The sequence below is a fragment of the Heptranchias perlo genome, chromosome 16, assembly GCF_035084215.1.
Source record: "Heptranchias perlo isolate sHepPer1 chromosome 16, sHepPer1.hap1, whole genome shotgun sequence".
Taxonomy (NCBI): Eukaryota; Metazoa; Chordata; class Chondrichthyes; order Hexanchiformes; family Hexanchidae; genus Heptranchias; species Heptranchias perlo.
The window spans coordinates 27,209,824-27,281,912 of NC_090340.1; the positions used below are offsets into that span (position 1 = coordinate 27,209,824).

Consider the following 72,089-nt stretch of genomic DNA (forward strand, 5'->3'; position numbering starts at 1 on the left):
CGAGAGGTGAGCGCGGTGTAAAAGGAGAGTCCGAGAGTGAGAGGAGAGTTGGAGAGGTGAGCGCAGTGTAAAAGGAGAGTCCGAGAGTGGGAGAAGAGTCCGAAAGGTGAGCGTGGTGTGAAAGGAGAGTCCGAGAGTGAGAGGAGAGTCAGAGAGGTGAGTGCGGTGTAAAAGGAGAGTCCGAGAGCGAGAGGAGAGTCCGAAAGGTGAGCGTGGTGTAAAAGGAGAGTCCGAGAGTGAGAGGAGAGTCCGAGAGTGAGAGGAGAGTCAGAGAGGTGAGCGCAGTGTAAAAGGAGAGTCCGAGAGTGGGAGGAGAGTCCGAGAGGTGAGTGCAGTGTAAAAGGAGAGTCCGAGAGTGAGAGGAGAGTCGGAGAGGTGAGCGCAGTGTAAAAGGAGAGTCCGAGAGCGAGAGGAGAGTCCGAGAGGTGAGCACGGTGTAAAAGGAGAGTCCGAGAGTGAGAGGAGAGTCGGAGAGGTGAGCGTGGTGTAAAAGGAGAGTCCGAGAGTGGGAGAAGAGTCCGAGAGGTGAGTGCGGTGTAAAAGGAGAGTCCGAGAGTGAGAGGAGAGTCCGAGAGGTGAGCACAGTGTAAAAGGAGAGTCCGAGAGTGAGAGGAGAGTCCGAGAGGTGAGTGCGGTGTAAAAGGAGAGTCCGAGAGCGGGAGGAGAGTCCGAGAGGTGAGTGCGGTGTAAAAGGAGAGTCCGAGAGTGAGAGGAGAGTCCGAGAGGTGAGCACGGTGTAAAAGGAGAGTCCGAGAGTGAGAGGAGAGTCCGAGAGGTGAGTGCGGTGTAAAAGGAGAGTCCGAGAGCGGGAGGAGAGTCCGAGAGGTGAGCGCAGTGTAAAAGGAGAGTCCGAGAGTGAGAGGAGAGTCCGAGAGGTGAGTGCGGTGTAAAAGGAGAGTCCGAGAGCGGGAGGAGAGTCCGAGAGGTGAGCGCAGTGTAAAAGGAGAGTCCGAGAGTGAGAGGAGAGTCCGAGAGGTGAGCGCGGTGTAAAAGGAGAGTCCGAGAGTGAGAGGAGAGTCGGAGAGGTGAGCACAGTGTAAAAGGAGAGTCCGAGAGTGAGAGGAGAGTCCGAGAGGTGAGCGTGGTGTAAAAGGAGAGTCCGAGAGAGAGAGGAGAGTCGGAGAGGTGAGCATGGTGTAAAAGGAGAGTCCGAGAGCGAGAGGAGAGTCCGAGAGGTGAGCGCAGTGTAAAAGGAGAGTCCGAGAGCGAGAGGAGAGTCCGAGAGGTGAGCGCGGTGTAAAAGGAGAGTCCGAGAGTGAGAGGAGAGTCCAAGAGGTGAGCACAGTGTAAAAGGAGAGTCCGAGAGTGGGAGAAGAGTCCGAGAGGTGAGCACGGTGTAAAAGGAGAGTCCGAGAGTGAGTGGAGAGTCGGAGAGGTGAGCGCAGTGTAAAAGGAGAGTCCGAGAGTGAGAGGAGAGTCGGAGAGGTGAGCACAGTGTAAAAGGAGAGTCCGAGAGCGGGAGGAGAGTCCGAGAGGTGAGCACAGTGTAAAAGGAGAGTCCGAGAGTGAGAGGAGAGTCGGAGAGGTGAGCGCGGTGTAAAAGGAGAGTCCGAGAGTGGGAGGAGAGTCGGAGAGGTGAGCGCGGTGTAAAAGGAGAGTCCGAGAGTGGGAGGAGAGTCAGAGAGGTGAGCGCAGTGTAAAAGGAGAGTCCGAGAGAGAGTGGAGAGTCGGAGAGGTGAGCACAGTGTAAAAGGAGAGTCCGAGAGTGAGAGGAGAGTCGGAGAGGTGAGCACAGTGTAAAAGGAGAGTCCGAGAGTGAGAGGAGAGTCAGAGAGGTGAGCGCGGTGTAAAAGGAGAGTCCGAGAGTGAGAGGAGAGTCGGAGAGGTGAGCACAGTGTAAAAGGAGAGTCCGAGAGCGGGAGGAGAGTCCGAGAGGTGAGCGCAGTGTAAAAGGAGAGTCCGAGAGAGAGTGGAGAGTCGGAGAGGTGAGCACAGTGTAAAAGGAGAGTCCGAGAGTGAGAGGAGAGTCCGAGAGGTGAGCGCAGTGTAAAAGGAGAGTCCGAGAGTGAGAGGAGAGTCCGAGAGGTGAGCACAGTGTAAAAGGAGAGTCCGAGAGTGAGAGGAGAGTCCGAGAGGTGAGCGCGGTGTAAAAGGAGAGTCCGAGAGCGAGAGGAGAGTCGGAGAGGTGAGCACAGTGTAAAAGGAGAGTCCGAGAGCGGGAGGAGAGTCCGAGAGGTGAGCGCAGTGTAAAAGGAGAGTCCGAGAGAGAGTGGAGAGTCGGAGAGGTGAGCACAGTGTAAAAGGAGAGTCCGAGAGTGAGAGGAGAGTCCGAGAGGTGAGCGCAGTGTAAAAGGAGAGTCCGAGAGTGAGAGGAGAGTCCGAGAGGTGAGCACAGTGTAAAAGGAGAGTCCGAGAGTGAGAGGAGAGTCCGAGAGGTGAGCGCGGTGTAAAAGGAGAGTCCGAGAGCGAGAGGAGAGTCGGAGAGGTGAGCACAGTGTAAAAGGAGAGTCCGAGAGTGAGAGGAGAGTCCGAGAGGTGAGCGCGGTGTAAAAGGAGAGTCCGAGAGCGAGAGGAGAGTCCGAGAGGTGAATGCAGTGTAAAAGGAGAGTCCGAGAGGTGAATGCAGTGTAAAAGGAGAGTCCGAGAGCGAGAGGAGAGTCGGAGAGGTGAACGCAGTGTAAAAGGAGAGTCCGAGAGTGGGAGGAGAATCGGAGAGGTGAGCACGGTGTAAAAGGAGAGTCCGAGAGCGAGAGGAGAGTCCGAGAGGTGAACGCAGTGTAAAAGGAGAGTCCGAGAGTGGGAGGAGAGTCCGAGAGGTGAGCACGGTGTAAAAGGAGAGTCCGAGAGTGAGAGGAGAGTCGGAGAGGTGAGCACAGTGTAAAAGGAGAGTCCGAGAGTGAGAGGAGAGTCGGAGAGGTGAGCACGGTGTAAAAGGAGAGTCCGAGAGCGAGAGGAGAGTCCGAGAGGTGAGCACAGTGTAAAAGGAGAGTCCGAGAGTGGGAGGAGAGTCGGAGAGGTGAGCACGGTGTAAAAGGAGAGTCCGAGAGCGAGAGGAGAGTCCGAGAGGTGAACGCAGTGTAAAAGGAGAGTCCGAGAGTGGGAGGAGAGTCGGAGAGGTGAATGCAGTGTAAAAGGAGAGTCCGAGAGGTGAATGCGGTGTAAAAGGAGAGTCCGAGAGCGAGAGGAGAGTCGGAGAGGTGAACGCAGTGTAAAAGGAGAGTCCGAGAGTGGGAGGAGAATCGGAGAGGTGAGCACGGTGTAAAAGGAGAGTCCGAGAGCGAGAGGAGAGTCCGAGAGGTGAACGCAGTGTAAAAGGAGAGTCCGAGAGTGGGAGGAGAGTCCGAGAGGTGAGCACGGTGTAAAAGGAGAGTCCGAGAGTGAGAGGAGAGTCGGAGAGGTGAGCACAGTGTAAAAGGAGAGTCCGAGAGTGAGAGGAGAGTCGGAGAGGTGAGCACGGTGTAAAAGGAGAGTCCGAGAGTGAGAGGAGAGTCAGAGAGGTGAGCGCGGTGTAAAAGGAGAGTCCGAGAGCGAGAGGAGAGTCCGAGAGGTGAGCACAGTGTAAATCTAAGGCAAGTCATGGCAGCAGAGCTCGCACCCGTGATATGCTCCTCCTGCACCATGTGGGAAGTCATGGACACAACAGCTGTCCCTGGCGACCAGGAAGTGTGTCCAGCTGCAGCTACTGGCTAACCGCATTTCGGAGCTGGAGCTGCGGGTGGATTCACTGTGGAGCATTCGCGATGCTAAGATTATCGTGGCTAGCACATTCAGTGAGGTGGTCACACCGCAGGTAAAGATTACGCAGGCAGAAAGGAAATGGGTGACCGCCAGGCAGAGTAAAAGGACTAGGCAGGTAGAGCAGGAGTCCCCTGGGGCCATCTCCCTCTCAAAAAGATATACCGCTTTGGATACTGTTGGGGGAGATGGCTTATCAGGGGAAAGCAGCAAGAGCCAAGTTCGTGGCAACACGAGTGGCTCTGCTGCACAGGAGGGGGGGAAGAAGAGTGGCAGGGCTATAGTGATAGGGGATTCAATTTTAAGGGGAACAGATCGGCGTTTCTGCGGCCGCAAACGTGACTCCAGGATGGTATGTTGCCTCCCTGGTGCTAGGGTCAAGGATGTCACGCAGCAGCTGCAGGGCATTCTGGAGGGGGAGGGTGAACAGCCAGTAGTCGTGGTCCATATCGGTACCAACGACATAGGTAAAAAAAGGGATGAGGTCCTGCAAGGTGAATTTAAGGAGTTAGGAGATAAATTAAAAAGCAGGACCTCAAAGGTAGTGATCTTAGGATTACTACCACTGTCACGTGCTAGTGAGTATAGGAACAGGAGAATAGACCAGATGAATGCATGGCTGCAGGGATGGTATAGGAGGGAGGGATTTAGATTCCTGGGATATTGGGACCGGTTCTGGGTAAGGTGGGACCTGTACAAGCGGGACGGGTTACATCCGAGTATGACCGGGACTGATGTCCTCGCGGGGGTGTTTGCTAATGCTGTTGGGGAAGGTTTAAACTAGAATGGCAGGGTGATGGGAACCTGAGCAGGGAGGCAGAGGAAGGGGAAACAAGGATAGAAACAAAAGACAGAAAGGGAAGAAGCAATAGTGGAAGGCAGAGAAAACAAGGGCGATAAACAAATAGGGCCATAGTGCAAAATAATACTAAGATGACTAGTAATCTTAAAAAGACAAGTCTAAAGGCATTGTGTCTTAATGCGCGGAGCATTCGCAATAAGGTAGATGAATTAACAGCGCAGATAGATATTAACGGGTATGATATAGTTGCGATTACGGAGACATGGCTGCAGGGTGACCAAGGATGGGAACTGAACATCAAGGGGTATTAATTATTTAGGAAGGACAGGCAAAAAGGGAAAGGAGGTGGGGTAGCATTGTTAGTAAAGGAGGAAATCAATGCAATAGTGAGGAAGGATATTGGCTCGGAAAATCACGATGTGGAATCTGTATGGGTGGAGCTAAGAAACACCAAGGGGCAGAAAACGTTGGTGTGGGGTTGTCAATAGGCCCCCAAACAGTAGTGGAGATGTAGGGGAGGGCATTAAACAGGAAATTAGAGAGCATGCAAGAAGGGTACAACTATAATCATGGGTGACTTTAATCTACATATTGATTGGTCAAACCAAATTAGCAATAATACTGTGGGGAAGGAATTCCTGGAGTGTGTACGTGATGGTTTTCTAGACCAATACATTGAGGAACCAACTAGAGAACAGGCCATCCTAGACTGGGTATTGTGCAATGAGAAAGGATTAATTAACAATCTTGTTGTGCGGGGTCCCTTAGGGAAGAGCAACCATAACACGATAAAATTCCTCATTAAGATGGAGAGTGAAGTAGTTGAATCCGAAACTAGGATCCCGAATCTAAATAAAGGAAATTATGAAAGTATGAGATGCGAGTTGGCTAAGATAGATTGGGGAACTTTACTAAAAGGGATGATGGTGGATAGGCAATCGCTAATACTTAAAGAACGTGTGCAGGAATTATAACAATTATTGGCACAAAAATAAAACAGGAAAGGTGGCTCAACCGTGGCTAACAAAAGAAATTAGGGATAGTATTAGATCCAAAGAGGAGACATATAAAATTGCCAGAAAAAGCAGCAAGCCTGAGGATTGGGAGCAGTTCAGAATTCAGCAAAGGAGGACAAAGAGATTGATTAAGAGGGGAAAAATAGAGTATGAGAGTAAACTTGCAAGGAACATAAAAGTGAACTGTAAAAGCTTCTACAAGTATGTAAAAAGAAAAAGATTAGTGAAGGCAAATAAATGTAGGTCCCTTACAGTCAGAAACAGGAGAATTTATAATGAGGAACAAGGAAATGACAGAGGAATTAAACAAATACTTTGGTTCTGTCTTCACGGAAGAGGACACAAATAACTTCCCAGAAATGCTAGGGAACCAAGGGACTAATGAGAAGGAGGAATTAAAGGAAATTAGTATTAGTAAAAAAATAGTGCTGGAGAAATTAATGAGACTGAAAGACGATAAATCCCCAGGGCCTGATAATCTGCATCCCAGAGTACTAAAGGAGGTAACCATGGAAATAGTGGATGCATTGGTTGTCATCTTCCAAAATTCTATAGATTATGGAACAGTTCCTGCAGATTGGAGGGTGGCAAATGTAACCCCACTATTTAAAAAAGGAGGGAGAGAGAAAACAGGGAACTACAGACCGGTTAGCTTAACATCAGTAGTAGAGAAAATGCTAGAGTTTATTATAATGGATGTGATAACAGGAAACTTAGAAAATATCAACAGGATTAGACAAAGTCAACATAGATTTATGAAAGGGAAATCGTGTTTGACAAACCTACTGGAGTTTTTTGAGGATGTAACTAGTAGAATAGATAAGGGAGAACCAGTGGATGTGGTTTATTTGGATTTTCAGAAGGCCTTTGATAAAGTCCCACATAAGAGGATAGTGTGCAAAATTAAAGCACGTGGGATTGGTGGTAATATACTGGCATGGATTGAAGATTGGCTTACAGACAGGAAACAGAGAGTAGGAATAAATGGGTATTTTTCAGGGAGGCAGGTGGTGACTAGTGGGGTACCGCAGGGATCAGTGCTTGGGCCCCAGCTATTCACAATATATATCAATGATTTGGATGAGGGGCCCAAATGTAATATTTCAATGTTTGCTGATGACACAAAACTAGGTGGGATTGTGAGTTGTGAGGAGGATGCAAAGAGGCTTCAAGGCGATTTAGACAAGTTGAGTGAGTGGGCAAATACATGGCAGATGCAGTATAATGTGGATAAATGTGAAGTTATCCACTTCGGAAGGAAAAACAGAAAGGCAGAGTATTATTTAAATGGTGATAGATTGGGAAATGTTGATGTACAAAGGGACCTGGGTGTCCTTGTACACCAGTCACTGAAAGTAAACATGCAGGTGCAGCAAGCAGTTAGGAAGACAAATGGTATGTTGGCCTTCATTGCAAGAGGATTTGAGTACAGGAGCAAGGATGTCTTACTGTAGTTATACAGGGCCTTGATGAGACCACACCTGAAGTATTGTGTGCAGTTTTGGTCTCCTTACCTAAGAAAGGATATACTTGCCATAGAGGGAGTGCAGTGAAGGTTCACCGGACTGATTCCTGGGATGGCAGGACTGTCGTATGAGGAGAGATTGGGTCGACTCGGCCTGTATTCACCCGAGTTTAGAAGAATGAGAGGGGATCTCAGTGAAACCTATAAAATTCTGACAGGGCTAGACAGACTGGATGCAGGGAGGATGTTACCCCTGGCTGGGGGGACTAGAACGAGGGGTCACAGTCTCAGGATACGGGGTAGGACATTTAGGACTGAGATGAGGAGAGATTTCTTTACTCAGAGGGTGGTGAACCTGTGGAATTCTCTACCACAGAAGGCTGTGGAGGCCAAGTCACTGAATATATTTAAGAAGGAGCTAGATAGATTTCTAGACACAAAAGGCATCAAGGGGTATGGGGAGAGAGCGGGAATATGGTATAGAGATAGAGGGTCAGCCATGATAATATTGAATGGCAGAGCAGGCTCGAAGGGCCGAATGGCCTACTCCTGCTCCTATTTTCTGTGTTTCTATGTTTCAGTGCTGAGAACCATTCACCCATGACTGCACGGATCCATACTACTCACCAGATCTTATTGTATTTTGCACGAACATTAGTGACTTGTAGATGATCCTACTTGGATAATGATCTACTTTGGAAGCAGGCCCCATGAGGTCTGAATCCCTAGGAACTGCAGCAGGAGCAGGAATTGTGCTGGACCTCCAGTTGGCAGGTGCCTGGTTAGCGGGTACCACGATTTGCTCCTCTACCTCACCTGTGTGTTGTGACTCACCCTGTGTTGCCTCCTTAAGCTTGCCATCTATGACCTCCAGAGTGTGTAGAGCAATCCTGGTGCTTGGCAGAGGTGGTGACGGTGATGCAGGGTACTGTGAAGTGCTGGTTTTCTTGAGGACAATCTGTTCTTCCATTCCTAAGAAAATGGAAGAGAACAAAATGTCAACATGCTGCCTCAAAATAGAACTTACAAGCACTACTTCCATTGAATGAGGCTGTCTGTGAAGTTATTGAAGTTGTGCGTGTGCCTATGCAACAATCTTTCGGTCGGACAACACAAACTGACATAAACAACGAGCCATCAACAAGCGACATACCTCTGGCTTTACTGTCCCCCACTCCCTCAATGCTCTGCCGACCTACACTTTCCAGGGTGGCCTACTCATAGAATCTTAGTGAGAAATTAAAAGAAAGTTGCCTGAAATCCAACCACCCTAATACCTGCTGCAACACAACTCACAATAGCTATAGTATACAATCTACTTCACACCTTGATCTATTTGTGTGAGCCAGGTGAAATATTTCTAAGCTGCCATTTCATTTTTAACAAAGTGAGTGGAATTCATCTTAGAACAGGATTACCAAAATTTACATACCACGCAAGCACACACACACACACAATGACGATCCGGATTCTTTCCCCTCAGTCTGGTTCAGTAAAAACTGAGTCGAATACATTTTAAAGTTCAACACAACTTTAATAGCAGGGTTCTTAGTCTGCAGCATTGATTTGGACTCCTGATAGAGTCCCTCTATGCTGGCAGAGCAAGAACAAGAAACATACAGAAATCCACACGTTCTTATACAGATCAATAGGGGTTGGAACATACTTAACGAGGGTCAACACCAATCATAAGCCGGGCATAGGTTGCCATGCGAGGTTACATTATTGCCGGCCAATCATAGATCGTCCATGTGCTGATCATGCTGCTGTTAGACATCAAAGGGGATACTTCCTCACCTTCCAACCTGGAATGTTCTTTCCTGTTCCTTCTGTTCCTTATCTCCCAACTTGGAATGTCTTTCAACTTTGGCTAAGCTCGTTACTTATATTGATCTTCCATAAACATGGAGACATTCAGACCAGTCCTTGAATCACATCAAAGACTCTACATTGATAAGACAATGCAAACCTGTTGACTATGCAAACATATGGCCCAGCAGGAGGCCAGGCCATCTGTACCAATCTCAGTTACTAATTAACCCTTTCTAACCATTTTGCATTCTGCTTCTTTGCCACGTAGGCATCTTAATATTTTACTGAAAACTGACCACGTAGGGATTCTCAACACAAGTGCAGATGCAGATAAACAACAACTTGTTATAGTGTCTTTAACACAGTAAAACATCCCAAGGCGCTTCACATGAGCGTTATCAAACAAAATTTGATATCAAGCCACATATATCTACATAGAAGCACATTAAAAATTTCTATTTCTGTCACAATGTTCTTGATTGTTCCAGTGTAGAAAATTGAAACAAGAATCAAAACAAGATTTATGGCAGAGATAACACTTGAGTATTAGTTTACAATATACATTACTGTATGATTCATTAACCAATCCTAATTCGGAATCTAATTGAACACAACAGATAATTAAGTTGAGCGATAAACCAGAAGAACCAGAAAAGGGTAGTTTTGTAATAATGTGGCAACCTTCTTGTTTCAAAAACAAATTGTTCAAATCATCTTTTACCAGATTATTGGTTTACAATTTCAGTGCTGTCAATTCTAACTTCTTTTGAAAGTCACCCCCCATCTATTTTCTCTCCTGATATTTGGTTTCTGACTCTCGCTGTGGTATGGTTCTGCAGGCACTGGTATCTGGCAATCCTCCAGTGCCTTAGCAACTGGCTATTCTAAATGTGTGAGCCTGGACGGTGGATGCAGTCAGACTATATGATTGTGGAAGGCATCACAGTCAAGACTGAACCTGTGCTCAACTTCCCCCTTCTCCCTTCTCTCCCCCCACCCCGACTTATCTCTTTGGATAAGGATCAGGAATGTGAACCTTGGAAGAATTTCCCTCTCCCTACCCAGGGACCTGGTCCCAATTGCAGTACCCCAACTCTTAAATAAAATACACAGGACTACTGGGATATTAGGTGACGCCACAATTTATATCTTCAGATTATTTGCATTAGCACACGAGGCAGTGCTGTACGAAGTCCAGGTTTGAGGTGGGACTGTGTGATGTCAGTGGAAATGTAGGCGTTTTATAACCGAGTAATTCGCTCAGCAGAGCCTCAAGGGTCAGGATGTGGAGATGCCGGTGATGGACTGGGGTGTCGCGGAGATCCACGAGTCGCCGGCAGCAGCAGGGGCACCAGAGATAAGAAGGTACCGAAGTGGAAACCCTTTCCCAGAGTGTGAGCAGGAAGTGGAGCGGGACAGGTACAGAGGGGAGAGGTTAGACATCGTCAGGCAGTCTCTTTACCAAATGTAGCGCTGCGTTTAAGGGGGCCAGTTGCAACTCCGCCAGGGACGGGGCTTGCTGTCTTGTTACGGTGGTAAAGCTAATTCACGGTTTACAATGTGGCTTATCTTTGGGTAAATTAAACCTGGGGATCACCCGGCAACCGGAATCCAGACAGCTTAACAAAGTCCTGTGAAACGCTCTGTAAACATGTTTCATTCTTAATTCAGGCGTCCCGGGCTCTATAGTGTCAAACTTAGCTCAGTGGTAGCACTCTCGCCTTTGAGTCAGAGGGTTGAGTCTCATCCAGAGACCTAGGGAGAGATTTTAAACGCCCAGAATGGGTGGGAGTTGAAAATGGGTTTTTTTTGGGTTGCGACTGCAAAATTTTTGGACTTGGCATTCCCAGTGGGAAGCATGTGCTTGTGCTTTTCCACGTCGACATTAAACCTGGAAAGAAAGCCGGGTTGCGGTCGCGACCCAAAAAACAACGAGATTCAACTCCCACCCGCCCTCAACCCACCCGTTCTTGGGGTTTAAAATCACCCCCTAAAGCACAAAATCCAGGTTGACACTTCAGTGCAGTACTGAGGGAGTGCTGCACTGTTGGAGGTGCCTCCTTCGGATGAGACCTTAAACCCATCTGCTTTCACAGGTGGACCCAAAAGATCCCATGGCACTATTTGAAGAAGAGCAGGGGAGTTCTCCCTGGTGTTCTGGCCAATATTTATCCCTCAACCAACATCACTATAACAGGTCATTATCACATTGCTGTTTGTGGGAGCTTGCTGTGCGCAATTTGGCTACCACATTTCCTACATCACAACAGTGACTACACTTCAAAAGTACTTCATTGGCTGTAAAGTGTTTTGGGTTGTGAAAGATGCTATATGAATGCACGTCTTTCTTTCTCTCTCTTTGAAGGGCACTGAGACTTCACTAAGCAGGACTTCCAAGGGGGTATGAGGAGGGAATATCCCGCATGCTCTCACCTACTGCTCATCTGGATTCTTTTGGAAGGAACCGTGTTTTCCACGCCCCCCTGCCCCAAGAAAACATTTCCAGTGGTCCCACTGCAGTATCTGTCACTGAAACAAACGAGTTGTGTCACTTTCCAATTCTGCATTTGTTATTTCCGCCCGCCACCACCCCCCCCCCCCCCCCCAACAGCTGACTGGGTCTTATCGCCATAGAGAATACTGGTTGTTCACAGCTCTACAAACCTGGGATAAAAGTTTCCTCCGACAAGATGGGTTTCTGGGCATCGCTGCACCCAGTTTCATTTCTACTCTTACTACTTTCTGCCAGACTTGTGTCCTCAAGAGTCATGAAAGAAAAGGAAGCTTGCAAAGAAATAATGCAACAGGCGCCATTAATTGATGGGTATGATCTTTATATTTACTTTACTTCCTTACACACCATTCACTTTTTGGAAGATTATTCATTTAAAGGAGGGTAAACATTCAGAGATGAAAAGCAAAATGAAATCAAACAGAAAATGCTGGAATTTCACAACGGCATTAAACTAACTTCAAACTAAGCAATGGCAATAGGACAAGGGAACGCGGACTCAAACCAGTAAATGGTAAATTTAGGATTGATATCAGGAAGTCCATCGTACAAGAATAGACTTTAGGGTAGAGTAGTGGAGACAAAACCATGCAATCAATTAAGAAACAATTGGGTGCCATGATGGGAGACTGCAGCTTGGAGCATTTATGGGCACTAAATTGCCAGTGTTCATACACCACACAAGCCTCCTCCCACTCTAATTACCTCTTCCCACACTGCCCTATATCCCTCTATTGCCTTCTCCATCATGTATGCATCAAGCCTCCCCTTAAATGCATCCATGTTATCTCTTTCAACCACTCCATGTGGCAATGAGTTCCACATTCTCACCACTCTCTGTGTAAAGAAATTCCTCCTAAATTCTTTATTTGATTTGTTAATGGCTATCTTATATTTATGTCCCCTTGTTCTGGACTCACCCACAAGTGGAAACAGTTTCTCCACATCCAATCAATTGAACTCCTTCATAATTTTGAAGACTTCTATCAGGTCTCCTCTTAGGCTTCTCTTTTCCAGAGAGAAGAGTCTCAGTCTGCCCATGCTTTCCTGGTAGTTGCATCCTCTCAGTTCTGCTAACAGCCTTGTAAATCTTTTCTGCACTTTATCCAGTGCTTCAATATTATTTTTGTGGTCTGGAGACCAGAACTGCACACCGCACCCTAAGTGTGGTCTAACCAAGGTTGTATATAAATTCAACATTACCTCCCTGCTTCGGTATTCTGTTTCTCTAGAGCTGAGCCCCTTTCTCATCCGAATTTATTTTGTGATCTGTTTTGGATGGAGCTCTTCATCAAAGATCTCAGTTGCAATGTCCGCCCTGCTTTCTCTTTATCTTTGCTGCCTTTCCAGCATTTTCTATATTTTTGTATCACTTCTGTTTTTGAACATGCTTTTTTAAAAATTCAAACAATGTGATTAAGTTGCTTATTTAAAAAACATTGGAAAATGCTAGCCCAACAATTTTCTAGTGGCGGTAATGCTTCTTTGATCAGCATGTGATTCCTGTAATCATTTAAATTGCACTGCTCAGTTGCCTAGACAGTGTCAACTTATTTTTGTGAGTGCTCATCATCATTTGCAGTCTTCAAAATCAGAGCAAATTTTATTTCATTAAAACATTAACTGTGTGTACATTTCATAAAACTGCAGTATTCCATGGCTACCAAAGTGAAACAGTATTATACAGTAAGTTAACCAATCACATAACAAAAAGCAAAATGTTTTCTATAAGTATTATATTACATCAGTAGCCATGGAATATGATATTTACTTACCTTCCCATCTAACTTTATGGATAAGTACCATCAACAGTAAGCAACTAACCTGAAAATACCTCCAATAAAGAATGGGTTTCCCGTGACCTCGGTGCATGCACTGTAACAAATGGCCATTGGATCCTTCATTGTTTTCGTCCTTGACTATGCATAAACGCCTGCACCAGTCATGTGCATACTGGAATCAAAGAAATAATGCGTTATGATTACGGATGTCTGTATTTCAGACCTCACTATTTAGCAGTCACTGACTTTCTCATCTACATGCTGTCCCTTGGCAATATTTTCCGAAACCATGGGGTTAGCTTCCACGTGTGTGCCCAACTCTACTTTCCCACAAACTTGAGCTTCAGGTTATCAACACATATTGAACAACTCAACATTTTGTGAATACTGCACACAAACTCAGTTAGTAGTGAACCAGATATTAAAAACTAAATTACACAAAATAACTGTTGGGAAAGGACTTGCTCCTTTAATGCTCCTTTCATATGCCGTTAATATTGGGCTAAGTGTTTAAGAAAAATGTGGGGAATCGGATGGTGCAGTCGGTTAGATAATGGCCTTTGGCCTCTGCATGATGGATTCAAATTCAGCACACACAGTGATGGGATGGAGATCTTCTGTGTTTGTTGTTAGGGTCCAATGTGAAATGAGTTCCAAGGGGGCATGGACCTCCAGTACAAACCTGCCCCTAATTTGACACTAACCAGCAATGCCAGTCAGAGAAGTCACAGGATAGGTGTCTGCATTCAGTCAGGGAACTTTGCCACCCAGGCAGCTATGCCAGCCAGGGGGGAGGGAAATAGTTTTGGGGAAATAATGTAAAATATTCTTAATTGCCTGAATGCATTTGGCACACTGCTTGTTTTCTTTTCTACGAGTCAAAGCTCAGATGTATTATACCAACGGATTTTAATGCAAATTTTTGACCTGTGTTAATTTGTGTTAACTGATGTAGTTAAACCAGAATCAAGACAATTTAACTTCTAAAAGTAGCATTTAGAATAAGCTGATAATCATTTGTTATTGTTCTTAGCCACAATGATTTAGCACTACAGCTGAGAAGATACTTCAACAACAACCTAACGGCAGTTGATTTGAAAACTGTGACCAAGACGTATACAAATATTAACAAACTAAAAGCAGGAAATGTGGGAGCCCAGGTATATTTTCTCAGTTTTCATCTTTCACTGCTCTTGTTACTGCTGCTTACCCCTCCCTGCCCCATGTCATCCTGGTCTAGAAGCTGAGTGCCTGGTACATTCTGCAAGTCGCGAGTTATTGAGAGGATGAACTGGCGAGTAGAGTACATTGAACTTTCATGATGAGCAGTACTTTTATCATTTGAAACTAAAGGGTACTGTGGTTGGATATTGCAGCTTGAGGCTGTGACCTAATTAAAGCTATCACACACCTGGCTCTGTGTGTTGGCATACTGTAGTTTCTGTGTGTTGGCATACTGTAGTCTGTGTGTTGGCATACTGTAGTTTGTGTGTTGGCATACTGTAGTTTGTGCTGGCATACTGTAGTTTCAGCCAATGCTGGGATTCAAATCTACAGTTATGAAGATTGCAAGGTGGGCACCTTAAACTCTCAGCTGCTGAGTTGCTGGTAACAGCAACCTTTGAAAACAGATACGTGTACAATCACAGTCAATTTCACTATACTAAGGAGAATATTCATTTCAGGTGAATAAAAATGGAAAATCTCCAAACTCTTTTTCTATCAACATGAATTGTATTTGTCCATGTTATCTGAAAAAAAACAGATACAGACCCTAATGTTTGTATCAGTTTGAATTGTTCCCATGCAGGCCAAGCTTGTGACCTTTCTGAGTGAGACTGGCCAATTTTATTCTAAATCATTGGAAGTTTTGTGCTGTGATTTGTACCCACTTGGAGGTGGTTGGGCACTGTCTAAACTCATTTTACTTAGGACCTTTATACTTGGCAGAAAGAGAAAGGAGATTCTTGGCTCTTCAGTCTAGGCTGGATACGAAACGCGATCTCAGAAGCGAAAGGACAGCATGCCAACTCACTGCTTCATCCTTGTCCCCCTAAATTGAAGTTCCCAAATTAATATATTCTATTATGCTTTCAGCTCAAATTACAGAGTCCTGTGCAACATGTGTGAATTTTTAATGTCTGTTAAGATACCATAAGTTGAAAGTAATAAAAAACAGTTTACATTCTCAAAAGAATTGCCATTACAATTATACAAGAAAGTATCTGACTATGAAATGCTTCTGAGTAAATGCATTGTTGGGGTAATCGGGTTATTCATGTAATGCACATTTAATTTTTGATTAATTTGAAAAGAAATACTGAGCTTGGATTGGGATTTCTACCTAATGGAAGTAAATGAATGGTAGATGGATAAGGAGAGAACAAAAACTTTCTATTGCTATTTTATGAATGGATTGCTATTTTTTTTTAGTAGGAGTGAATGGGAATTATAACAGGATCCAGATTCTACTACAGTTGAAAATGGCCTTTTTATTAATTCTTATTAATTTTGATGAATTCACTTATGTGATTGAAGATCCTGCACTGGAAGTGTATCGGAATTCACCACTCTAGCTTCTCTCAGATATTAATGTGCAGTAACAGAAACATAAAAATAGGGGCGAATAATCTAGATTTTAAATTTAAAAGCAGTACTTCAATTTGGTAAGACTTGAAAAAAAACTCACTAAAACTTTGCTTCTGTCTGTGTAACCATGTGTCTTCCCGTAATGTCAGATGGCTCCCCTCATGGCTCAGTTAGTTTATCCAGTTAGTAACTAAGCCATACAGACCGGGAAGTCCCAGGTTTGGGCTCAATTAGCTGATCTCCAGGAGCTAGAACAGTAGGTGTGCTCCAATCTGCCTTCGTGTCCCTGGGTTTGGCAGGAGAACATTAGCCAGGGCTCTCACTCCTGCATGCTACATTGAACCTGTGCTGAAGTCCATTTGTGTAGGTGTTGGACAAGAAAAGGATTGGGCTTGGCTGCAGTGCCTTCCCTAAAAAACAGCTTGCCAACCCCAACTGTCTAGACTCATGCATGAAGAATGGACACATGGGTGAAATACCAGAGGTTGGCCAGAGTCTGTGGAACTACACTCCAGCAAAGAATCAACACCTTCAGGAGAGGGGGAGGAGGAAGAAAAACGGCAGGAGAAGAAGGGAAAAAAAAAGTTTGTCATATCTTTTAAATAACGAAGTATGGAAATGAGGAATGGCAATTCAGCCCATATATCCAACCAGACATATATACAATCTCCCCATCTATTTAATCTCCCGAGGCAAAGTTCGGCATGGAAACTTCCCGATTCCCAAAGATAATCAAACAAAACATCTAAATATTTATCCATCCTCTCATCTTCAGAGTTTAATCTAGATATTCCTCCTCTGTCTGACAGCACAAGGTCCATTTTGTCCCTGGAGTATTTAATCATCTCAGCCTATACTTATCCCAATAATCACTGATCCTGTTTCCGACCAGATGTTTATCCAAAACAAAAGAACAGAAAATGCTGGAAACATACAGCAGTTCAGTCAACATCTGTGGAAACAACAAATACGTTTATTTTTTGGGTGGGCACTTTTCAGAACTGAAAAATAAGAAGTGAACAGTTATAGAAAATACAATCAGTAAAAAAGGGAGTGAGGAACACACACACAATATAAATATATGTACATCTCAAAACAGAGGAATCATGAGTGGAATGATGCAACACATCATCTCACTTAAGTCATAGGTACCAACATTGAGACATTAAAAAAGGGCTTGTAAATAGCCAAGGAAGTTGGAGGCATGGGGACATGAAACAAAATGGGAGAGATGGAGAAAATGGAAAACCAAGGCACGAAGTAATTAAAATAAGTTAGAAATGACGATATCATAGAATCATACAATATAGCTAAAGTTTGATGTCACTGAAGGAAAGGTTCAGACCAGAGGACAGCAGCATGCTCAGGTGAAGATCAGATATTTTTCTTGAAGCTTGCATTGAGCTTAGTTGGAACAGTGTACAAGGCTAATGATATGGAGGTCACAGTGAGAATGGAAGGGAGAGTTAAAGTGGTGGTCTGAGGTTTCTCAGGCTCATACTTGCAGACAGCGCAAAAGTAGTCAGCAAAGCCCTTGAGAAGGTGGTGAGCCGCCTTCTTGAACCACTGCAGTCCGCGTGGTGAAGGTTCTGCCAAAGTGCTGTTAGGTAGGGAGTTCCAGAATTTTGACCCAGCGACGATGAATGAACGGCGATATATTTCCAAGTCGGGATGGTGTGTGACTTGGAGGGGAACATGTAGGTGGTGGTGTTCCCATGTGCCTGCTGTCCTTGTCCTTCTGGGTGGTAGAGTTCGCGGGTTTGGGAGGTGCTGTCGAAGAAGCCTTGGCGAATTGCTGCAGTGCATCCTGTAGATGGTACACTCTGCAGCCATGGTGCGCCGATGGTGAAGGGAGTGAATGTTTAGGGCGGTGGATGGGGTCCCAGTCAAGCAAGCTGCTTTGTCCTGAATGGTGTCGAGCTTCTTGAGTGTTGTTGGATCTGCACTCATCCAGGCAAGTGGAGAGAATTCCATCACACTCCTGACTTGTGCCTTGTAGATGGTGGAAAGGCTTTGGGGAGTCAGGAGGTGAGTCACTCGCCACAGAATACTCACCCTCTGACCTGCTCTTATAGCCACAGTATTTATGTGGCTGGTCCAGTTAAGTTTCTGGTCAATGGTGACCCCCAGGATGTTGATAGTGGGGGATTCGGCGATGGTAATGCCGTTGAATGTCAAGGGGAGGTGGTTAGACTCTCTCTTGTTGGAGATGGTCATTGCCTGGCACTTGTCTGGCGCGAATGTTACTTGCCACATATCAGCCCAAGCCTGGATGTTGTCCAGGTCTTGCTGCATGCTGGCACAGACTGCTTCATTACCTGAGGGGTTGCGAATGTATATGAACACTGTGCAATCATCAGCGAACATCCCCATTTCTGACCTTATGATGGAGGGAAGGTCATTGATGAAGCAGCTGAAGATGGTTGGGCTTAGGACCTGAGGAACTCCTGCAGCAATATCCTAGGGCTGAGATGATTGGCCTCCAATAACTACTACCATCTTTCTTTGTGCTAGGTATGACTCCAGCCACTGGAGAGTTTTCCCCGATTCCCATTGACTTCAATTTTAATAGGGCTCCTTGGTACCACACTCGGTCAAATGCTGCCTTGATGTCAAGGGCAGTCACTCTCACCTCACCTCTGGAATTCAGCTCTTTTGTCCATGTTTGGACCAAGGCTGTAATGAGGTCTGGAGCCGAGTGGTGCTGGTGGAACCCAAACTGAGCATCGATGAGCAGGTTATTGGTGAGTAATTCCATCATTTTGCTGATGATTGAGAGTAGACTGATGGGGCAGTAATTGGCCAGATTGGATTTGTCCTGCTTTTTGTGGACAGGACACACCTGGGCAATTTTCTACATTGTGGGGTAGATGCCAGCATTGTAGCTGTACTGGAACTGCTTGGCTAGAGGCGCAGCTAGTTCTGGAGCACAAATCTTCAGCACTACAGCCGGGATGTTGTTGGGGCCCATAGCCTTTGCTGTATCCAGTGCACTCAGCCATTTTTTGATATGACGTGGAGTGAATTGAACTGGCTGAAGTCTGGCTTCTGTGATGGTGGGGATATCGGGAGGAGGCCGAGATGGATCATCCACTCGGCACTTCTGGCTGAAGATGGTTGCGAATGCTTCAGCCTTGTCTTTTGCACTCACATGCTGGACTCTGCCGTCATTGAGGATGGGGATGTTCACAGAGCCTCCTCCTCCCATAATTGTCTACCACCATTCACGACTGGATGTGGCAGGACTGCAGAGCTTTTATCTGATCCGTTGGTTGTGGAATCGCTTAGCTCTGTCTATAGCATGTTGTTTCCGCTGTTTAGCATGCGTGTAGTCCTTTGTTGTAGCTTCACCAGGTTGGCACCTCATTTTTAGGTATGCCTGGTGCTGCTCCTGGCATGCTCTTCTACACTCCTCATTGAATCAGGGTTGATCCCCTGGCTTGTTGGTAATGGTAGAGTGAGGAATATGCCAGGCCATAAGGTTACAGATTGTGCTGGAATACAGTTCTGCTGCCACTGATGGCCCACAGCGCATCATGGATGCCCAGTTTTGAGCTGCTAGCTCTATTCTGAATCTATCCCATTCAGCACGGTGGTAGTGCCACACAACACATTGGATGGTGTCCTCAGCGTGAAGACGGGTCTTCGTCTCCACAAGGACTGTGCGGTGGTCACTCCTACCAGTACTGTCATGGACAGATGCCTCTGCGACAGATAGATTGGTGAGGATGAGGTCAAGTAGGTTTTTCCCTCGTGTTGGTTCGCTCACTACCTGTCGCAGGCCCAGTCTGGCAGCTATGTCCTTCAGGACTCGCGGTCAGTAGTGGTGCTACCGAGCCACTCTTGGTGATGGACATTGAAGTCCCCCACCCAGAGTACATTCTGTGCCCTTGCTACCCTCAGTGCTTCCTCCAAGTGGTGCTCAACATGGAGGAGGACTGATTCATCAGCTGAGGGAGGACGGTAGGTGGTAATTAGCAGAAGGTTTCCTTGTCCATGTTTGACCTGATACCATGAGATTTCATGGGGTGCGGAGTCAATGTTGAGGACTCCCAGGGCCACTCCCTCCTGACTGTATACCACTGTACTGCCACCTCTGGTGGGTCTGTCTTGCTGGTGGGACAGGACATACCCAGGGATGGTGATAGAAGAGTCTGGGACGTTGGCTGAAAGGTATGATTCTGTGAGTATGGCTATGTCAGGCTGTTGCTTGACTAGTCTGTGGGACAGTTCTCCCAATTTTGGCACAAGTCCCCAGATGTTAGTAAGGAGGACTTTGCAGGGTCGACTGGGCTTGGTTTGCCTTTGTCGTGTCCGGTGCCTAGTGGTCCGATGCTGGGTGGTCCGTCCGGTTTTATTGTTATTGTGACTTTCTGTAGCGGGATTGTACAACTGAGTGGCTTGCTAGGCCATTTCAGAGGGCGATTAAGAATCAACCACATCGCTATGGGTCTGGAGTCATGTATAGGCCAGACCCCGGTAAGGACGGCAGGTTTCCTTCCCTAAAGGACATTAGGGCACCAGATGGTTTCGAGGAAGCACGTAAATATTTAGATATTTATCCACCACCTATTTAAATTAATCAGCCATCAACAGCTTTTCGAGAGATTCTGTTCTGTACATCCAGCACTCAATGGGGAAAAATATCTTCTTGCCTTTCTTCTTGCCTGAGGCTTGTTAATTTTAAAAATCATAATGCATGCATTAAATACAACATGACATAATTCTTCATTACAGTTGTGGTCTGCATATGTACTGTGCTCCTCCCAAAACAAGGATGCTGTTCGCCTGACCCTGGAACAAATAGATGTCATCAAACGGATGTGCAGGAAATATCCCGAATTTGAGTTGGTTACTTCTTCAAAAGGTACCAGTTAAGAACATTTCAATAAAGCTCATCTGGAAATTTAACATTTCTCAATTTATATATACGATAAAGAATATTGATGATAATTCAATTTGTTGATTTTTTTAAAATCTAGGCATCAATGATACTGAAAAAATAGCTTGTCTAATCAGTATTGAAGGAGGACACTCAATTGACAGCAGTTTAGCAGCCTTAAGGATGTTTTATGAACTTGGAGTACGCTCTATGTCTTTGACGCACAACTGCCACACTCCATGGTAATAAACTTTGTGAAATATGTTTTACAATGTTGGGGGGAGGGGGGGGAGATGATTTTTTTGTGCTCAAAGCGGAGAATGTCATGGGTATGATTTGAAGTTTTACACTCTTGGAATCCACTGTCAGCATTAAGCACTCCCAGGTCATATGTGGGTATAAGCCAGATGTGAAGTAAAGCAATTTCTACACTGTTACAACAAGATACCTTGACCTCAAACTCATAAAATCTCCCAGCAACTAAAGTAGAGTGAATTCATTTCCATTTTTCCGAATGCTAATTTAAAGCAAATTGTGCCAAGTTATGGGTAAATTTGTGCTGTGGACTGGTACTGGGAACTAGATTCAGGTTATTTTCCACAGGACTCTTACAGCTCTCAGAGAGGAGATATTTTTACCCCATCAGTCTGGGCTTTACAATGAACCAATTCTTCTGTACTTCCTGCCTGACTAATCCCAATAGAATCAATCCTCATTCTATAGATTTTATTACAGAAGACACACAGCGATATGAAGGCTGGGGAGACCTCATGTTACAGTTGCTGAGTTCAGTTGCAGGGTGATTAGCCCTCTGGATCTTCCCTAACTTCCTTACAATGGTCTCACTTTTTAAGCTCTGCTTAAAGACCATTACATTATGTCCTCCATATGCTTCACTCTTGGTTTTGCACCAACTTACATCAGCTCAGCATTCCAGAAAGTTGGTCTCATAACAAGTATAGAAAAGGTTAACATATTGTCGTGAAACAGATAGATGTATCTACTAGAAGATTAGAACTACACAAGGCTATCTTGTACGACAACAATTGGTACAGTCTTGGAGATTTGAGCTGATTTGTTGACATTCTACAGATATCGCCTGTTTCAAAAAATTCTGAAAAAAACTGTCTTTTAACTACAAAATGGAGTCCTGAACATAAAATGGATTCTTTAATGAAACCTTTCCTGCTGGTGTTCCTAACAGCCACTTTGCATCCAGATTTGATAAAAGGCAGGTTTAAATAGGTATCTATCCAGCAGACTATGCAATTACACTTTTCATTTTTAGCACTCAGTGACAGAGCGCAAGTGAAAACCAACCAACTGAAAACAGGCTTCCAGATGACTTTGTTCGGAGAAATGTCTATGATTAAAGAAACAATTTTAGACCCTATTGTGGAGATACTAGGCAATAGCTGATTTTATTTCCACCAAGGAAATGTGAAAAAGCAAATGATGAGGCAGTAGTTCTACAAACAATCCCTTTTTAGAATGATCAGCTTCGTTCTCTAAGCCTTGCCAGTAGCCCAAACCACTGGCATTAGAAAGAAGAGGAAAAAAATGGGATCTGACAGCAGTTCTAGATTTACTGATACTGATGGGACAAATTCACAGAGAAATTTAGTACCATCACTCCATGCACAACCAGGATGAAAATCCAGTTGATACCTGTTCGAACATCTGATGATGTTATTCCTTATATCAAGAACAGTGTCTAAGGCTAGAACAAATAATCAACTGTTTCCAATCTCTAGTCCTCAGCTTACTATTTTATTTTTGATTAATTATGATATTTTATGACAATTATGACAGCTAGCCCAACCCATGACTAATTTAACAGAGAACATAAACAGCTCAGCTTAAGATCACCTGCACGGTGGTGGTTAACTGGGACAGTGTTACTGACCTAACTTCTTAAATTTGACCCACATGTTGTAACAGATGCAGGTCGGTTGCTCTGGATTTTTCCATCCTATCCGTTCTGGTTTATGAAACATGAAAATGATCACCTCAGTAAACTAACTCATTACTCCATGCACTTGAATCAACACATTTCCTCCCCTCACACCCCAGTTTATTGCCCTCCCACATTGCTCATTGATTTAGCATATACTACCTTTCTAAGACATATTTAATATTACTAGGTAGGACGAGGGAAGAAATTCTGCTTAGGGAGTATGAGCAGCTAGGGGCTAAATTGAAAAGCAGAACCTCAAAGGTAATAACCTGAGCTACAAGCAAATTAGCATTGGGTGAATAAGATTAGAAAGTTAAATTTGTGGCTCAAAGATTGGCATGGGAGAAATGGGTTTCGATTCATGGGGCACTGGCACCAGTACTGGGGAAAGTGGGAGCTGTACCGTTGGGGCGGCCTTCATCTGAACCGTGCTGAGGCCAGTGTTCTGGCAAATCATATAACTAGGGCGGTAGAGAGGGCTTTAAACTAAATAGTGGGCGTGAGGGATCAAGTAGGGGAAGATGTGATAAGTTAAAGAAAGAAGACAAGGCAAGAGAGCAAGGTAGCATTAAGCGAAATGATAATCAGAAAGTGGGAGGAAGGGACATAGCATGCAAACTTAAGAGTGTGGCAGCAGATAAGGCTAGAGGTTGCAAAAATAGTAAAAAGACAGCACTTAAGGCTTTGTATCTGAATGCGTGTAGCATTCGTAACAAAATGCATGAATTGACAGCTCAAATAGAAATAAATATGTATGATCTGATGGTCATTACAGAGGCATGGCTGCAAGATGACAAAGGCTGGATCCTGAATAGTCAAGGGTACTTGACATTTCAGAAGGACAGGAAGCTAGGAGAAGGTGGAGGGGTAGCTCTGATAATTAAGGATGAATTGAATATAATAGAAAGAAATGACCTTAGTTCTAAAGACCAAGATGTAGAATCAGTTTGGATGAGATAAGAAATAGTAAAGGCAAGAAGTCACTTGTGGGAGTAGTTTATAGGCCCCCTAACAGTAACCACACTGTAGGACAGGGTATACAGGAAGAAATAATGGGGGCTTGTGAGAAAGCAGCAGCGATAATCATGGGTGATTTTAATCTACATATAGATTGGAAAAATCTGATTGGCAAAGGTAGCCTGGAAGATGAGTTCCTAGAGTGCTTTTGGGACAGTTTCTTGGAACAGCAGGTTCTAGAGCCAACCAGAGAGATCTGTTAATGTGTAATTAATCCTCATTGTAAAGGAGCTTCTAGGTAGCAGTGATCACAATATGATTGAATTTCACAATATGATTGAATTTCACAATATGATTGAATTTGAGGGAGAGAAGAGTAAGTCTAAGACTAATGTTTTAAACTTAAATAAGGGCAATTATGAGGGCATGAAGACAGAGCTGGCTAAAGTGAACTGGGAAATTAGGTTAAGGGATAGGTCAGTAGAAAAGCAGTGGCAGACATTTAATGAGATATTTCATAACACTCAGCAAAGATACATTCCAGTGAGAAAGAAAGACTCTAGGGGAAGAACGTACCATCCGTGGCTAACTAAGGAAGTTAAAGACAGTATCAAATTGAAAGAAAAAGCATACAATTCCGCAAAGATTAGTGGCAGGTCAGAAGATTGGACAGAATATAAAAACCAGCAAAGAATGACTAAAAGAATAAGGAGGGAGAAATTAGAGTACGAGAGAAAGCTAGCTAGAAATATAAAAACAGATAGTAAGAGTTTCTACAGGTATTTAAAAAGGAAAAGAGTAAGTAAAGTCAGCGTTGGTCCTCTAGAGAGTGTGTCTGGGGAATTAATAATGGGGAATAAGGAAATGCCGGATGAATTGAACAGATTTTTGTGCCCGTCTTCACTGTAGAGGATACAAATAACATGCCAGAAATAATTGTGAATCAAGAGGTGAAAGGGAGGGAGGAACTTAAAACATTTACAATCACCAGGGAAAGGATTTCGAAAAAATTATTAGAACTAAAAGCTGACAAGTCTCCAGGTCCTGACAGACTTCATCCTAGGGTCTTAAAATAAGTGGCTGCAGAGATAGTAGCTGCATTGTTATTAATTTTCTAAAATTCCCTAGATTCTGGAAGGGTCCCATCAGATTGGAAAATAGTGAATGTAACTCCTCTATTCAAGAAAGGAGGGAGACAAAAAGCAGGAAACTACAGGCCAGTTAGCTTAACATCTGTCATAGGGAAAATGCTAGAATCTATTATTAAAGAGGTTATAGCAGGTCACTTAGAAAATCTCAATGCAATCAGGCAGAGTCTGATTTGTGAAAGGGAAATCGTGTTTGACTAATTTATTAGAGTTCTTTGAGGAAGTAACAAGCAACGTGGATAAAGGGGATCCTGTGGATGTGGTGCACTTGGATTTCCAGAAGGCATTTGACAAGGTGCCACATCAAAGGCTACTACACAAAATAAGAGGTGTAGGAGGTAACATATTAGCATGGATAAAGGATTGGTTAGTTAACAGGAAACAGAGAGTAGGCATAAATGGGTCATTTTCAGGTTGGCAAGTTGTAACGAGTGAAGTGCCACAGGGATCAGTGCTTGGGCCTCAACTATTTACAATCTATATCAATGACTTGGATGAAGGGACCGAATGTATGGTTGCTAAATTTGCTGATGACACAAAGGTAGGTAGGAAAGTAAGTTGTGAAGAGGACATAAGGAGTCTGCAAAGGGATATAGATGGGTTAAGTGAGTGGGCAAAAATTTGGCAGGTGGAGTATAATGTGGGAAAATGTGAACTTGGCAGGAGGAATAGAAAAGCAGTATATTACTTAAATGGAGAGATTGCAGAACTCTGAAATACAGAGGGATCTGGGTGTCCTAGTACATGAATCACAAAAAGTTAGCATGCAGGTACAGCAAGTGATTAGGAAGGCAAATGGAATGTTGTCATTTATTGCAAGGGGAATGGAATATAAAAGTAGAGATGTTTTGCTACAGTTGTACAGGGCATTGGTGAGACCACATCTAGAATACTGTGTGCAGTTTTGGACTCCTTATTTAAGAAAAGATATAATTACTTTGGAGGCGGTTCAGAGAAGGTTCACTCGACTGATTCCTGGGATGAGGGGGTTATCTTATGAGGAAAGGTTGGACAAGTTGGGCCTGTATATATTGGCGTTTAGAAGAATGAGAGGTGATCTTATTGAAACACATAAGATCCTGAGGGGACTTGAAGGGGTAGATGCTGAGAGGATGTTTCCCCTTGCGGGACAGACTAGAACTAGAGGCCACAGATTAAAAATAAGCGGTCTCCCATTTAAGACGGAGATGAGGAGAATGTTTTCTCTCAGATGGTAGTGCGTCTGTGGAACTCCCTTCCCCAGAGAGTGGTGGAGGCAGGGTCATTGAATATTTTTAAGGCTGAGTTAGATAGATTCCTGATTAACAAGGGATTCAAACGTTATAGTTGGTAGACAGAAAAGTAGGGTTGAGGTCACAATCAGATCAGCCATGATCTTATCAAATGGCGGAGCAGGCTCGAGGGGCCGAATGGCCTACACCTGCTCTTAATTTGTATGTTCGTATGTACTTTGTTTCTCTAAATCTGCTTTTATCTTTATATTTCCTTGTAGCCTAAATCTCGTGATCTTTCATCATTTCTATTCTCTCCAGCACCAGGTGTTTACTTTTGAGGTCTCATGGAGTAGATTGAATAAAAGTCTTGCTCTCTAAAACATCCTTTTTCCATCATAGATCCAGAGAGAGGCTGGGAATCCTAAATTTCAACAACAAATTATTCGCAAAGACCCAAATGAACGATTATCTAGTGTATGAACATTGCAATTTGTTCATAAAGCAAAATCACAATTCTGTATGTTAGAGACACTTGATTTTAACTGTTTAATAAAACACAGAATTTACTGGCCGTTGCAAGTCAGCAGTTTGTACTAGCAGTTGCTTCAATCCATGTTCTTTAGTGTGGGTCAAATTGTTCCATCAGGGACCATTGATTTAATAGACTGGGTCAAATCAAGCAGGGGCACATCATTTCCCATTACCAAAGAGCATACAAAGAACTTGCATTCATATAGCACATCTCTCAGGAATGTTTTAAGGTGCTTCACGTACGATCAGTTAATTTGAAGTGCAGTTACTGTTGTTATGTAGTTAAGTGCAGCAGTCATTTTGTACACAGTAAGGTCCCACAAACTGCTGCGATATAAATAATTAGTTAATCTGTTTTTGTTGGTGCCTTGGGACTTTTTACTGCATTAAAGACGTTATATAAAAATGCAAGTAGTTGTTGTTGTTGGTTGGCCAGGACAATGAGAGAAACTGGCAGCAATCTCAGTAAAGGGGCATGTCCATCTCTGTTCTCAAGTTTTACAACAAAATTATACTGAGAAAAACAAAAGAGAAATTACATTAAAGGTGGAAGTTAAGAAAATAAAAATACCTGAAACATAAAATTAAGAAAATGACAATTTTAAAATCATGTTTTTGTAACACTTTCACCATAAAAAATATCTGATCCAGTAATGGAAGGGTGAGTTCATTGAAAAATCCAAGATCAGTAATGAAGTGATCATTTAAAAAAAACTGACATAATTACATTACTCCTAGAGCAGATGTACAGTGTATTTCATCCAAGAATACTTAACAAAATGAGAATGCAAGTCGGGAGTGGGCGACTCTGGCAGACATTTTTACAGTTCATTGGGCACTAAGTGGCACCAGAAGGTAGACTCTTATTATAGTCTGTAAAAAGAAAAAGTTCAGGAGAATTATCATGGAAATTCTAAATCTAGCCTCATATTTACAGTGGAGTCTGTTTGGAAAAAAATACCCAATTTAAACACCTCTAGCAAGTAGAGGTAACAAATCCAAGCGAACAGGGATTTGTAAAAAACAAATTAACAAATTTACTGGATTGTTTTGTGGACGTGACAAAATTGATCAGTGACAATGTGGTGATTAGTTATATACCTTGACTTTTAAAAAGCATTTGGATAAGGAAATTTACAGCTATAAAGTGAAAGTTCCTGTAATCAAGGAGCAAGTTGTAATTTAGTTATTGAATTGACTGGATTCATGGAGGCAGATGGGACTTATCAATCGTAATAGTGCAGCTGTGAGGCTTGCTGCTCATGATAAGTATCTTGAAGATATTGTAGATAGAACGTCAAGAATATTGCATACAGTGACCCCGATATTTACGGGGAGGTGGGGTGGGTACGGACAAGGCCGAAAACGGCTGATAAACCCGGCAAGGCCAGGGATGCGGAGGTCCTGCCAATCATAACGGCAGGACCTCATTAATATCTTCTAGCTCCATCTCTCTCCCAGCAGCTGACCATAGAAACATAGAAAATAGGAGCAAGAGTAGGCCATTTGGCCCATAGAGCCTGCTTCACCATTCAAAATGATCATGGCTGATCGTCTAACTCAGTACCCTGTTCCCACTTTTTCCCCTATGCCTTGATCCCTTTAGCATTAAGAAATATATCTATCTCCTTCTTGAATACATCTAATGACTTGGCCTCCACTGCCTTCTGTGGTAGAGAATTCCACAGGTTCACCACCCGCTGAATGAAGAAATTTCTCCTCATCTCTTTTCCCCTTCAAGTATTTATCCAATTACCTTTTGAAACTTATTATTAAATCTCCTCCACGTCCCTTTCAGGCAGTGCATTCCAGATCATAACAACTCGCTGCATAAAAGAAATTTTCCTCATGTCGCCTCTGGCTCTTTTGCCAATTACCTTAAATTTGTGTCCTCTGGTTACTGACCCTTCTGCTACTGGAAACAGTTTCTCCTTATTTACTCTATCAAAACCGTTCATGATTTTAAACACCTCTATCAAATCTCCCCTTAATCTTCTCTGCTCTAAGGAGAACAACCCCAGTTTCTCCAGTCACTCCATGTATCTGAAGTCATTCATCCCTGGTACCATTCTAGTAAATCTCTTCTGCACCCTCCCTAAGTTCCTTGACATCGTTCCTAAAGTTGGTGTGTGGTTGCGCCTAACAACATGCCTCTGCTGAATCATCTCCAATTTTCTTGGTCATTGTTCCTTTATGACTTGGGTTTCCCTGTCTTTTCTTAGACCCTTTAAATGCTCATTTTTGCCTTGTTCTTTTCCATCCAGTAAAAAAAAACATATCCTGTAATATTTATGCAGTCTAACAGCCTAAATGCCACCTGTCCACGTATTTCCCTGCACTTGCATGGTCCTCACTGGTGAGATCCTATGTGCATGGACAAGATGGTGCACAGTTTGGAGTTGCTGTGTGGAATGTGTGCACTAATTCAAACAAATATACAAGTCCCAGTGGTTCTGACTCCTTTTCTCTCTACTATCTTACATAAGCTACATTTAATTTAGGGCATTTGTACAAACCACCTAAACCATTTCCATTGTTGAAGCTTGTACACTTCAGTATCTTCTAGATCATTGAAGCCACTGATGACACATTTAGATTTGATGATGCAGCTGCAGAATGATGCACAAATTCCTCAGTAATGGTCATAACAAGATTTTAACAAAGAAAAGTTAGCTTTTTTCTGATGTTTGCTAACCCGAGTTGACATGGTTAGAATCAGAGTTGTGCTAAATACAGTGGGATAGTTGGTTAAAGATTTCTACCTGCAATATAACATTCTTTGTCTTTTCAATAAAATGAGTGAACAGAGGAAAATCCTCCTGCAAGTCATTGGTTATCACTCAAATTCTTTTCACATTTTGAGTTATTCAGTATTATGTCAAAATATATTATGAAGACTTCCTTGAAATTGTTCCAAGTTTAGTAGGTGTCTCCTTTGTATTTCCTCCATAGTTCAACATGTTCTTTGAACAATCTGTCCAATTGTTTCAGTCAAAACTCCCTGCCATTCCTTGCTTTCAAAAGTGCCTCTCAACACACTTCTTTACAGCTGCTCTTAGGGATCTGTTCCCAGGTTACCTTCAAATTTAGAAATGTTCCCTTCACCACATGGAAGAAAATATGTATATCACGTTTCCACTGTTACTTGTGACTCCTGTAGTGTTCGCTGACAAGTACAGTGTTTACTAAAAGGCCTTCTTCCATGGTTTCTTTGTGAGTTTGAGAATTTCGCAAGTTTGACCTTTCTTTCCCAATTACCATTTCTCAAAGTTAAGTTCCCAATTCAACTTCCAATAATAGATGCAGCATGACATGGCCGTGCTTTGATAATACAAGAGTACAGTTTTGTCATTTCAGCTCTGATGTCCGCTTGTTGTTGCAGGAGTCCACTTTCTATCAGGTCATTTAGGAGATTGATCTTCCTATTCTCAGCAGCTAGTCTAAAAAGGCTGGTTTGAAAACTTCCCTGTTTCCTCAGTAAATTCTCTGCCTTTGTTGTTGCTCCTATATGTAATATAAACATAGCAATTTACATAGAATGTACAGCACAAACACAGGCAATTTGGCCCAACTGGTCCATGCTGGTGTTATGTGAGCCTCCTCCCACTCCGCTTCATCTAACCCTATCAGCATAACCTTTTATTCCTTTCTCCCTCATGTACTTATCTAGCTTCCCCTTAAATGCATCAATGCTATTCGCCTCAACTACACTATGTGGTAGCGAGTTCCACATTCTAACCATGCTCTGGGTGAAGAAGTTATTAGATATTAGAAGGGGTGACCAAAATCTTGGTTAAAGATGTGGTAAGGAGAGTCTTAAAGGAGGAGTAGGAGTCAGAGGTGGAGAGGCTTAGGGAGGGAATTCCAAACACTTGGATTTTACTCAGTGATAGTAAACAGATTGCTGAAATGAATGGCAGGATTGGCAGAAGCAACAAACAGTAAGAAGTACTAAAGCCCACAGTAATGAAGAGCTCGGTCCACTTTTATATCACTAAGCTTGAAAGTGGGACCTCAGTTGAACGCTGCTGGTGTCTGCTACAATGGCGATTGTCGTTTATATTAGTTGTTTGTGGTGTTTTGTGCTGTGTGTTCTTGGACTCCAGGTGATAAGGAGAATATGAGTAAGCAAACCAATGGATGGAAAACATGCAGTGAATGGTCACAGAGTGCAAATCAGCAGCCTGCATCCCTTTCACTAACATTAAAAAATTATTCAGGTGTCATGTGACATGGGCTTGTGTTTTAAACCACGCTGCAGCTAGATTAGTCATTGGTTTGAATATGTGACTATATAAGACACAGTGAGTCAAACAAATAGATACACATATTGCATCAAAGTACACATTCAAGGAAAATGTAAGGAATTGGAAGAAAATTGTCAGTTAAATGAATACAGTCAACAAGAACAAGAAAGAGAATGTTTAACATAAAATTGCACAAACCAAACTCAAAATTTCGCTGCAAAAATACAAAATCGCATGTATAACACTCCTCCAAAAGTATGACTAGGTCATTTGTGGGAGTTGAGGTGACCAAGAACAATAGTAGGAAGTGAATGTAATTCTGATTTCAATCTTGACGAATTTAAATCAAATTTGATAAATATTCATTTTGGAACCAAGGATCTTTATTGGATAAAGAATTTTCCCAGATATGATCTTGAAGCCTTTCCTGCCTCCTTGTAGCTGGTGCCAACTCTCCCCGACACACTGCCGTAGATTATTTTAATTCAGGCTTCTTAATTAAAGAACTGGAGGAATCTTTCCCTTAGCACTTTCCAGCCACGGGTTCTAATTTTACAACTTTATATATTGTGTTTTTGTTTTTTAAAAAAAAGATATACATAGGTTATTAACTATGTTTGTATTACATATAGGAGCAACAGCAAAGGCAGAGAATTGACTGAGGAAACAGGGAAGTTTTCAAACCAGCCCTTTTTAGACTAGCTGCTGAGAATAGGAAGATCGATCTCCTAAAAGACCTGTTAGACAGTGGATTCCTGCAACAACAAGCGGACATCTGAGCTGAAATGACAAAATTGTACTCTTGTATTATCAAAGCATGGCATGACAAGATAGCCCAGTTGTTGGGAGTTTTTATAATGTTTTTTCAACATTTTAACACAGGCAGGATCTAGATGTCAAATCATTATGGTATTTTAATTTTAGCACACTGCTTCTTTGGGGAATAAATTGGGACAGCAGCTCCTTTATAGGTGGGAGATATACAATTTTTTTTCTCTTTCACACATACTCAAATGAACATTATAAGGTACATTATACAGACATAGAGATGTGGGAATAACTGACATGATTCCCAGTGCTATTGAGTCAGCAGTGACTGGGTTTGGATGTGAGGGGTTGGAGCTCAGCCCGTGTACATTTATTAATTTATAATATCATTAAAACACAGCAGCAGGAGGAGATAAGAGCAGAGAGAAGAAAATGGAAGGACATAAACATAGGAAATATATCTATATAGTAAGGACTGAAATGGTGACAGTTATGAGGAATAGGAATAATATCTATTCAAGAGAAAAAATTTAGCCCTCCAGAACCCAACCTTAAATCCCTTGGTCAAAAGGTCCAATTTTCTCCCCTTCTCTCCTGAACATGGTAACTTTTGCTAGGGCACAGCTGCACTGGCACCAACCACTCGCCATTATCTTACCCAAGTGAACATTCTTCATGTGTAAACCTAGACAACGAGTGTGATCAGTCTATTCAATGGAGGGCTTTACAGCTAAACCCAATTCTGCCTTCACTTGAAGTCTACATGTGTTCATTTTCCAGAAAGAGTGGAAATCTTGCCTTATTTTTCCTTTTCCTATCACCACTGTTTCAGCTGAGATTGGTTAACCCACCACAGAGTGGAGATCACACCTGGGTCCTTGGTAGTTTGTGTCACTCAATTGCATACTGAACAGTGCACTTACCTACTGAACTTTTAATTTCTTTTAGTCTTTTTTACACTAGATTATTTTCCTCAGGTTCAGCATCTCAAACTCCCTTGTAAGCAAGCTGTTTATCCCTGCGACCTGGAGTGTGCCTTTACTTCCCAATATTTAAGTAAATGTAGAAAGTCCAGAGATCAAATGGACAACATTCATCAATTACTAGATATACCATATACTCTCGCATAATTTCCTTGACTCCGGAAAGAAGAAATATGAACACTATCAGACAATGGCTTAAGCTGTAAAATACTAGTCAGATTTATTGAACAGTAAACAGATAAAGAATAATAAATAAGAATAGTAGATGAACAGCAAATACAGATTTTACTATTCCTCCTTGAAGTAATTGAAAACAAAAAAGGCGCTTCTGCACTCACCCGTACTGTAAACTGGATTGAAATTACAGTGCCTGAATAATATGTAGCGATATGTTGCGGAACAATCCACAGTGTTTCTGACCTGCGTCAATCTGTGATGGCTTTAGAATGACTGCTGACGGAGTAAATCAGCTTCAGATATATCAAGGTCCTTCAAAAGATCTGCCAGAACAAAGACATTTTTAAAAAATGTATCTCAAATGAATTAGAGTTGCTAATCAAACAAATACATTACAAGATATTAGTACCTGAATTGAGAGGCTTGTCCCTTTACTTAGGGAACACATTAACCTGTCCCACCTGAATCCTGCTAGAAGAATCCAACTAATGGCAATTAGTAACCGCTCCTTGAAAACAACGGCGCAGACAAGCAGGCACAGAGCTCCAATTTACCACTCCTACTAGAACAATAACTTGCATTTACATGGTGTCTTTAATATATAAAAATGTCCCAAGCTGCTTCACAGAAGCACAAGGAAAAAATGGATGCTGAGCCAAAGAAGAAGATAGTAGGAGGTGTGACCAAAATTTTGGTCAAAGAGATGGTTTTTGAGAAGGGTCTTAAAAGGAGAGGGAGAGAGCAGTGCAGAGGCAGCGGGGTTTGGTGGGGGGGAGGGCGGAATTCAAGAGCATGGGGCCTAGGCGATTGAAAGCATTGCTGCAAAAGGGTGGGGCAAAGGGAGGGAGATTGCACAAGAAGCAAGAGTCAGAGGAATGGAGGAGGGGAATTGTAGCACTAGAGAAGACTACAAAGATAGGTAGGGATGAGGCCATGGAGAGATTTAAATACAAGGATAAGAATTTTCTATTTGAGACCTTGGGGGACAGAGCCAATGTAGATCAGTGAGGACATGGGTGATGGGCGAATGGGACATACATTGGTGTGGATTTATGGATTAGAAACTGGACTGAAATAATGACATTCGAGCTGCTGTACATAGTTTTAATTGTTCTTTGCACTTTTTAATTTGCATTATGGGTAGGTAGAGGTTTTTAATCACCATTCTCACTGATGATGTGTCTCCCTAACATCTACATTGGACAATCATCTGGCTGTGGATATAATGTGTATCAAACATTTTCGTTGTTTATCTTTAAGTGAACCTTAATTTTAACCCTGTGGTATAGTGACGCAAGAAAAGAGAATAAATAATATACCATATTAATATACCATTTATTAATTTTTGCCACACAGTGCACTTACCCACTGAACTAACAAAGGAGCTATCTTGAAGCAAAGTTGGAAGTACCTCTTCTTTATGGTCTTCCTGTAGTGGCTCCTAATCTGTTAATTATGATTGAAGGTGTACTACATGTTGTACACCTGATAGGGTATATTACTATTACAACATGAAGTGCATTCAGTAATGTGCAAAGTTCTTTCAATATGTCGGTTATCTTGTAGATTTTATCTCTGATTAAAATTGTAAAGTGCACTCACTGATATTTATGTTTTCAGGGCAAAGAGTGCAGTAGTGGGTCTTGGCAATATATATCACACAAATACTAACTTAACACAGTTTGGTCAGGTAAGATTTTATGTTTTAAATACATTTTTGTGTTTTGCCCTCCTTAGGCAGTGATGATTCTGCTATTGCCGATTCACCTCTCTGATCAGCCTGTGCTAATTCTATTACATTCATTTTGTACTTGCAATGTATCTAATGTGATGCACACCAGCAGTTCATCCAGGAGGATGTCCTGGAGGGGTCAAGGACAGAATCTATTTGGTTAGAGATAAGAAATAAAAGAGATGCCATTACATTACTGGGTGTATTCTATAGGCCGCTAACTAATTGGAAGGATATAGAGGAGAAAATTTGCAGGGACATTATAGAGGTGCAAAAACTATAGAGTAGTGATAACTGAGGACTTCAATTATCCTAATATAGACTGGGATAACAATAATAATAAGGAGCACAGAGGGGGAGGAATTTTTGAAATGTGTCCAGGATAACCAGTATGTTTCTTACTGCAGTTGTACAGGGCCTTGGTGAGACCACATCTGGAGTATTGTGTGCAGTTTTAGTCTCCTTATCTGAGGAAGGATGTCCTTGCCATGGAGGGAGTGCAACAAAGCTTTACCAGACTGATTCCTGGGATGGCAGGACTGACGTATGAGGAGAGATTGGGACGACTAGCCCTATATTCACTAGAGTTTAGAAGAATGAGAGGTGATCTCATTGAAACATATAAAATTCTGACAGGACTAGACAGACTAGATGCAGGGTGGATGTTCCCGATGGCTGGGGTGTCCAGAACCAGGGGTCACAGTCTCAGGATACGGGGTATTCCATTTAGAACCGAGATGAGGAGAAATTTCTTCACTCAGAGGGTGGTGAACCTGTGGAATTCTCTACTGCAGAAGGCAGTGGAGGCCAAGTCATTAGATGTATTCAAGAAGGAAATAGATATATTTCTTAATGCTAAAGGGATCAAGGGATATGGGGAAAAAGCGGGAACAGGGTACTGAGTTAGACAATCAGCCATGATCATTTTGAATGGCGGAGCAGGCCCTATGGGCCGAATGGCCTAATCTTGCTCCTATTTTCTATGTTCCTATGTTTCCGGCCCAATGAGGAAGGAGGCATTGCTGGACTTCGTTCTAGGGAAAAATGCGGGCCAAGTGGAGCAAGTGTCAGTGGGCGAGCATTTAGGGAGCAGTGATCATAGTATCATAAGGTTTAGGATAGCTATGGAAAAGGACACGGACCACTTTAAAGTAAAAATACTCAATTGGAGAAGGGCCAATTTCAATGGGATGAGAACAGATCTGGCCCAGGAAAATTGGAATCAAAGATTGGCAGACAAAACTGTAATTGAACAGTGGGTGGCCTTTAAGGAGGAGATGGTTCAAGTACAGTCTAGGCACATTCCCACGAGGCAGAAACGTAGGTCAACTAATGCCAGAGCATGTCAGAGGAAAAAAGGGGCGTATGACAGATGTCAGGTTGATAACACAAGTGAGAACCAGGCAGAATATAGAAAGTTCAGAGGGGAAGTGAAAAAGGAAATAAGAGGGGCAAAGAGAGAGTATGAGAATAGACTGGCGGCCAACATAAAAGGGAATCCAAAAGTCTTCTACAGGCATGTAAACAGTAAACGGGTAGTAAGAGGAGGAGTGGGGCCGATTTGGGACCATAAAGGAGATCTACTAATGGAGGCAGAGGGGATGGCTAAGGTACTAAATGAGTACTTTGCATCTGTCTTTACCAAGGAAGGAGATGCTGCCACAGTCTCAGTAAAGGAAGATATAGTTGAGATAGTGGATGTGCTAAAAATTGATAAAGAAGAGGTACTTGAAAGGCTAGCTGTACTTAAAGTAGATAAGTCACTCGGTTCAGATGGGATGCATCCTAGATTGCTGAGGGAATTAAGGGTGGAAATTGTGGAGGTACTGGCCATAATCTTCCAAACATCCGTAGTTACGGGGGTGGTGCCGGAGGACTGGAGAATTGCAAATGTTACACCTTTGTTCAAAAAAGGGTGTAAGGATAAACCCAGCAAATCTAGGCCAGTCAGTTTAACCTCAGTGGTGGGGAAACTTTTAGAAACGATAATCCAGGACAGAATTAACAGTCACTTGGACGAGGATGGATTGATTAAGGAAAGCCAGCATGGATTTGTTAAAGGCAAATTGTGTTTAACTAACTTGATAAGAGTTTTTTGATGAGGTAACAGAGAGGCTAGATGAGGGCAATGCAGTTGATGTGGTGTATATAGACATTCAAAAGGCGTTTGATAAAGTGTCGCACGGTAGGCTTATCATCAAGATTGCAGCCCATGGAATAAAGGGGGCAGTAGCAACATGGATAGAAAATTGGTTAAGGGACAGGAAACAGAGAGTAGTGGTGAACGGTTGTTTTTCGGACTGGAGTGAGGTGTACAGTGGTGTTTCCCAGGGGTCAGTGCTGGGACTACAGCTTTTCTTGATATATATTAATGACTTGGACTTGGGTGTACAGGGCACAATTTCAAAATTTGCAGATGACACAAAACTTGGAAAAATAGTAAACAGTGAGGACGATAGTGATCAAGAGGATAGAGACAGACTGGCGGACACATGGCAGATGAAATTTAATGCAGAAAAATGCGAAGTGATACATTTTGGTAGGAAGAACGAGGAGAGGCAATATAAACTAGAGGCAATACAAACAACTCTAAAAGGGTACAGGAACAGAGAGATCTGGGGGTATATGTGCACAAATCGTTGAAGGTGGCAGGGCAGGTTGACAAAGTGGTTAAAAAAGCATACGGGATCCTGGGCTTTATTAATAAAGGCATAGAGTACAAAAGCATGGAAGTCATGATGAACCTTTATAAAACACTAGTTCGGCCACAACTGGAGTATTGTGTCCAGTTCTGGGCACCCCACTTTAGGAAAGATGTGAAGGCCTTAGAGAGGGTGCAGAAGAGATTTACTAGAATGATTCCAGGGATGAGGGACTTTAGATACGTGGATAGACTGGAGAAGCTGGGGTTGTTCTCCTTGGAACAGAGACGGTTGAGAGGAGATTTGATAGAGGTATTCAAAATCATGAAGGGTCTAGATAGAGAGAAACTGTTCCCATTGGCAGAAGGGTCAAGGACCAGAGGACATAGATTTAAGGTGGTTGGCAAAAGAACCAAAGGTGACATGAGGAAAAACTTTTTTTTTTACCCAGTGAGTGGTTATGATCTGGGATACACTGCCCGAGGGGGTGGTGGAGGCAGATTCAATCATAGCCTTCAAAAAGGAACTGGATGAGCACTTGAAAGGAAAAAAATTGCAGGGCTACAGGTAAAGGACGGGGGAGTGAGACTAGCTGGATTGCTCTTGCATAGAGCCGGCGCAGACTCGATGGGCCGAATGGCCTCCTTCTGTGCTGTAACCTTTCTATGATTCTATGAAAAGTTCGCCAGGAGGATACAGCACAAATCCAAAGTGGTGATAATGAGTCTGGACAAGGCACGGGTACAGCTATACCTGGAGTACTGTGTACAATTCCAGCTGCTCTACTGTAGTCAGGATATCCTGGCATTAGATGCAGTGCAGAAAAGGCAGCCAAAACTGGTAGTGAGCTCAATGCATCTGAGCTACGATGAGAGATTAAAGAGCCCAGGATCATGTACTCTGGAGAAGAAAAGGTCCAGGGGAGATATTACTCAAGATCCTTAACGGAATAGATAAATTGAACCTCAATAATATGTTTGAGATTGTCACAAACTCTAGAATAGGGGATGCTGGATTGAGCTTAGAAGAGGAAAGTGCACAGAAAGTTTAAATTTAACTGCTTTAAGCAGAGGGTGGTGAACGTGTGCAATGGACTGTTCAGGGAGGCACTGCAGGCAGATAGAGCGGACAAATATAAGGGAAAACCAAATGCATAGTTGAAGGTGCGGGTGATTGAGGAGTATTCGTTTTTGGGACTAGCCAGACGGACGGGAATTTATTCCATTCCCGTACGTTCATATGCTACTATATTATCCATTTCTATCATTAGTTCCCTGTATTTACAGCTCTGAATTTTTTATACCATTTTAAATATTTGCTTGTATGCTGTGACATCAAATCATAGAATCACTTGTTTTGCAATATCATAATCGGTGCTTATTGCATTTTCACATGTACATTCGGTCAACAGTACTATAACGAAGCGATGATACCAAACTTTCTGACCTTACTTCTCTAGCCTACTTATGGTGATTTGCTTTAGAATCTATGTTTTCCCTTTTCCTAAAATTTAGAATAAGTTCGAGTTGATGAAATTATTCTGCACAGAATTATGGGCTGGATCCACTGTCTCTCACTCTTCAATCTCTTTAGTCTTTCTTTGCTAGTGCGAGTGCACGTTGGTGCTACTTGTCCTTTTCATCCATTTCACTTGTGAAGAGCCTTCTTGTGCTGGTGCTGTTGTTCCTTTTCTTCACCCTTGCATCTATGCTGAGCCTATTCTGTTTGTGCTGCTTCCAGCAATCTTTATTTGTATTTGCCACGAAAGGCAGCTTTCATAGGCAGTCATGTGCCTCCTCAGCATGAAGTGACTGAATAATGTGTCTCAGGGTTAACAATCCATCTTGGTACCACTGGGATATATACTGAAATCAGTATGGGTTACCCATCGCACGTTCCTGATTTGGAAAAACATCATACTAACGGACCATATAGTTTGGGCTAAAACTACTAATTCAGTTTAATATGAGAAACAAATATACACAGAAGGAAGTTACGTCAACAGATAAAATGATGACTTAATACTTATCTTTGATAATTTAAACCTTTTTCTAAAATCAAAATAAGATTCGTTTAAAAATATGAAACAGGACTGAACCCTGTTTGTCACAATATTCCTTGAACTATTCAATTAGTTCAGACTTCTATACCCCTGACATTATCAAAACATTATTTTTAAAACACTAAAAATAATGGGCTTGAAAGTGTAAGTGTATGGATGCTTAACACATTTCTCTGAAATTCCTCTCTCTTATTTTAGCAGATCCATTGACATTTGTTTCGGATGGGTTAATGCCTCTGCTAAAATAGCAGAGAGAGAAATTTCAGACAAATGTGTAAAGTGCACTATTGTCCGACAGCATGGCAATGGTCCGAATTAGTAGAATGCATCCCAGCTGGAGATAATAAGTATTTATGTTTTTTCCCATTCATCGTGTTCACCATTGCTCAACAAGTACTAGCCAGTCTCACTTGGAGAGTTAAACATCCTGTTTTTACAGCTGGCCTGTGATTTATTCTCTTGATCTGGTGATGGAGTTTTGTTCAAAACAAGTTCGATAGCTGAAATTTATTTATAACTAAGAAGATATCTCAATATTTCCTTATCTGATTACTGTGGGAATGAATGACTTATTCCATCCCTAACGCATCCGTTGTTTGGATTTTGATAATTTTCTGAGTTTGGCTTAAGCAAATGCAGCCCAATTCTCTTCTATACAGATACTCCCATACAGATAATTAGAATCTCAATAAAATAAGATAGAAATTATTTATTCAGTAAATGAATGCCATACTTGCCTCCCACACATTTCTTCCAGTGGCCTACAAACATTCTGGTCTAATCAAATTTCTGACAAGTTCCTGACAAGTTTTAAGGCTTCTAACAGATTAATCTATTACCTCCTATGAGCGTGGGAAGTTGCTGTTGCATTTAGTGTTGGGATAGAATGCCAGATTCACATGTTAGTTTTACTAAAATGAACATCCTTTACAAATAGTCAATTGCCTCAATTGATTAAATGCTCCTGAGCAGGTTGAGATCTGAGCCAACTCGGGAATTGGAGCTTCACCGGCCAATGGATGGGCAGACAATCTTCACTTTCTAATCCCCCATCTTAAAAACGTGACAGCCATGTCTGCATCTGATCCTATTGCACACAAAATGGGTTATCCTCCATTTAACTGGGCTGCTGTGTACAGTCCAGCTGGAGAAGAGTGCGTTTGCTCATGTGCGGAATGACTTTTTATGAAAAGTATTTGGAGAAACAAACTTGGTTTGGGAAGGAGGAGGATGCAGAAGATCCAGACATTTTTTTTGTCACGGTGACATTCCACTCAAATGACACAATAATGTGCTTCAGTGACATTTAAATTGTTGCCCATCAGAGAGTTGTTAGAAATGGTGGATCCTAAGAGTGAAGGTTCCAAGGAAGTGAGGGAGTGGGGCAGGGTAAACTGCGGGATTAATGCTGCGTCCTGGGACTTGTTGCCTCTGTGATCTTCAGTAAATTACTGAGTATTTAAGGAATAATTACTGTCCCCCAGGATTCACAGTTATGGCAGAAAGGCTTCAAATATAAGTGCAAATCACTATGGCCGATCATTAGTCCCTTACACACTTTGATCCTGGTTACAGGTTCTGAGTATGATCAGGGTGCTGCTTGTACCCAAGTAACTAAATATACTAAAAGGTGACTAAAATGACAGCATCACAGCCACTGATTCTATATAATTATATATAACAAAGCATCACCATAACAGGTCAGAATGTTGAAAATGTATTTCCACGGTGGATGAAGTTGTTCAGTACTGCTTGTTTAATAATATTAGTTGCAAGTAATAAGAGCTCAGAGTATGTCCTGGGCAGGGAAACCTCTTCAAAACTGAACTGCTTCTCTTAAGAAACCTTTATTCTTTCTTCTGGCCTCTAACAAACTATCTTGGGGTCCTGTTCCTAATTGTAAATACCCAACAGCAACACTGGTTATAAGCAGTAATGCAGTATAGTGTGTCACCTTCCATTCATTGTCTATTATTAGCTATCCACACATCATGTATACTTCCTGTCCATTCTGTAATATTGCTGTGAATGCAAAGTTTAATGCCGCTGATTACTTATGTTCTGATACAGCAGTCAGGCTGCAGATCATGATTGCATCTGTTTGCCCCCTGCCTGGAAACCTGTCTGTAACTGGTATAATCTATCGCTCCCATTATACTGATACTGCTCCTAGAATAGATTTCCAATAACCTGTGTCTCAACCTTTTCTCTCTTTCCTCTTCCATTTATAATTTGTTTTTTCTCCCCTTAAGGTGTCCCTGAAGCAACCAAGGTCGATTTATACTGCTACTTTTGCGAGGAACGCCTAAATGCAAAAGTGACAGTGTAACTCAGAAGAATACTGAGCGCACTAAAGCCCTCAGTTATTAGATCCCTGCAGGAGACCATCTTACACCAGTTTGAATCCCCAAAGAGTGCAGTTTAAATCTAGCCTAAGAAGATAGACCGACAAGCTGCTGCCTGGCCTCTGACAACCTTGGTGGTCCACAGAAGAGGTCCTCTTTCCCCCCTTTCCTTTTGAAGGTGAATCTGGCCTTTGCTTGTACCTTCCACTGAGGAATCAATGAGATTGGAAACTCACTGTAAACTGGAGGGATGCATGCATTTGTGTCCTAGCATTCCAGTGGAGCGACTTCCAGTACCTTGCTGGGTGGGGAAACCTCTTCAAAACTGAACTGCTTATCTGTAAGAAACCTTGTTCTTTCTTCTGGCCTTTAACAAACTATCTTGGGGTCCTGTTCCTAACTGTAAATACCCAACAGCAACACTGGTTATTGGCAGTAATGCAGTATAGTGTGTCACCTTCCATTCATTGTCTATTATTAGCTATCCACACATCATGTATACTTCCTGTCCATTTTGTAATATTGCTGTGAATGCAAAGTTTAATGCCATTGCTGTCCCACAGGCCGCTTTGTGCTTCCTTATTATTGAGCTCAAACTTTGTACGTGTAATACTTGGGGTACAATTTAGGGCAAAGAAGCACTAGATATGTTTTCAGCAAAACGCACATCAAGCAAAAGGAATAAAACAGAGAAATTGAGTAGCCTTCTCTTGAAAAAGTCAATCAGGTAGTATCAATTTAAGTATGCAGGCTTTGTAAGTGACACTTAAAAAAAAACCTACAATTTTCTGCTGAGAACACAATAATTGGAATTATTGGAATACAATAAAAAAGTTTAAACACTGTCCACATCTAAACACTCACCATGGTTAACATAGCACAGCTTTGAAATATTTGTAAAAAGCTTTCTACCAGAAAAGTAAGAGTAATCTCTGGGCGACATGGACATGTTGGGCCAAAGGGCCTGTTTCCATGTTGTAACTTCTATGATTCTATGATTCTATGATTCTATCTCAGAGCACTGTTTTTTTGAGGGTACAATCTACCCCATCCCTAAGTCAATTTTCCCCTTTGACCTCATGTCTATTTATGGTTGGGAGGGTGGATGAGCATCTGTTAAGCCTTTGCTAAACCAACGGCTAGGAAGCTCGTAACACTGATGACTGTTGTGCTGGCTGGATGGGGAAATGCCTGGTTTCCTCCCAGCTTATATCGGGAACTTAGTGATGTGGGGAGTGTTATGTTTTGGATTCTAACACTAGACATTTTCTTGGATTCAACGTCACCAGCTACTCCATAAGTGGACCTCATGCCCCCTACAATTTGGAGTAAAGGAAAAGGAGACCCAGGGATTGTAACAGAGAACTCTTAATCTGTACAGCAGCTACTGGAATGCATCACATGCTGCCGCACAATATACTCTTTTGGAAAAGTGGCCTGAATGTACATTCTGACGAGACTGAGACTTGAGTTATAAATCAGCAAGTGGTTTTAATTAAGACAATGAATAAACAGTAAATCGTATAAAACAATGACTCATACCTTTCCCTGTGCTCCTCAATACATAAAATAATAAAGACATCACCCAATTTCTCTCTAAACACACATTCTATGACTTTAAACTCACTTTTTATTTTGTGGAACAAGCTACTGTTCAAAAACTAGAGCAGCTCTTCTGCTGGCTGGCACGGAGTTTAAACATGGTTCTCTGGCTGCAAAACTGACACAAAACTAATTTCTCAGGCCGGTTTCTTGCTGACTCTAGCCATGAAGAATAAATCATCTAATTAGACACAAAGTACATTTTTGTCTCAGACACAAACCCATGTCTCACTGATCCATAGCATTGCGTACTGGTGCGTTAGGCCCTGAATTTCCTCACAGTCATAAAGGTGTCAGATCCTTCGTGAGACAGGACGTCCGCCTGCTTACTATTTGCACCCCAGACCCTAGCCCGCTTTCCTTGTCAGGAACAGATGCTTGCAAGCATCTGTGCCATTTACGATGTAACTGGGGCATCAGATCAGAAACTCATTGTGGTGCTTTACCTCAGCATAGCTTTCAAAGATTTTTTTTTTAAATGGCCTGGTTTTGAATCTCATGGCTTTCCTACTGAAATCAATTACTTTTTGCCATAGGGAAACTGGCCATTTAAAATTTAGTCTCCTTCCCAAGGACCTTAGCAATGCTGGAGGCCAGGGATTACATAGGTGTCCCTTGTGCCCAGCATTGCTGGGGCAGAAATGGCAGGAATTATGGTGTGTTTGACATATTTCCCTCATTTGCATGGCTCATACGCTCACCCGTATGTGGGCAGAACCATTAAGCACTAACGCCAAATCCAAGGAAAATGATGTGTGGAAACCCAGTGTATCTGGGTCCTGCCGTAACTGCCTTCTTTGCCTGTCCAGATTTCAGCATATTTAGTGCCAATTTTGGGAGGAAATTCAAGGCCTAAACTTGCATCAAAATTAGTTAGTGAATCAGTGATGTAGTTTGGACATAGCAATGTTATCCAGAGGAAATTTATAGTTTGGGCTTCTTGGGAGTTTTATCTGTGTTTAATTGCCTCCCTCTGGGGAGAGGGTGGAGGAAAGGGAGCAGAGGGAGGAGGGATGGGGAGAAGTTGGAAGGAGAAGGAAAGGAGGGGAAGAGGAGGAGGGATAGTGAGAGGAGGAAAGAAGGGAGAGCGAGAGGAGGAAAGGAGGGAGAGCGAGAGGAAGGAGGAGGAAAGGAGGGATGGAGAGAAGAGGAAAGGAGGGAAGAGGGGCAGGAGGGAGTAGGAGAGGTGAAGAGGGAGAGAAGGGAAGGGGAGGAAGATTAAAAAACATGCAAGATTTGTCTTTATAATTGTTATAACTTTTTTTAATATTATAATCGTAAAATGTAAAATGAGAAAAAAAATTAGCTATGCAGGCTCTATCTTCCTCAACCCTCCCCTCCCCCCTCCACCCCCCCAGACCACACCTGAAGTGTAGCCTAGAGGACAGATGGAGACCTGTTTCCAGCCTCTCAGTGTGGTGCTGTGAACTGACGATGAGGGGTGTCAACAATTTAGCGACAGTCTACTTCTTGTTTTCTTCTGTCAGAAAGCACTCGGCATCTGTTTAGCGCTTCCCAGCAGCAACATAGCTGCAGGTGCAAAACCATGGACCATAGCTATTTTCTTTAAGTTATGTTGATTGAGGGTTAAATATTGGCCAAGTCACCTGGGAGAACTCCCCTGCTCTTCTACGAAATAGCGCCGTGTTATCTTTTACATTCACCTGACAGGGTTAAACACCTTCACCTCGAAGACCTGGGCTCCAATCTGGCCCAGACTGATGGATTGGACATTGTCTCTGTCTGGTGACTGTAGGGGTCCTGTGTGAAATTAGTTTGGGCAGTCTCAGTCCAGTTGCTAGTGGAAATGAGCCTACAGCAGAAACTGGCACTAACTGGCAAAGTCATTCAGACAGGCTTAAGCACAGTAGGTGGGGAAAGTATAAAACTCTCATATTGGCGCAGTAAGGAGTGTTCTTCTGAGGTTGGGGCAGAGCTGTACGCTATATCTGGCTGGGATATACCTGGCCTGGGAGTGCTTGATGCTGACACTAGCTGCCTGAAATGGAAAGTGTTTCTTTCCCCAGCACTGACTGACATCAGTCACCTTGATGAGCATGAAAGGAAAGTTTAAAAAGGTTAAAAAATTTTAATCAATGCTGATTTTGTTCCATCTAATTTCAGTTAAGCACTTTAGTTCTAACAGTAGTTATAGCGGTTTTTCATGTGGGCCTTCAATAAAAGATCCACCAATAAACTGTGTAACTACAATGAGAAATTTTATGTTGACATTTTAGGAGGTCGTGCTGGAGATGAACAGACTGGGAATGATAATAGATCTGTCGCACACTGCCGCTGACACTGCAGAAACTGTCCTTATGATCTCCAAGGCACCCGTTATATTCAGTCATTCCTCTGCCTATGCCATCTGCAAACATCCCAGGAATGTTCCAGATAAACTTCTTCACATGGTCGTAAGCGATTTAAACTCAACTCTAGTATGTGCTTCTCTTTAGTAACTGTTTATGGAACACATTAAATTACAAGTTACTGATCTATAACGCAGACTTGCAGTAGCAGTGGAGAATCTACATTTGCACAGGAGAATCTACCATCATTAGGCACGAGCAGGGCTCAGTGTAAAGTATAATGTAATACATAGGTCGGGAATTTCCTCTGAGCTCCATCACAGTAACTTTGCCGCAAGTGCAGCAGAACCTCTATTTACACCGTTATACTTAGGATTTTATGGCAACTCACTTATGTAGGTCTGGCTACTAGAGCCAAGCCTTCTATACTTCTGATTTTATAAAAAGTGGTATTTTAGTGTTGGGTGGCACAGTGGTGCAGTATATTATTTCTCCAACGTGCTACGCCACAGAGGGGAACAGCATGCTTCTGTGCTGGTCATTTCCCCACGCAGTGAGTCCCTGATCTCAGCTGTGTCATCAGAAGGAAGATGTCAAATGCAGGCCAACAGATGCTTTACAATGAGGGAAGAAAAACTCGAAGAGTTGCCCCAGGCTGTCCTCATGCCCCATCTGGTGACAAGTTAAAGGAAATTATTGGCAGAAGCCTGGAGGCAGGTTACCTGCCCAATCTCTGAGCCAGGGATTGCACAGGAAGATCTGAAGATGAGGTAGAAATCAAAGGTGACTTTAAAAATGAGGATTAAATAAATAATTGAGTGCTCAGTTAAGCTGCAATTTTCTTTTGTGTGTGTTTTCCAGAAAAAGAATGAAGGCCTAGTGATGGTGAACTTTTACTCTGGTTTTGTGGCCTGTCAGAAGTCTTCCAATATTTCTATAGTTGCAGGTACATGATTTAAACAATTGTATTAGGATAAGGAAATGGTGTGCTGATCTGCCCCTTTGTTATTTTAGTAGGGATAAATCCTTTGACGTTCCCATTTTCAGCCAAATTAGAAATTGTGCTTTTTGATAAAATTCTCTTATGTGCCTGTTCATAAAATGTTTTAGGGTGGCAATACTCATAAGATGTTGAGGAGATGCAGAGAAAAGCTGTGCTTTGATTTTGGATAAATATCGAGATCAAAATCAAAGGGCATGTCCCTTAAAGAAGCTGAACTGAGCCTCCATCATTTGCCCATTGTTAAACTGTATATTTTTTTGTATATTTATAAAGTGAATATGAATTTAATCCACTAATCAGGTGGAAAAGCATATTTGGGGGATTGGTACAGGGGATTGGTGAAGTGAAAAGCTCAGGAGTATGTAAATCAAAGTGGAATAGATGAGACTAGAGCATGAAGCTTCTGCAGGTGAGGTGCTGTGAAAAATAAATTATGAACTGTAACAAAGGACTGGCATCGCCTCTGCTCTGCTACATTGCTGTGATAAATATAGAGCAGAGCTTTAAGCAGCATCCCACATCGTAACTGACACTTGCAGAGATTCTGTCCTAACAAAGCTGTAAATACACTGGGACTTGAACCTCGAAACCATGCCCCAGTAACTATTGAGGCAGAGAATATAACATAAAAGAGAATTGGATGAGTATTTTAAAAGAAAGAATATAAAAGTATGTGGGGGGGGGGGGGGAAGGGCTGGGAAATGGGTTTAGTTCCAGTTGAAGAGATAGCACTGGCACAGGTGCAATGGGCTGAATGGCTTCCTACTGTGCTGTAAATTCTATAAGGTGGGATAATATCTGGGTCTGTTATTACATGGTGCAGTTGTAAATCAATACAAGCAAATTAAAAATCTGCATCTCATACGCTCAATAACTGACATTAAAGCAGCATGTGTTTTGTTTAAAACAAATTTAATTACTTTTGATTTCATTGTAATGAATACCTTGAATTTTGAACTTCGCTGAGGACAAAATTAGAGAATATTGGACTTTTCGTCAGGGTCGGTTACAATTTGCACCTGCTGTTACAGATCATTTCGACCACATCAAGAAGATTGCTGGATATAGTTCGGTTGGAATAGGTGGAGACTATGATGGTGCAACTGGGTTTGTATGCGGTGTAATTCTAACAGTTACTACTTCTTTTGCTACGTTGCCAATTATCTCCTGACATTTGTGGTGGGTTGCAGATTCCCCCAAGGTCTAGAAGATGTGTCAAAATATCCTGCACTAATTGAGGAACTACTGAGGCGCAAATGGACAGAAGAAGAATTAAAAGCTGTACTACGATACAACTTTCTCCGGGTTTTTCAAAGAGTTGAAAAGGTAAGAAAGCTAAATAAGAGGGGTGGGTGGTTGGGGCATGTTACTTTGTCACTGTGTTTGTGTTATGTTGAATAATGAGAGTGATGCCAATGTAACAGTGGTGGCAAGGTTCCTCTGGGAAAAGAAGTATTGGGAGTAAATGTCAACATTCCCTTTTTTCCCCATGTATCCCTGTGTAAATAATATTTATGAATGAAGATATTGTGAGGTGGTGCTACCGTGCATTGGTATATGAATAGACCATGCTCTGAGTGGTACGACTGGATCTGCAGTCACAGCCATGCCATCAGGGAGCGGAGGAAAATTCAAAGGGAGAGTCAGTATCATTTACCTCCAAGTGCTCAGCACAAGGTAGTATTTTCAGAGGCTTAGTGGCAGCCTCTTGTCTGGGAGTGAGACATGACGAGCGGTTACCCAAGAAGGAAAATAACGGGATGGAAATACAATGTCACAAATATTTTCGATTTTGCTCCCATCTGTAGTCATCTATTAAGCTATGAATATCAACAATATTTGACGGACTATTTTATATTTCTAAATCTGCTGTCTTCAGCCCTGACTGGAATTATCTTACGGTCAATAAGACTGAGTCGAATCCCCCATTTGCTATTAGGCATCTTTTTTTAAGGAAATTAATTGGAGAAAGAAGTTTTAAAATGTGAAGAGAAATAATTAATTCCCAAATGGCAACTAGAGAGTAGTTTTCAATAAAATTGAGCGAAGGACCTTTCCTTTTCATTCAATGCCCATATTCATTGCAAATTCCAAAATACTAAAAAAAGCACCAAATAAAGCCAAAAATGAAAATTTTGCCGGGGCAGGGTGGGAAATAATCCTAGACATCTCCCACAGAAAATAAATCTTGCGTTTTCAACACTTGCAGAAGATTTTCATGTGATTATTCCTCCAATGGGTGAAGAAATGTTGGATATATATATATACAGTACAATTAAATTATATGTCCGTTTCCCACTGCACTTTCAGTATTGCAACAGGCTTACGTTCAGGGTAATTTCTGAGTGCTTAGTTTTTTTGACACATTGGTCAGCTTTTGCAAGTTTTCTAGGCTGGCTTGTATGCTGACAGAATCCAGGCTAAATAGCTGTAGTCCTTAGACAGTTCCCCTTCCCCTTCCCACTGTTAATGATTGTTATAATTATGAGGAAATGCTTCAGTACACAAACTGTGAAGTGCTTGCCCATTGACGTGTTTCATAAACTTTGATTGAAATCTGCACTTGAAAGCTGCCTGAAGCAGTCAAGAGACTACTCTATTCTCCTATTCAAGATATTGTTCCAAGCAGGTCAAATCTGCCATCCTGCACAGATATCAGTGATAGTTACTTAGTGCACAAGTGATGATTAGTCAGGACAGCTCTAGCAATGATAACTATCCGTTACCGCTGGAGCATATATTAGTCTAAGTAGATCCGTACTACAAACTCAGCCACAAGGAGAGCCTGACAGTATTTTTAGCGGAAATAAAAGGACTCACAAAATAGAAAAGACATCACAGAAGCTGATGTACACAAGATGAAGTGTTATAGCTGTTGTGGTTCACGAAGCAGCCACTTAGACTGCATTAAAAAAACACCTACCCCAAGTATATCTGATGGCTTAGTTGGTTAAGGCTCATTGAACGTAAGGATTAAGAAAGTGCCCTATCTGATCCCAGGACAGTGCTGAGTTTGCTGTTCTCAGTAGTAGAGGGTTGAGAATGTTGACTTTGGCACCCCTGAATTATCGAGGAGAAAGTTGGCCAGGGCTCCCGCTCTTGATCATTATCCAATAATCCCTGTGGGGAAGTTCATATCTTTGACTATCAGATGAGGACAGGGTTGGCTGAGGTGTGACGCTCCCCACAATTGAATGCTCAACTGACACTGTCTAGGTTAACACATGAAGAATAGACACTTGGGAGAGGTACTGAGATATAAATCTCTGGAATAATAGCCGAACCAATAAGTCAACACTTTCAGGAGGTGAAGGGGGGGGGTGGAAACTGGTGGGACCCCTCCCCCACCACACTGACTGGTCAGGAAACAGATCAGATGGACTGACAGCAGTGCTGAATATTGTGAAACTAGTTATTTTAATAACAAATATATGTTTCCTATATTTCCAATTTGCAGCAATCCTGTAAAATTTTATAGCTGTTATTAGTTGGGCTGTGTCTCTTCCCATTCGCTTGCCCAAATGTCACTGTTCTGCCTGTCCCCACCGCCTGACTGGAAGTAGTTACCGGCTGATGTTACAGTCAGCATGTATTCTGCTCACTGACATTTTACACATGGTTCCTGTTCAAATTTAGAATCCAGAGTGTGGTTGATGTGCAAATGGATTGAACGTTGCTGTAAAACCAACGGGAACTTCCTCACAGGGGGTTTGACTGCTAACTGGGACAGCTAGTAACTTCCTGCACAGTTGACCGGGGAGGGAAAAAGTCGAGCATCAGGACTCAATCTTGATTCACACTCAATCCTGCAAGTATTTGTGGGTTTAGGCCAAGCGAGCAGCACCAGGCGTACCTAAAAATGAGGTGCCAACCTGGTGAAGCTACAACACAGGACTACATGCATGCTAAACAGCGGAAGCAACATGCTATAGACAGAGCTAAGCGATTCCACAACCAACGGATCAGATCAAAGCTCTGCAGTCCTGCCACATCCAGTCGTGAATGGTGGTGGACAATTAAACAACTAACGGGAGGAGGAGGCTCTGCAAACATCCCCATTCTCAATGATGGCGGAGTCCAGCACGTGAGTGCAAAACACAAGGCTGAAGCGTTTGCAACCATCTTCAGCCAGAAGTGCCGAGTGGATGATCCATCTCAGCCTCCTCCCGATATCCCTACCATCGCGGAAGCCAGTCTTCAGCCAATTCGATTCACTCCACGTGATATCAAGAAACGGCTGAGTGCACTGGATACAGCAAAGGCTATGGGCCCCGACAACATCCCAGCTGTAGTGCTGAAGACTTGTGCTCCAGAACTAGCTGCGTCTCTAGCCAAGCTGTTCCAGTACAGCTACAACACTGGCATCTACCTGACAATGTGGAAAATTGCCCAGGTATGTCCTGTCCACAAAAAGCAGGACAAATCCAATCCGGCCAATTACCGCCCCATCAGTCTACTCTCAATCATCAGCAAAGTGATGGAAGGTGTCGTCGACAGGGCTATCAAGCGGCACTTACTCACCAATAACCTGCTCACCGATGCTCAGTTTGGGTTCCGCCAGGACCACTCGGCTCCAGACCTCATTACAGCCTTGGTCCAAACATGGACAAAAGAGCTGAATTCCAGAGGTGAGGTGAGAGTGACTGCCCTTGACATCAAGGCAGCATTTGACCGAGTGTGGCATCAAGGAGCCCTAGTAAAATTGAAGTCCATGGGAATCAGGGGGAAAACTCTCCAGTGGCTGGAGTCATACCTGGCACAAAGGAAGATGGTAGTAGTTGTTGGAGGCCAATCATCTCAGCCCCAGGGCATTGCTGCAGGAGTTCCTCAGGGCAGTGTCCTAGGCCCAACCATCTTCAGCTGCTTCATCAATGACCTTCCCTCCATCATAAGGTCAGAAATGGGGATGTTCGCTGATGACTGCACAGTGTTCAGTTCGATTCGCAATCCCTCAGATAATGAAGCAGTCCGAGCTCGCATGCAGCAAGACCTGGACAACATCCAGGCTTGGGCCCATAAGTGGCAAGTAACATTCGTGCCAGATAAGTGCCAGGCAATGACCATCTCCAACAAGAGAGAGTCTAACCACCTCCCCTTGACATTCAACGGCATTACCATCGCCGAATCCCCCACCATCAACATCCTGGGGGTCACCATTGACCAGAAACTTAACTGGACCAGACATATAAATACTGTGGCTACGAGAGCAGGTCAGAGGCTGGGTATTCTGCGGCGAGTGACTCACCTCCTGACTCCCCAAAGCCTTTCCACCATCTACAAGGCACAAGTCAGGAGTGTGATGGAATACTCTCCACTTGCCTGAATGAGTGCAGCTCCAACAACACTCAAGAAGCTCGACACCATCCAAGATAAAGCAGCCCGCTTGATTGGCACCCCATCCACCACCCTAAACATTCACTCCCTTCACCACCGGCGCACAGTGGCTGCAGTGTGCACCATCCACAGGATGCACTGCAGCAACTCGCCAAGGCTTCTTTGATAGCACCTCCCAAACCCGCGACCTCTACCACCTAGAAGGACAAGGGCAGCAGGCGCATGGGAACAACCCCACCTGCACGTTCCCCTCCAAGTCACACACCATCCTGACTTGGAAATATATCGCCGTTCCTTCATTGTCGCTGGGTCGAAATCCTGGAACTCCCTTCCTAACAGCACTGTGGGAGAACCGTCACCACACGGACTGCAGCGGTTCAAGAAGGCAATTAGGGATGGGCAATAAATGCTGGCCTCACCAGCGACGCCCACATCCCGTGAACGAATAAAAAAAAAACTTGCTCAAATTAAAAGCATATTTAAATGTTCTGGTTTCACAGCGAAAGATATTCCCCTCAACTGACTCTGGAGTCAGAAAAGGAGCTGTTCGACTGTAAATTTCCAGCAAAATATATTAGAGAAATTAAAATAAGGATATGGATAACAGCTAGAAATAATTACTATTCACAATTTTTACCTCTAAGTTTCTTATGATTAATACAAAATACTAAAATGACGTAGATTAGTATCTACTGCAGTACTGAAGGAATGCTGCACTGTCGGAGGTGCCGTCTTTCAGATGAGACATTAAACCAAGCCCTGGGATAGGGCTGGCTTAAAACTTGAAGGGTTAAGGCTTTTTGAAATCATTTAAAAAAGTTTGGCACTTTGCTCCCAGCCCTGAGGCTGCCAGACACGCTGGCCTGTCGCAACCACTCCCAGGAGGTCAGGAAGCCTGCCAACATTATTTAAATGTCCCTGACCCCAGAAACTTAACGAGTGTCAGGGGGCATCCATACAGCAGGTGGAAGCCCTGACCCACTTCACTTCTGCTGGTGTATTTGGCTGAGCCGGAAATCCAGGCAACTAAATGAAGGATGAGTCAATGACTTGTCGTGAAGAATTCCCGTACCTCAAAGTTAAAAGCTTTCCCCTTCAGGGTCTCCTCCAACCACTGCACAATAACAGATGAAATAACCATTGAGGCAGAAAAACACCATCAGAACTAAATGTAAATTTAAGGCAGCTGAATACATTTGTTATTTTGCATAATTTAGCTCTGGCAACTGATATCTTCCTGTACTCCCAAGGGCTTCCTCATCTCTGATAATGTATATTTTAATAAAATTCTATATTATTTTCATATAGAAAATCTCCCATGCCATTGGTTATATGTGCTCAAAGTCTAAAGCACAGCTTTGTCTCACATATTTACATTATGAGCTGAGGAATAAAATATAACCGGAGGAGTGGGGCAAGGAGCAGAGCACAGATTGGAATGGTGAGTGAAACATAGCTAGGGGGCACAGAGTAGTGTGGGGGGGGGGGAAGAGGAAGACAGAAAATGATGCAGAGTAGGTGGGGGGAGAGAAAAGAGGGCTGAACTTTTCAGGTAAAACCACTGGACCTTCAGAGAAGTGGGAGCTGACCTGCCTAATATCACCAGAGACGTGGCAAACTGTAGTGAGCTTTCCAAATCAAAGACTGTATCTGGAAGAAAAGGATTTGATTGTCCAATTAGGAAATCAAGATGCATCTTTAAAGCAGCACATCTCATAGATGCATTTAAGGGAAAGCTAGATAAGCACATGAGGGAGAAGGGAACAGAAGGATATGCTGATAGGGTTAGATGAAAAGGGGTTGCAAGAGGCTTGTGTGGAGCATAAATGCTGGTTTAGACCAGTTGGGCCAAATGGCCTGTTTCTGTGCTGTAGATTCTATGTCATTTAAAAAAAATAATTGACTGCAAGACTGGGCATTCACAAAGCATGCCATAATGTCCTTTTGGTAACTCTTGTCCCTTGTTCAGTTCTAGATTCAGTGAAAGGCAACAGCCTTATGCTACATTCTCTTGAATTACAGTTCACCAGTGTGAGATATGGAGAGTGCCATTGGTGCATTCTGGGAATTCACCAGTTGGTGAGCCTCTTCATGCGGACAAGGCCCAGGTACACAATGCAAGCTGGGGAATAGAAAAGATCCAAGCTTCATTGCCCAAAAGATTGGGATGGGCCTGTGTGGGGGACACCTTTTGGAGGCTTTTTAAAGATAAAATGGCTGACTTTATGGCTAGGTTTAGTATCTTCTTTCAGAATTATATAATTTTTAATGTTTTACGTTATAAATGTGATTCTTAATTTTATAGAGTGGGACTTTTTAAGGGAAGGAAGCTGGTCAGTCAAAATGTTTGGTTTGTGGTTGTTGCTGGTTTCTGATTGGTAGGTTTGAAAAAAAAGTGAGCAATTTGATTGGTTTTGTGCAGTTGCTGGTTTTGTGAGGTTTCTGGTTCCTAATTGGTCACTTCTGCATATCTCTAATTGAGGAAATTAACATGGTTTATTTAAGAAATAGTGGTTAGTTGGACCAAATCAGAAACATGTGAGAAATAATTTCATTCAAGTTCTACGTTCCAAGTGCCACAGAATGACTTAAAAAAAAATCCCCTCTTCAGCATGATCCATACATTGTGCATCATTCTCTGTCCCAGGGGAACAGGTGACCCACTCTCAGATCTGTAAATGGCCAGTAGATAGTTTGTTAGAGTGGCCTGGGTGACTTCTCTCCCATCCTACTCTGTGGGTGAGCACTGAACAGCCAGTCTGCACCTCCTCCAGATGGTGTGGCTTGGATCAGAATTTCACTTTGTAGAAACCGGGTCAGTGTGAACCATATTCCAGCACAGCTCCAGCACCACACCACCGACTTGCTGAGGTTTTGTTCAGCGATATGATCTAATTCATGGGGATTTGAGCCGTGAGTTAACCTATTGATTGTTTATATTGGTCTGTACAGAATGCTGGTAGAACTGATGCAGCACAATTATTTGTAATTGTTTGTAATCTGTAAGAGTTAAAAAAAAATTGAAGTCACACAGTGAAGGATGGACAGGTTTAGCAATTTATCCATTAGTCCTGTATTGTTGTTAGCATCAGTAGACCACTAGTTCAGTTACAAAAAAAATAAACTGCATATGATTTTCAGAATAGTTATACAAGTAGTTGGTTTGCAGCTCCAACATAATAACTAGTACTATAATTAAAATCTGCAGATATTAATATGTTTATGATAGGTAATGGCTAAGAGGTCAAAATATGATGGAAAAGAACCATAGAAAGTGTTGCTGTGGAGTTTGTGCCAGAGAGTTGCAACAGTTTTTAGGTACTGCAATCACTAGTGTGAGCAAAGGTTGGTATTTCCGGCAGTTCGAGAACTAACATACACTTCCTTTGATTGGTATCTTCTAGAAATATAACTGTTGCAGTATGTTGCTCTCATTCTTTCTTACATTAAGAGTAAATGAGCAGTTGCAAGCTTTGCTATCTCCTTTCCTGTCCTTGACTCTTGACACGTTTTAAGCCAGGAGTTAGTATTTATTTGAACACAAAGCCTTCCTGCCTTTGTATCTATATGAATGTGCACAAAAGTGCTGGGAAATGTAGTTGGCTTTTAGTTTCCTTGGCCTGGATACTAACCTGGAGCCGGGAAAAGGGGGCAATTTTGGAATCGTTAAAAAATTTCAACTGGTTTCGCGCCCGACAGCCAGCCAGATTAACATGCTGGCTGCGTTGGATGGGAAAACAGTCGGGGAGAGATTGGAGTCTTCGGGGATTGGATCGGGGAGAGATTGGGGTCTTCGGGGTTTGGGTGGGGGGGTGGGTCGGGGAGAGATTGGAGTCTTCGGGGTTTGGATGGGGTCGGGGGGGGGGGGGTGGTCGGGGAGAGATTGGAGTATTCGGGGTTTGGGTGGGGGGGTGGGTCGGGGAGAGATTGGAGTCTTCGGGGTTTGGATCGGGAAGAGAGCGGAGTCTTTGGGGTTTGGATGGGGGGGTCGGGGAGAGATCGGAATCATTGGGGTTTGGATGGGGGTGTCGGGGAGAGATCGGAATCATTGGGGTTTGGATGGTGGGGGGGTGTCGGGGAGAGATCGGAATCATTGGGGTTTGGATGGTGGGGGGTTGTGGGGGAGAGATCGGAGTCTTTGGGGTTTGGATGGTGGGGGGTTGTGGGGGAGAGATCGGAATCATTGGGGTTTGGATGGTGGGGGTGTCGGGGAGAGATCGGAGTCTTTGGGGTTTGGATGGTGGGGGGGTGTCGGGGAGAGATCGGAATCATTGGGGTTTGGATGGTGGGGGGGTTGTCGGGGAGAGATCGGAATCTTTGGGGTTTGGATGGTGGGGGTGTCGGGGAGAGATCGGAATAATTGGGGTTTGGATGGTGGGGGGGTGTCGGGGAGAGATCGGAATCATTGGGGTTTGGATGGTGGGGGGGTGTCGGGGAGAGATCGGAATCATTGGGGTTTGGATGGTGTGGGGGTTGTCGGGGAGAGATCGGAGTCTTTGGGGTTCGGACGTGGTGGGGGGGCACACATCGGACATTGTGTGGGGGTTGGACAATCGCGGGATGTTTATAAGGTAAGCTTGGTGAGCCAGGGGGATGCACTCCTGCTCCTTCTGGCCCACATGCAGTGCAATAACTCATGGGTCCGACCCTTCTTGCCTCCTTACCTGCCATGATTCCTGTTGCCTGGGAAACCCGTGCTGGAGGCGTCAAATCGAAGGTCTATGAAATTCAATTTAAAATCACCTAATTAATGTGCTAATGAGGTAATTTGCTGTGATAAGTACCCGCCCGCCTGTACTTATCAACCTGCCTCCTGTGAGCAGGATACTCGCGTGCAGTCAAACGTACCTCCGTTAAACCCGGAAGTGGGCATGTTGGAGCCAGGTTGCGGTTGTGCTGCAAAATTGTACTATTTTAACTTCTGACCTGCCCCCACCCCACCCGTTCTTGGGGGTTAAAATTCCGCCCCCCCCCCCCCACCGTGCCTACTGATTGAGGCTTGATTTTTAAGAGTTGCAGCCTCATTGTACTCTCTATGACAAACAGTAAAAGAATTGGAAAGTTATTGTAGCTGTGAATTTCCCATTTACATAAATTCTGATTCCCAATATCTCTTCTTTCTGTGGTGTGTCCCTAGATACCTCGTCAGTTTAGCTTCAAGCTATTGTGTTCGACAGTCCCACTTAATCTCTGGAACTTGTAGCAAAAATATACATTTTTAATCTGTCCAGAAATACATAAAGAAAACTTTGGAGCTAAATGGTTTATCAGTAGCCAGACCTAGTAATTAGGTGATAAGAACCTGATTATTAAATGGCATTATGCCTGGAATCCATTTAGTTTATATTTATTTCCTTTCTTTAAAATCAAATTAAATTCATTTAAAGTTTGCAGTTAGGGAAATGGGTGGTATAGTGGTTAAGAATTTGGTCCTCTGAGAGCCGCATTGATCCAGTTTCTATGAGGTGTTGCCATAAAAGAAACCTGCCCAAACTTCTGCGCAATATCAGGATTGTGTGAGAAGTAGACCTGTCATACTAGCACCGTAGGGCTGCTCTTCTGAAGCTGGGTTTTGGGGCACTCAAGAGTGGAGGGAACCTTACTCAGCATCTGTGTTGACATTGTGCTTAATATGTCTCGTCACCCAAAAATAGAGGAGTTTCACTCCCCTACATTAACATCCTGTACCTTCATCACCACAAAAAAGAAATCAAAATTTAATAAGAATTTACTAAATTTTTAAGGACTGTTATGACAGAAAGGAGATGCTTAATGGACAAGTTGGCAGCTTGAAGCCTTTAAGGAAGAAAGAATTTGCATTTATATAGAATATTTCACGTCCTCAGGATTTCCTAAAGTGCTTCACAATCAATTAATTACCTTTGAAGTGTAGTCACTGTTATAATGAAGGCAAATGCAGCAGCCAATTTGCATACATCAAGGTCCCACAAACAGCAATGAGAAAAATGATGAGATAATCTGTCTTGATTTGGTTGTATTGGTTGAGGATAAATGTTGGCCAGGGCACCTTTTAATGCACTAGAACAGGCAGACGGGGCCTCAATTTAACATCTGAAAGATGATGCGCCTGACAATGCCTCAGTCTCCCAGTACTGTACTATGGCCTCAGGTCCTGGACTGAGGCTTAAACCCATGACCTGCTGACTTAGATGAAAGTGCTTCCACTGAGCCAAGTTGACACTTTAGCTGAGGCCCAATGTTTCCAGAAATTGATGTACTGATTGTAACATCAAATATGATGAGAAGTCTTTAGTTAGCATTTTTGTTTTATTCGTTCATGGAATGTGGGCGTCGCTGGCGAGGCCAGCATTGATTGCCCATCCCTAATAGCTGGGAATGTACCTCAGTGATTAGGCTTGCCATCAACAGTAAAAAAAAAATATGTTCATGAATGTTCAGCTGAAATGGATGATAAACATTTAAGCATTTTAAGTAGCTTCAAGGATAGCAACCAAAAAATAGAGTTTAAATTGCTAAACAAAATAATTTATTTTAAACAGGTAAAGGATGAACTGAAGAATTTGCCACCCAGCGAAGAGGAGATCCCCTTTCAGGAGGTTCAGAATTCTTGTCGCTTGAATCTCAGGAACCCCTTTCCATCTGCTAACAATTCACAAAGCAAAACAATGCCCTTTGCATTTACCATCGTATGTACAGTCACACTCCACATGATTTGCATCATTTTAACTGGACAGTGAATCCAGTCCACTGTCATTCAGCTGCAAAGCTGCTTCCAAGAGATTATGTGGAGGAGTGAGCTGGGACAAAAAACTTGTAACAATCTGGTTAGTCAGCAGGGTGATGATAGACTGAGGTAAATCAACCCCCTCACCCAGGATAAATAGATGACTTAAACTTATTCATCTCTAATTTCCACAATGAGAATTTAAAAAAACTGAGCACAACTTTTTCTGCTAACACATAACAGCTTGTTTATTCATTGCCCTGCTGAATAAATGGGATATTCCTACGGATGGCTAAACAAATAGTGACTAGTGCAGTAACTCAAACACCTCTTAGTATTCGATACTAGAAGTAAAATCTTTTGACAAGAACTAGTTCAGAAGTTAAAAATTTATGTTTCTCTTTACCAAGAATGCCCCATGCTCATGAAACTCATGCTTGCATTCTGGTGTTTCTGTGCCTATTCCACCTGCTTACTGCCATTTCTTTTATTATTACTGTGTTGTAAAAACATTCATAGGTTATAACAAACACACCTATTGTGCCATTTGGGCCAACACATCAGTTCTTTTTAAGGAAAAAAAACCTCCCCTTTCCCTTTGTTGTTTGTATTCCTGTTCCATGCACATATTCAAGAAGGAAAGCAGGCAGGTGACCTAGTCCAAGCCCTCTGCCAAGGCTGCTCAGTATCCATCTCCAGGAGTGACTATGGGTGACTGGCCCTTTGATTTTCCCTTTCTGTGAGACAATACCTAGCCTCCATTCAGCACCACCTCATACATGGCATTGATAGGGAACTCATTATGGGCAAGAGGGAACATGGAAGTCACACATGAACTTGTATCCTGCCACTGCACTGTACTATTCTCCAACAATGTTGTACCACTTAAGCAGCTACTTTATGAGGGGAGGGGAGGGGAAAGAGACATACTCTGGCCCAATACTGGCCACTGGACAAATAGTAATCAGTGAGATTATGGTTTTTTTCGATTAAGGATTAATAATCCATTTTGCAGACATGATCAATGTTATCCTGCGTACAGGCACTGTTCAGCCAGCTTCAGCTCTGTAGCATCCCTTAACATAGTTCCACATCTTGAGCTAGTTCACACTTTTGACTAAGCAACAGAATAAAACCTCAAAGATCTGCTGTAAAGTATTTATTAAAATAACAGTTGGGGAAAGTGCTGCGAATGCCTATTGCCCTTTCCCTCATCCGGTCAGCGCTTACAAGCATACAACTTAGTGTCTTCATAAATCACAAGATGCCACCAGTTAACTATCTAATTTTGTGAAGATACAATATTATTGTATAGTACTTACAATGTTCAGTGATAGCCATTGGAGTGCAAATAATGAGAACATTTTACAGTATATTGTTGGGTAATTGAATTTGCTGTTGCTCCAGATACTTTTTCTCCTATGCCCAACACAAAAGTCTGTTTCCACAGGCAAGAACTTGCTCCTTATGAACTGAAACATGACCATATTTGCACGGCAGCAATAGATGGCAGCAGGCCAAACTTTTTTTAAACCTTTAAGGTATGCACCGAAAATGGTACAGGATCACACCATACACTCCTCATCTCTCCAGCTGATGGACAAATAGCTCACTATGGAGTAAAAATTGGACCCTGTTTTGCCTGTATCATAGGTGTACAACGGGTGCAATGAGGCCCAATTTCAGGGTTCGACGTTCTGCATCCCAAGGTTGCCTGAAAAATGACCAACCCTGAAATTGGGTTGGGCCATTTTTCAGGCGTCCGTGGCAGCCACCTAAAACAGGCGTTGGGCGCTTTGCATATGCTAATGAGGGTCCAGCACCTGTTTTCGGACCTCTCTGGGAAATTGGGCTGCCCTGAGGAGAACAGGCGGCCGGCGGGCTGGTTCCGCTCGGGTCTTCTAGACGTGGATGCGACCGAGCCGGCAAATCCCACTGAACAGGTAAGTTTAGTGGTTTTTTAAAAAAAGAATTGATGTGGAGCCAGGAGGAGCAGGCTCCACAGCACTCCTGACAGCTGCTGCCCTCCGTGATCAGCCCCCCTCCACTGTCCTCCCCAATCTCCCCCCGGATTGATCTGAGGGCCGCTGCTGGCAAGGCAGGCGGCCTGAAATTCGATGGTTCAGTCGGGCGAGCTATCTGTGGAGGCAGCTCGCCGCGATCGTTTGGATAAGGCCCGGTGACCAATTTCTCGCAATCCTCGGGCCTCTGGCTTCGGGTGCAGGGATAGTTCTGTGCGGCCATTTGGCGCTTGAAAACTGGCCTAAATGAATTTCTAGCCCATATATCTCAGGCCAAAAACTACAAATTGAGCTGAAGAAAAAATTTTAACAGAAGTATAAAGAAAACAGATTAGCTAATTTAATTAATTTGTCTTTCAAAACAATAACTGCCAAAAAACTAGCAGTTCTCTGTAGTAATGCTTATAGTTTGGATCAGGCATCTGTGATAAGTTTTATGGGAGGCTCAGATTGACCTCCACCCATATAGCAGCATAGCGAGAAGTAGACTGGTAAACTAGCAAATGCATATCATACTCATATACAGTTTCATGCAGCTTCAGATCACAATCAAAATAGACTTCCAAATGTACCTTGGCAGTTCCTTTAGAAGATTGTTTCAAGCCAGTCATCAATTTCGAGGACAAATCAGGGTCCCCTCTTGAGATGGCACTACAACTGGTGCTGATTCAAAGGCCTGGTACAATAGTACATGAAATAAACTGTAAATCTGGGAAGATCACAGCTCTCTGATCAGTCATCACCTGGGTGGACTGTGAACTGTATTTCACTTGTTGAATAAGGTAAGGGAACTTTCATTCCGTGTAGCTGATCCAAGTCATACATATTCCCTCAAATATAATTAAAGACATCAGGAAGTACAGGAACCCCCAAAGTTATAATATTTAAATAGATATGAGCCATTGATGTTGGGAGTTCTGGTCCAAATAATATGCATATTCTATATCTAGATAGGCTATTCCCCGTTGGCAATAACCAATTTGAAGTGGCTACAATACTGCCTTCACTGTAACCTCCTCCCAGCCCCCAAAATAGATTGATATTTAACAAGACAGACCTTCAATGTGCCATATTTGGTCCTGCACAAGAAACAAGTAATTTTTCAGCTTACCTAAAAATGAAATCTCTTCCCTCTCTGTTCCAAAACAGGATTTCATGCTACTTTCATTGTTGCATTCAAGGCAGTAATGAACAAGATTATATGTTGGCTGATTAAAAACTGCAGAGTACAGACAAGTATTTGAATTATTTCTGCATTAAATATTTACTGATGAGGTAATTTCAGTACTGCCATTTTCAAAATACATTTCAGTTTCACATCAAAGATGCTTTTGATTCAAATCATGTGGAATTCAATGTTCTATGCCCTTTTGTCAATAACTAAACAAAAAAGCAGCGTGCTTTAAATCTTATGTAGATGAATTTCCAGCTCTTGATCGGTATAAATCTATAAACTGACAGTCAAAAACTTATCATAAATGTTTCACTTACCTTTTTAAAGTATTTCTCCATCATAATTGTGCTAGGACCAGTCTTCATCTTCAGTCCTTATGAAATGCTCAGCTTTTGTTTAAAGTTCCACTGCAGCACTTTGAAGGGGAGAAACAAAAAGATTTTGGACCTAAGCTAACAGATCTACATGACACTATCTAATTTCTACGACATTTGCATAGAGGGCTTCAAAAAAAATGGCAAAATACTTAGATATCCACTAGTAACTCTCACCTTTTCCTATCATGCAGGACTACTGAAAGGTGGACCCTAAATGGCTCAAAGAGTTACAATAACGGTCGTAGACTGGTTTATAAGAACCAATGTTTGGTATAGCAACAAACAAATCTTGATACTAATTAGAAAGTTGTTTGCATTTTTAGAAAAAGACATGGACAAGAATCACCCAAGTTTTCTGTCGTATTTTTTTCTCCATGTTTCACGTTGATTCTGCCCGGCATCTGCGCTGTTTTCATTGGCTAATAAGCAGTCCTGTGAAATAAGTGTATGTCTTTTCTTTTAATTCTTTTTAAGCTCAGCTCTGCCATTTCATAAATTCCACTGTAAAATATATTATAGCAATAATGGATGTTTTGGTAAGTTGCTTTTTTGAAGAATTCATAGTATAATATTAAGGGCACGGTAGCATTGTGGTTATGTTACTGGATTAGTAAACCAGAGACCTGGACTAATCTGGAGTCATGAGTTCAAATCCTACCACAGCAGCTGGGGAATTTAAATTCAACTAATTAAATAAAATCTGGAATATAAAAAAAACTAGTACCAGTAATGGTGGCCATGAAACTACTGGATTGTTGTAAAAACCCATCTGGTTCACTAATGCTCTTTAGGGAAGGAAACCTGCCATCCTTTCCCAGTCTGGCCTATATGTGACTCCAGACCCACAGCAATGTGGTTGATTCTTAATTGCCCACTGAAATGACCTAGCAAGCACACCACCGTCTCAAGGACAGTTAAGCATGGGCAACAAATGCTGGCCTTGCCAACGATGCCCATATCCCATGAACGAATAATAAAAAAAATAATAGTATGTTACAGCACAGAAGGAGGCTCTTCGGCCCATCATGCCTGTGCCAGCTCCTTAAAAGAGCTATCCAATTAATCCCACTCCCCTATCCTACTAGCCCTATTTTTTTTCCTTTCAAGACTTTATCTAATTCCCTTTTGAAAGTTATCATTGACTCTGCTTCCACCACCCTGTCAGGAAGTGCATTCCAGATCTCTCTAACAACTCTCTCCGTTAAAAAAATGTTTCCTCGTGTCGCCTCTGGCTCTTTTGCTGATCATCTTAAATCTGTGTCCTCTGGTTACTGACCCTTCTGCCACTGGAAACAGTTTCTCTTTATTTACTCTATCAAAACCGTTCATGATTTTGAACACTTCTATCAAATCTCCTCTTAACCTTCTCTGCTGTAAGGAGAACCACCTCAGCTTTTCCAGTCTCTCCACATAACTGAAGTCCCTCATCCCTGGTAGGATTCGAGTAAATCTCTTCTGTATCCTTCCTAAGGTGTAGTGCCCAGAATTGAACACAATACTCCAGCTGAGGCCTAACCAGTGTTTTATAAAGGTTTAGCATAACTTCCTTGTTTTTGTACTATACCTCTTAATAAAGCGCAGGATCCTATATTTTTTTTTAAAAACAGTCTTCTCAACTTACTTGCCACCTTCAAAGATTTGTGTACATACACCTCCAGGTCTTTCTGTTCCTATACCCCCTTTAAAATTGTTTCATTCAGTTTATATTGCCTCTCCTCATTCTTCCTACTAAATTGTATCACTTCACACTTCTCTGCATTAAATTTCATCTGTCAAGAGTTTGTATTCAAATCATTATTCAAAACAATTCTACAGAATGTCAAATGTACGTTCCAGTTCTGCTCTGTGAAATGTGATAATATTGTGTGTGCGTGTGGGGGGCATTGTATCTCCCTAAAGACTTTGTAAATGAGACACATCGATGAGATTTGAAATCGGCGATTCCGTTGTGTGTGAATACTTCTGTTTCATAGAATTAATCATAAATAACTTGCCAAATATGTGAATCTTTTCATAATTATACTGAAGTTTATTTTATTCCAGTGTATCAGAGTTTAGAAATCTCACTTATCTAACATCTTTACACAGTACTTCAAAGAAAAATGGAGCTTATTCAGCTAACACTTGACCTGGTGTTTGACTCAAATTTATTCTGGTAAATTTTGCATGGAAGTCGCTACTGCTGACTTTTTAAATGACTATTGCAGTAGTGATTTGCATAATTTAAAAGTAAAACTGTAAACTGAAGTCAAACCTTCATCTTTAAAGTTCTGACGAAGGGTCATCGACCTGAAACGTTAATTCTGTTTCTTTCTCCACAGATGCTGCCTCACTTGCTGAGTATTTCCAACATTTTCTGCTTTTACTTCATATCTAAAAGCTTTCAATATAATACACAATTCATAAATAAATGCTCCAGCTGAACTTTAGTGCAGCTGCCATCTTACATGCAAGTAAATATCTTAATCCCATGCATTCAGTGGGGTACAAGTGTCAGCAATACAGTTGTAGCCCTATCTCTGTCCCACATTCCCTTGGAACAGGGAGCGTGAGATTAGGGAATTTATGATGAGAAGAAAGTAAATACTTTAGATATATGGCAACATACAAGATGTGTTATGTTGCAAATATAGAAAGAGAAGAACTTGCATTTATATAGTGCCATTTGTGACCTCAAGACCTCTCAAAGCACTTCACAGCCAATTTAGTACTTTTGAAGTGTAGTCATGGTTATATGGAAAATTTGCACACAGCAAGCTCCCACAAACAGCAATGAGATAAATAACCAGATAATCTGTTTTGGTGATGTTGTTTGAGGGATAAATGTTAACCAGGACACTGTTCTTCTCCAAATAGTGCCATGAAATCTTTTACATCCACCTGAAAGAGCAGACGGAGCCTCAGTTTAATGTTTCATCTGCAAGATGGAAGCTCTGACAGTGCAGCTGTAACTCATACTCCACTTATGTGTCAGCCTAGATTAGGTGCTCAAGTCTCTGGAGTGGGGCTTGAACCCACGACCTTCTGACTCAGACGCTAAACCTCTACCACTGAGGCAAGGCTGATCCTTGGGTATGGCTACAAGTGTCATTAATGCCTGCACAAGTAGGATTGTAGCTTACTCTGTGCATCAGCCATTCTATCATTCAGTTTTCCAAATACAGTGGCCAAATCATGACATCTTATGATATAATAGTGTGTCATTATTCATTAACTGGCCAATTACTGTCCAAAGTAACATTGGACACATGATCAACATTCATAAACTCCATGTTTCACATCCTCCTCTACATTCTCAGGACACACATCCTTGCCAAGCTCAGTAGCATCCCTGTGGCTCAACAAATCAATTTCAAAATCCTAACATTGTCTTCAAAATCCCCAATTGAGTGACGCCCCCAACCGTAATTCCCTATGCCGGCCCTCCACTTCTCTGCCACTGGATTACAGATCATTGCCTTCTTCATCAGAGGCTTTTCTTTATATCACTACGTCCTTGCTCTCTACAAATCTTTTCCAAAACCACTTAGGGAGGAAATAAACAATTTTCAAATGCCTATTAAAAACACATCTCTTAGGCTGTGTTATTAGTCTCTTTCCCCTTCTGAATGGTTAGCCCTTTCCTGCTTAGGGTTCACCTTTCCGTTTCAAGTGCACTAGACATTTTCTTTTCCATAAGAAGCATTATGTAAATACATGATGTTAACTAATTACCTATGGTAATTTGATAAAACAAGGCAATAAATATAAAATGGACATCAATTTATATTGATATAATTGATAAGTTCATGCACATAAGTGGGATTTACAATAAACTTTGATCAGTTTATCATGTTTCTCAAAAGATTTATATTTTGTTCAGTATTCAAATGTTAAGGGTGTTTTGCTTTAAATTGTCCAGGTACTTTTAATATAGAGGTTTGTATCAATTCCAAGTGAAATGCTGCAATCTGTGCAGGCTTAAATAAACTTTGCAAAATTTTGTGCCTGGTTCTTCATTGAAACAAATCAATCACTAACAGTGTTAGATTTAACCATGTGACCAAATGCCAACTGATTGGTGCCATTCCAGTTGAATATGGTTAAAGGAGTCCATCCAGAGAAGCCTGCCAATGTAGTAAGAGGTCATCAACACATATGGAAGGTACTCTATTTATGAAGGATTCTTCAGCATTTAAGGGTAGATCATTTGTGTATGTACATTTTCTCCATTTGAATCCCTGAAAATTGAAAACAACATTCTGAACAAACTTTTATAAACCTAGGTCTAATTAACATGCAGCATTGTTAGATTTTTGTACATATAATTATTTCATGCATTGGAGTCATATGGCCTAGTGGAAATCTAACTGATCAGCACCTACCCAGATTTCAACATCTGCCAAACTTCCATTTTGAACAAATTCATATTTGTTGAAATCCAGTTTTCAGATATGTATGCACCATATGTTCAACAATTTTAATTCTCATTAGAAAGCAAAAATCTGAATGACTGAAGGGAATCTGCCCCACATGACAGAAGGCCATAAGTATAGAAATCACAATTGTCAAATCAAGATAGGCATACTGATAACACTTGGTAAATTCTCTGGGTGGCAACAAATCGATGGAATGATTTGGAATGATGTACTGATGATAAATCCCTCTCTATGTTGAGCCTCAATGTTGTCCCTGTGGTGGCCTCTCAGATTCCCAAATTTAAATAAACACTTTTGAAATTGGCCACAGGGAGCCAGCCTCTCAACTGCAGTGACTGGACAATCAGAGGCAACAACTATTTTGAACTTCTTTCTCCCCCAGGATGAAAGAGTAGGACCATCAGTTCCAGGATTGGCTGCAGGTTTCCTCATGCTTTTGGGGACTACAAAGTAATGGGAATAAAAAACTGAGTTTTCTTGGTCTGATGGATCGCTTTCCCTTGTACCAACTAGAGGTAATAATTCAAGAAAACTATCCCTTGGAATCACAAAATTACTTATTGGAATCTCAGGTGATCTTGTGAAATTAATCCCCTCATCATGGTTCTTTCCCATGTAGCCAATGATATTAAAGTCCATTCACTCAGAAATTGCCAGATATAGTCACCCAGTGGAGATCTGACATAATGGCTGTCAGTGACTCATAGGGAGGTACTATTTTAGTAAATATTCTTCAATTTTAATCTTTGTAATCTGCATGTGCAAGTCTTCTGCGTCCCTTGGACCTCTATCTTGTACAGGTTTGTGAAGTGAACATACCATAAATACATCAAGCAGGGGGAATTCTGGCCCGAATACTTTCCAGAGAATGAAGATTTCCCTCCACTTGGTCTTAGAAACTGCTTTTGACCAGAGTTTTCCCATTTCTCCCTCCTCAACGTCTCAGCTGAAACTTGATTTTTATTTTTGGGCGGGGGGAGGGAGGAGGGAAGTGAGAAATACCACTCATGGTCTTTCCGCCCAAATGACAAATGTTGCTTATTTTAATAATATTCATTGACTATCGCTGCAGTTACATCTGCTTTCAGCTGTTCCCAGCATCTCTACATAATAAAAATCCCTTAAAGACCAGCCACGCAACTCCAACTGGTGAAATTTGTGATTGAAAAGAACACCTTTTAACAATTAGAAATGGAAAAACAGGGTAACGGGGTATACAAAATTTAAAAATCTTGCCGTAAAAAATGAAAAGTGCATCTGCCGAGGTTACACCCCAGCTAGCGATCCCTGCAGTGTCGTAAACGCTACTGCAGTGCTAGATTAGCAGACATACTGCACTGCAGGACTTAGGTAGCAAGTGTGAATGGCCACAATGCATTGATGCAATGCAAGCTGTAATAGGACACGAGACTGAAAAGCGTGTTCATTTTTCTGAATTAGGTTGCACTCAACTATCATCCAAGATTATAAACTTATCACATGGCTTGTGAATTTGAATATTACTTGATACTAGAACTCAAACATGTGATCATGCTATTTGGCTACCAAGGAACAGTTTTTTAAAAATGTGGAAACAAAGTCTGATTTGATAAACTTTATACAGTGCTTTATTGAGAAAAATAACATTTTGGTTGACTATTTACTTTTAATATGGTAAACAAGAGCACACTGTGGTAAAGGAAAAGCTCCAAAATACTAGAACAATTTAACAGCTGACAGAATAGTTTTGCAAAAATTTCCAACCAAACACATAGCAGCTCCTTTTCTTGTGCAATTACAAGCTTACCATCACTGGACACCAATATCGGATACTGCATACAAGGCTGCAGTACATTTATTTAAAAATGTGGCCCACCAACTGATGGTCCTAATTATTTTCAGTACATAGTACAGGAATGGCCATACAGTACTTTTTATTCTGGACAACACCGAAAAAATAAATACTAAAATAAATAGGATTTTTTTTGTTGCCGATTATGCAATCACAAGCCTTGAAAGATACAGCTAGACAGTTTGGATCCCACTACTTCATAATTAGCGTCTACTGTGAAAAACACTGTTAAAAGCTATCCATTAACAAACAGCCAAACTTGCCAACATATTTTAAAATCCATATTCTGCCATACAGGGGATGTAGTGTTGGAGACACCACTGCAACTTGTGACTCTGCCAGCTGTGTCCTTGCATACAATAGTCTTAGGCTGCATTACAGTAAAGCTGCCACTGCAGCTCATTTCCATAAATGCATTTTTAACCGGAAAAAAAAGCAGTGCAAAGCTCAATGCTGACTCTCCAGACATGGATTCCAAGCCCAAAGTCCAAGCTTACTCTTGACAAAGGGAAAGAATATTGTGTACTTTTCACACAACCTTTCTTCTGCCTTCATATTTGTAACAACCTGTCACAACATAACATTGCTTGGTCATATTGCAGATGTATATTCTGGACTCTGAAGATAATTGCATTTATTAGGAACAGCACATAATGCCTCAAATGACACTGGGCTTGGAAGATGAGCCATGGGAATCTTTGTCTGATAGGTCCACCAATAAAAGGAGTGTTTATTAGAACACATGAGTTTTTGGAATGTCTTCTGCGGTCAGGATTCCATCACATATGTTTTCAGAAAGAAGTCATGTTCAAGAGTAAATAGTGATGACTTCACAACCACCACCTCGTACCAGCAGTACTCTCTCCAGGCCTTCTGTAAGTACCTCCAGAAATTCCATATCTACAAACAATGTGTCAAGGATAAGTGAAAACACAGTGCCCAATACATTAATGCCTTTTAGGGTTGTTCTTTAAGGTGCACATAAATGGGCATTTCTATATTTATAGATAATTAGAACTGAGAAGCTAGGAAGGAATATTAGCATTCGTGATCCAAAGAGGGTGACTAGCCATCTAACTATGAAAGTAACTTGCCTATCATGAGGTCTTCCATTTTTTAAATAGATATAAATATTAAATAGCCACCACCAGCAATCTATGTAGCATTTAAAAATTCTACCTTTTCGGGCAATTGCTGTCAACTTTTTCTATTATAATTACCTATGTCCACCATCACTAGAGGGAGTGTATTCACGACGTGACAAGTTTGCATAGGATGTTTCCATTATAAATGTGGATGTAAGAATTTATAATGGAATTATATAAAAATGAGGGCAGAGTATCTGATTTTAAAAGAGGTACTGAATTCTGCCTGGTCGAATTATTTCCCACCCTCTATCTCCATCTCACCTGACGACAATGCTCAGTTTTAACGCTCTGTATGCAATACTCCAGGAAATCAACTAGCAACAATAACTTGGATTTATAAAGTGCCTTTAATGTAGAAAAGGGTCCCAACGTGCTTCACAGAGGCGTAGCCAGACAAAAATGGGTGCTGCAACAAAGGAGGAGATATCAGGGGTGATCAAAAGCTTGCTCAAAGAGCTGGGTTTTAAGGACGGCATTAAGGAGAGGTGGATGGAGTGGTTTAGGGAAGGAATTCCAGAGCCTGGGGCTTAGATGGCAGGATCACAAATGCTACAGAGAAGGGAGAGAGGATGCACAAAACACCGGAGTCTGAGGAATGGAGAGTTCAGTAGGGATGAGGAATTGTAGGGCTGAAGGAGATGACAGAAATAGGAAGTGGCAAGGCCATGAAAGGATTTAAACACAGGGATGAGAATTTTAAATTTGAGGTGCTAAGGGACCGAGTGCTAATGTAGGTCAGCGAGCAGAGGGGTGAAAGGTGAGTGGGATGGTGCAGGATAGGATATGGGAGGCAGAGGTCTGAATGAGCTTAAGTTTTCCTAGTGACCTTGTGTGGAGGACGGGAGGCTGGCCAGGAGAGCATTGGTATAGTAGAGTCTGGACGAGGGTTTCATATGTAGATGGGCTGAGGCAGGGATGGAGATGGGTGATGTTACAGAGGTGGAAGTAGGGAATCTTGCGACGGAGAAGATACGGGGTTTGAAGCTGAGTTCAGAGTCGAATATGATGCTAAGACGGCAAACAGTCTGGTTCATGCTGACATAATGGTCGGGGGTGGGGGGAGAATGGAATCAGTGGTGAGGGCCAGGAGTTTGTGGCAGAAGTTGAAGACGATTGCTTCGGTCTTTTCAATGTTTAACAGGAGGAAATTGGGTCTCATCCAAGACTGGATATTAGGCAAGTTGTCTGACAACACAGAGGCAGAGGACAGATTAACAGAGGTGGTGGAGAGGTACAGCTTAATGCTGTCAGCGTTCAAGTGGATGCTGAATCCAATACTGCGGATGATGTCGCCAAGGGGTGACATGTAGACGAGAAAGGGGGGGGGCGGCCAAGGATAGATCCTCGGCGGACATAGTCAGTAATGATTCAAGGGTGGGTATGTGGAGAAAGAGAAGCCATTTCTGGAAATGCTTTGGCTACCATCGGATAGGTAAGAGTGGAACCAAGCAAGAGCATTCCCACTGAGCTGGACAATGGAGGGACGGCACTGGAGAAGAATGATGTGGTCGACTGTGTCAAAGGCTGCAGAGAGTCAGAACCATCGAGGAGAGATTATGCACCACGGTCACAGTCACTGACAATATCTTTTGCGGCTTTGGTCATGGCCATTTCACTGCTGTGGCAGGGATGGAAACCTGATGGGAGAGAGTCAAACATGGATTTGCAAGAAAGATGGGGATTGAAAGGCTACAACACATTCAAAGGAAAAATTTGCAGGGGTATGGGGAAAGAGCAGGGGACTGGGGCTAATTGGATAGCTCTTTCAAAGAGCTGGCACAGGCACGATGGGCCGAATGGTAAACACGAATGGGCATTACATAGGCATGGCTGAGATTAGGAGAGATTCGTCGTAGTTGTAAACAGAGGATCTTTCCTCCAGATCAAAAATTGTTACACTTGGGACCTTAATGTTACATTATCTAATTAACCAGCTTTCAGCCCACAGGTACAAAACTTCACTGTACAACAGAAGTTGTACTTTATTTAGTGAGCCTCCCTCTGGGGGTTCAGCAGGTTAAGGCACCAAAACATGCTTTGTCCTGATTATAGAGGGGAAAAATATGCATATTAATGAAAAGTCGAAACATCTGCCCTGAACTTCAAAGCAAGTTGGTATGGGGGTCACTGCACACTGAGTTTGGCTGATGGGAAGGTACTGTACTAGAAATATTGGGGATTTTTAGGGTGAAAATAGTAAAACGACAAACAGACTTATGCTTCCAACAAGCAGAAGTTTTGAATCTGCAGAATACAATTTCAGAGAAGATTCTAATTGGGACACGGGAAGACATGTGGACTATACACTTTCCTTTGACAAGTGACATTGAGATCCCACTCAGGTCAGATTAAAAAGGATTAACGTCTCCTTTCACGACTAGCTGCAAAAGTCCTACATGGAAAGAATGTTGGCAGCCTAACTGTGTGTGCAGTGACCCCATACCAACACACTGCCCATAGAATAGCATAAGTTGACATTTCACTAAAAGTGAAGTTGTACTGCTTGTACAGTTGGCAGACTTAACTTATGTTGCCAGCTGTACATCGGACTGAGCTTATTAATGAAGGTAACTAATTACTGATATAGGAAGACAGCAGCTAGGAGTTTCACTTTTCTCATAACTTTAAAAACAATCCATACAATGTTAAAAAATTTCCCAGGTACCTTGAGGTGACTTTACACTGGATAGTTACATCACAATCGATGTGGGGGTGGGGGACAAGCCAAGCGAGACTATCTATTCCGTCTCACAACATTTACCCTCAGTACACTCCAGAGTTAGATCAGGTCATGATTCCCAAATTAAACTACCATTTTCACGATGTGCATCCAAGATTGCTTCAGATCAATCCATAGGCAGTAGTATAA

General features: G+C 42.4%; 2 protein-coding genes across 3 annotated transcripts in view; one reads left to right on the plus strand and one right to left on the minus strand.

Annotated features, from left to right (window-relative positions):
• Positions 1 to 10,061: 10,061 nt before the first annotated feature.
• Positions 10,062 to 59,625, plus strand: dpep2 (dipeptidase 2). The gene is made up of 11 exons (XM_067997568.1): positions 10,062 to 10,189; positions 11,388 to 11,594; positions 14,097 to 14,223; positions 20,390 to 20,519; positions 20,635 to 20,776; positions 34,137 to 34,206; positions 45,137 to 45,313; positions 46,070 to 46,154; positions 47,243 to 47,318; positions 47,402 to 47,537; positions 58,067 to 59,625. The coding sequence occupies exons 1-11, from the start codon at positions 10,062 to 10,064 to the stop codon at positions 58,262 to 58,264; spliced, it is 1,476 nt and encodes a 491-aa protein (XP_067853669.1). The 3' UTR covers positions 58,265 to 59,625.
• An 8,200-nt stretch (positions 59,626 to 67,825) lies between these two features.
• Positions 67,826 to 72,089, minus strand: part of slc12a4 (solute carrier family 12 member 4) — a 147,011-nt gene continuing 142,747 nt past the window's right edge. For both annotated transcript variants that reach the window (XM_067997867.1, XM_067997868.1), the window contains exon 24: positions 67,826 to 68,972. In XM_067997867.1, coding sequence (XP_067853968.1) covers positions 68,881 to 68,972 — 92 coding nt within the window. In that variant the 3' untranslated portion in view covers positions 67,826 to 68,880. The remainder of the gene's footprint in view (positions 68,973 to 72,089) is intronic.

Coding starts and splice junctions, on each gene's coding strand:
- dpep2 (XM_067997568.1), top strand. CDS start 10,062: ATGCCGGTGATGGACTGGGGTGTCGCGGAGATCCACGAGTCGCCGGCA. Junction 11,595..14,096: donor CAGGCGCCATTAATTGATGG/GTATGATCTTTA, acceptor TATTGTTCTTAG/CCACAATGATTTAGCACTAC. Junction 47,319..47,401: donor GACTATGATGGTGCAACTGG/GTTTGTATGCGG, acceptor GGTGGGTTGCAG/ATTCCCCCAAGGTCTAGAAG.